This window comes from Bos javanicus, chromosome 19 (assembly GCF_032452875.1).
Source record: "Bos javanicus breed banteng chromosome 19, ARS-OSU_banteng_1.0, whole genome shotgun sequence".
Classification (NCBI taxonomy): Eukaryota; Metazoa; Chordata; class Mammalia; order Artiodactyla; family Bovidae; genus Bos; species Bos javanicus.
This window is the reverse complement of record NC_083886.1, coordinates 32893204-32965292: the sequence shown is the minus strand read 5'-3', so window position 1 is coordinate 32965292 and position 72089 is coordinate 32893204. Positions and strand designations below refer to the sequence as shown.

The 72089-nt window shown below is 41.6% G+C and overlaps 1 long non-coding RNA gene across 2 annotated transcripts; it reads right to left on the bottom strand.

The window, feature by feature from the left end:
* Positions 1–27418: 27418 nt before the first annotated feature.
* On the bottom strand, positions 27419–65393 carry LOC133232119 (uncharacterized). 2 transcript variants are annotated; one of them, XR_009731311.1, is made up of 6 exons: positions 65257–65393; positions 64716–64978; positions 38408–38604; positions 35065–35206; positions 29808–29888; positions 27419–29125 (listed from the first exon to the last, which is right to left on the bottom strand). It is a non-coding gene; the product is annotated as an uncharacterized LOC133232119 (long non-coding RNA). The 2 variants fall into 2 exon arrangements; XR_009731310.1 differs by lacking the exon at positions 35065–35206.
* Between the last annotated feature and the right edge of the window lie 6696 nt (positions 65394–72089).

The following is a 72089-nucleotide window of genomic DNA, read 5'->3' as shown; positions in this document are numbered from 1 at the left end:
CTGCACTGCAGGCAGTTTCTTTACCATCTGAGCCACAGGGAAGCCCTTTTAGATAGCATGGTGGTTAAATAAAAACTCAACATTCCAAAAAGTCAACTTGGTAGAAGTGTGTGAAACGATACAGAAAAAACAGTAAGAGCCCTTGGTGGGGGTGTTTGCACTTTGTCAACAAGACTAAGCTAGAACTCTGTGTCTCAGAATTCTCCTCCCAGAAGATGCCACAAGAGAGTCCTAAGTGAGATCTGATACAGCTTCCACGTATATGACCAGCTGCTTCAGGAGCTTCTGTCAGCTGAATGCACATGGTCACTTCTCCAAGTGCTAGGCAGCTGTGTGCCTAGCTCCAAAGCACAGGGCTCCCACATGTCAGCCACATGGCTGCCTTCTCTTTCTCATACTTCCCATCCATCCTTCCTTCCCAGCTGCTTGCTACTGAGTTCAGGCTCCAACATGAGAGACAGAAGCAACTCTGCAAACTGCTCACCCAGCTTTCACCATGTGTTGAAGTCAAATCCCCGTAATGAACCCCTTCTCCCACCCTAGTGCCTCAGCTTCCCCAATAGAACCTGGGTGAGGTGCTCAGCCAAACCGCTGCTGTGGCAGGTGGTCACCTCTGATCATGGTGCATTGGTTTTAAAATCACAGTGAGAGACTTAGAGAATGAACTTACAGTTGCTGGGGGGAAGGACGGGAGGAAGGGATAGTTAGGGAGATTGGGATGGACATGTGCACACTGCTATGTTTAAACTGGATAACCAACTGCACACAGGGAACATTGCTCAATGTTACGTGGCAGCCTGGATGGGAGGAGAGTTTGGAGGAGAATGGATACATGTATATCCATGGGTGCACCTCTTTGCTGTTCACCTGAACTACCAAAACATTGTTAATTGGCTGTACCCTGATACAAAATTAAGTGTTTTTTGTTGTTGTTGTTGTTATAATTTAAAAAAAGAGAGAGAAAAAATAAAAGTAAAATCACAGTGAATCTTCCAAAAGTGTCCATCTGGACATGGCAGACAGACTCCAGGACAGAAGAGCTGTTGGTACTAGTTTAGGCATCTTAGGCACCAAGATAAAGAATGAGGTGAGGAAAGAGCCATGGGGCTTCTGAGAGAAAAAGCAGAGGCACCACAGAAGGCGGAGGACACAACCGTGGGGACTTTTCAGGGCAAGGAGAGAGAAACCAGCGTGGGGCCTGGGACAAGTCAGAGAAGGGAGTGAGGCTCCTGAAAGCAGCGGCAATGAGATTAAAGAGGGAAGGTTCGAAAGCCTTCCAGCCTCAGAGAAGTCAAGGAGGAGAATCTGCGATACACAGGAGACCAACACTGGGCTTTGCAAGAACGGCCACTGCGTCGGCTGGGATGCTCTGGCACGCAGGAACCCACAGGCGACCTGAATGACCTACACCCACACAAGGCTGGGCTGGGGTCACTCCCACCTGCAATGCCAAAGCAGCTTCTCCCAGGTTGACTGCAGAGACTTGCCTTTGCCATGTTGCCTAGCAGTTCATCAAAACACCTCTCTTTCTTCTCTGAGAACAGAAGAAATGTAAGAAAACTGACCCAAGGAGTTAAGGGAGGAGGCAGGCAAGATGAAAAGGAAAAAAGAATATACTGCCTTCAGAAAACAGTCAACTCCTCCTGCTACTTTTTATATATTATATATGTCATAGGTGATTTCATTTAGTTATTCCATCAACAAATATTTATATCCAAAATGGGCAAAGCCCTTTCCTATTGGCTGTACCATTCTGATCAGAGAAAACTGACCTGATTATCCATTAAACCCTGGGAGAATCTCATCAGTGGTTTTATTTTAGAGCCATGCCCAAGCCCCACAAAAAAGTCAATAAACATCTGAAAGGATGGTGGATAAATGACTATTAAACTGAGAAGACAAAACACACGATTTCCTAGGCACAGAAATTCTAACCCAAGCAAAGGAAACAGCTTGCAGTGGAGAGAAGGTGATCACTCATGTAATTTCCACTGAAGTCTTCTTGAACTTAACTGCCTATTACCCCATTAATTATCCCAACAGCTCCAACCTTCCTCCCCCACACTTGATGGATGTCATGTGTGACCCATTACCATGGGCACACTGCGAGTCGTGCAGGACTCCTGTGTACTCTGTGAGTCCATGCCTTTCTGTCAGGCCCAGGGAAGCATATTGGAATCCAAGTGACAGACAGATTTCTTAATATGGGAAGAACCTCCAATCTGCTCAAATATATTTTTAGAAAGTAAATGATCACACATATTGACATGCAAACATAATTATTAGTGACACATGAAAGGGTTGACGAAGGCAATGCTATTTTGGTCCTTCAGAGCAGAGAATTGGTGGTTTATAAAAAAAGAGACATAGGCATTCCTTCTGAGATTTTAGAGGACCACTTATATTGCCAACGTGGAAGGCACAGGGGATCCCAGTGACTAAGGCTCCTAACCACTTTAGTGATGAGCCTTCCAAAATTACAAATGCGGCCGCTCTCCGGCATCTTTATGAGACCTCCAGAGCACCTGGGTATCAAGGCTAAAGATATTGCTTGTTCTGGAAAGGCCAGATCTTGGGTGATGGGGCAAGCCTGGAGAGATGAGGCTATAAAAAAGCATACTTGCTCACTGGCATCTGTTCTCTTCAGATTCTCAATAAAAGTGTCCATTAAAATGCCAAATAGCACCACTGCAAAGAGAACAGATGTGGGGAGCAGCGGTGAGTCAGGTTCACACCCGTGGGTCACCTTGCACCGGGTTCTCCTCCCACGTGTGAGAAATCAGGCTCTTAGGAGTTAAAGATCAAAAAGACTTAACAGTTCATTGGATCCAGCCCCAGACACCAAGGCAGGCGCGCCTGGGTCTCCCGTTGGAGGGTCTGGTTTTGTGAGTCTGGGGTGAGAGCAGCTTTCTCTGAGAGTACGGCACTTGGGCAGAAGGAAGTTCTAGTCACCAGGGAAGGGGAGTTGGCACCGTAAACGCAGGAGGAGTCTCTAGGTGTGCAAAGTCCTTTGTTTTCTAGGGACTCAGAAAACTGTTTCTATGTACACTGCTAAGGAAAAAAATACCATTTAAACAAAAACCAACTGCATATGGGCCTGCTTTCTCAGCCGGTGACGTAACTTGTCTTTGGGGAAAAGGGCTCTTTCATTTCAACCGCTTGTGGAGATTCCTATGGAGAAAAAAGGACTTGGGCACAGCGTGGATGAGTCAATATACAAGAGTATGGATGTCCATACACATGTACACACACAAACATGCACACATGCATACACACTCACACACATGTACTTACACACACACCTGCACACACGAACACATGCATACATACATACATACATGTGTGGTTATGTGCTTAGACACATACATGCTTACATACACATACATAATACAGACACACATACTTACACACATACACATATTTACATACATACTTACATATACACACTTACACACATATATATATATGCCCATGTACAAGCATACATAGATCTACAGATAAAATACCTGAATTGCTTCTAATGACAGAGAAGGCAATGGCACCCCACTCCTTGCCTAGAAAATCCCATGGACGGAGGAGCCTGGTGGGCTGCAGTCCATGGGGTCACTAGGAGTCAGTCACGACTGAGCGACTTCACTTTCAATTTTCACTTTCACACATTGGAGAAGGAAATAACAACCCACTCCAGTGTTCTTACCTGGAGAATCCCAGGGACGGGGAGCCCGGTGGGCTGCCATCTATGGGGTCGCACAGAGTTGGACACAACTGAAATGACTTAGCAGCAGCTCCTAATGAAATGAGAGACATTTATGGTTTCCTTGGGGAACCCTGAGAGAGAAGACCCCAGGGTCTGAGAACAGGTGAGAGGGAATTATTAATTATGATAATTAATTATAATTTTGACTATCTAGAGCAGTGGTCTTCACACTTTGCTGAGTGCCAGAACCAATTCAGGAGCCTTCAATGCCATCTCATCTCGAGAATCTTATTTCACTTGTTCCGGAGTAAAGCCTGGGCATGGGGACTTAGCAGAGATCTGCAGGTGATTCTAACAGAGTCAAGACTGAGAACCACAGGCATAGAAAGACCACAGCAGAAGGCTCCATAGAGGGAAACAGCCAGTAAGAGTGTCCCTGTTCTTGTAAGTAGTCACTACATTTCAGTTCAGTTCAGTCAATCAGTCATGTCCGACTCTTTGTGACCCCATGGACTGCAGCACGCCAGGCCTCCATGTCCATCACCAACTCCCGGAGCTTACTCAAACTCTTGTCCATTGAGGCCATGATGCCATCCAAACATCTCATCCTCTGTCACCCCCTTCTCCTTCTGCCTTCAATCTTTACCAGCATCGGGGTCTTTTTCAGTGTGTCAGTTCTTTGCATCAGGTGGCCAAAGTATAGGAGCTTCAGCTTCAGCATCAGTCCCTCCAATGAATATTCAGGACTGATTTCCTTTAGGATGGACTGGTTGGATCTCCTTGCAGTCCAAGGGACTCTCAAGAGTCTTCTCCAACATTACAGGTCAAAAGCATCAATTCTTCAGTGCTCAGCTTTCTTTATGGTCCAACTCTCACATTCATATATGACTACTGGAAAAACCATAGCTTTGACTAGACAGACCTTTGTCTGCAAAATAATGTCTCTGCTTTTTAATATGCTGTCTAGGTTGGTCATAGCTTTTCTTCCAAGGAGCAAGTGTCTTTTAATTTCATGGCTGCAGTCACCATATGCAGTGATTTTGGAGCCCAAGAAAATAAAGTCTCACTGTTTCCATTGTTTCCCCATCTATTTGCCATGAAGTGATTGGACTGGATGCCATGATCTTTGTTTTTTGAATGTTGAGTTTTAAGCCAGCTTTTTCATTCTCCTCTTTCATTTTCATCAAGAGGTTCTTTAGTTCTTCTCAATTTCTGCCATAAGAGTGGTGTCATCTGCATATCTGAAGCTATTGATATTTCTCCCGGCAATATTGATTCCAGCTTGTGCTTCATCCAGCTGGTATTTCACACGATGTACTCTGCATGTAAGTTAAATATGTTAAAGCCACTACATTATAAAGCCACTATAAGTTAATTTATATAAAGTCATTACAAGTTAAAGCCACTGCATTTACAGAACTATTGTGTCTGGCATTCAACTGGAAATTGTTTCCTTTTCTGTAACGTAATTGAATTTCACAATGCACCCTCGAAACGTCGTCAAAGCTCTCCCACATTCACTCACACAGTAGCCCCATGAGTGTGGGGCTCTGCAGAATAGTGGGGGTTAGATCTATGCAGACATGGGGCCCAGAGTAGGGGCTGGGATTGAAGAATGGCAACTGGGAATTCAGAGGATCAGGGATTCAGGAAGTGGATATGAAAATATGACAACCTCCACCCCCATCCTAATTCTAGAGATTCTGGGGAAACACTGACATATACCAGGTCATGTGTGCTTGCATGCAAAGTCATTTCAGTCATGCATGACTCTTTGCAGTACTATGGACTGAAGCCTGCCAGGCTCCTCTGTCCATGGGATTCTCCAGGCAAGAATACTGGAGTGGGTTGCCATTTCGTCCTCCAGGGCATCTTTTCAATCCAGGGATGGAACCCACATCTCTTACTTCTTCTGTGTTGGCAAGTGAATTCTTTACCACTAGCACCACTTGGGAAGCCCCCATAGACCAAGAAATAAATATTCAAATGTTTTAGCATTTAAAGCAGGAGTTCCCAATCTCTGGGATCTAATGCCTAATGATCTGAGGTGGAACTGATAATAATAGTAGAAATAAAGTGCACAAGAAATGTAATGTGTCTGAATCATCCAGAAACCTTCCCCGGCCCCATCTGGTCCACGGAAAAACTTTCTTTCAGGAAACTGGTCCCTGGTACCAAAAAGGTTGGGGACGACTGATTTAACTAAAGGGTGACAAGAGAAAGCTGGAGCTTGAAAATATCCAGGTAACACATACTTGGGTTCCCCAAGCCGTTGGGGAAAGGGTAGACCTGATGACCAGGGTAGAGAAAAAGGATTCTCATTGCAGGGAGTCCTTGGCCAAGGTGAGACAAGAGGCAAAGCATTCTCAGCCTCCAGTCTGGTCTGTCTCATCAGATTCGGTAACTCCATGACCTGAGATTATGTTCCATTGTTGCCCAGAATGTTAAAACTGGACCCCTGGATAAACAAAGCCAGTTGGTGATTCAAGCAGACTTGGCCTTATAGAGCCTTGATACTGGGGACAAACAAGAATGTTTATGTCCTAAAATAGAATATTTATTAATGAGCCCATGTCAATTCAACTGTATGATCATGACTGCTTAGTCATTTTTTGCTTGTTATTTTAAGGGAAAGAACCTCACTTTGAGGTGAGCATTCAAGGACAGGAAGAAGAAAAGTTGGAAAAGAATTTGGATAATCTTCAAGTGATATAACTGACTATTGGCAATATGTTGCAAGCAGCCCTGTTCAGAGATTTTATTAAAAATATGTTAATATTTTAAAAATGAGTCTTCAGGCTTTACCAACCTTCATTTCTCAGCTCCCAATTTTCTTTGACTTATTCTTTCTCCTTCCTGTCCATATATATTTTTTTTGAACTCTGTTCTAGAAATTCACAGAAATCAGTTTTAAAATTTCAGGATATCACATGTTCCAAATTCTCTTCTTTGCAATCACTGAAAACTGTCTACAAAGAGCTGTGGAATCAAGTAACGCCACTGATGGCACCAGATGTATTAAATGAGATAAATGTGAAAACGTCTGACGAGTTTGTGGCACATAGCAAATACTCCATAAACATTTACTTAAATCATTTATAAGTAAACACCCCAAACTAACGAAGCAGTATTTTGTGCCTCTTTTCCAGCTCATTCTGATTTTTATATTCATGTTCTCCATATTCCTGATTAATTTTGTGTTTGTCCAAATTTAGTATATCTTTTTTTGCTTAATTTTTAAAAGTTAAAAAAAAAATTACCAATGCCCTGCAGCCATGGAAATGACTAAAATATATAAATAAAAAATATTTTATTCCCCAAAATATGTATGTACATTTCAATATAATAATCATAAATGTGATATATCAATTGTCAAGATATAAACATGAAAGAATTTTATTTTTCCTATAACTGATTCCAACTATGCTCTATCAAATCCCACTTTCCATAAACCCATCAGAATTTGGTAGCTTTTCTTTGATAAAATAGGCTCATTTGCATCCAGAAAATTCAGTCTCATTTAAAACTTGAATTTTACATTTGAGTCAAAGCTCTGCTTCCTCCCCACCACCCAACCCCAGACCCCAATACTGAAAGCACTGATGTCTCTAGGGAAATGCCAACATTAAACTGAGAAAATGGGACTACTTAGTCTTTTTATCTCAACTTAGTTTTAATCTTTGGAAAAAATTACTTGCCCCTCCTCCGTACCACCCTGTTAAATTTTCAGTCCTAAGTCTCTTATTTCTGTAGACTGAATGTGCATAAGTAGAAACCTATGTCAAAGAATGTGTAATTTTTTGTTGATATCACTAGATTAATTTCCTCAAATGCCAAACCCACTCACTGTCCCCAAGACAATGTTTGAGAACACCATGCCCTTGTGTCCTGGCCTTCAGTATATGTTTTTAAGCTTCACTTTTAAATTGGGTATTTTTTAACAGACTATGTTAAAAAATATTCGCATTTTCATCTTTGGACCTTTAGGAGACTGGAAAAAAAATCGAAGACGTTGAATACAGGGACATGAGTCATTGAACAAACATTTAGTGAGATGAACGTGTCTTGATTTATACAGTGAAGAAACGGAACAGCATGACTTTCATTATCAGCCCTTGAGGATCCTGATGTTAATCACAACTCTCCTTGTGTGACTGGGGACCATTTAACCAAGACCCTGCTCCTCCGGGATGAACAAATAAACACATTTATAAGAAACAGATGGTTGTACGAAGGCTTTTCATTGTAACAAATAGCGTGTCAAGATGATGGCTTTCTTCTCAAAGCACCACAAAGAACGGGGCTTCCTTTGGTGTGGACGGTAGATGCTGCGTGCACCAAGCAGACCTCCAACCTGACTGCAGAGGCTGAAGATAAGAATGGGAATTGCCCAAATAGCTCAAATACCAGTGTTAAGACTGTCTTCAGATCTGACTGCCTCTGAAATGAGACGGATCATTTCTCCTTGGTTTCGGTTGAGTCTCCTTTGATAGATGACTGGCTTTCTATTCAGATATTCTTTTGATCGACCTGTCATTTTGGGAAGTTCTGGGTTAGAAAAGAGAAATTAGAGTATTTCTAGGGAGGAATGGCAATAGGCTTACAGTATTGATAGGAGTAAGGGAATTGTTAAGGCTTTTGGTCTAAGGAAAAGTATTTGGTGGAGGTCAGAATTTTTTAAGTCCTTTAGCAGGTGATTAAAATGCTCAGTAACTCACATAACTCAAGGGTTATCTACAACTCTGATGCTAACTCCAGGGAACACAGCCTGACCATTTAATTTTCTTTCCAAATACCGACCCAGATCATAAGAGCAAAACTCTTTTTAGTGACGGTTGGGAGTCAGGGTTTCATCTTCACACCAATTAGAAATTCAGACTTTCATAATTACAGAGTACTACTGAGGGAAGCTTAGCCAGCATACCAAGCTTTCAAATTCTAACTCATTCCATGTACAGACTAAATGGATTACTTTCCCTACTCTAAAGATAAAAAGGTAATTTCCCACTGAGTTCTAAAAGGATTTTAATTCCTGCATTTAGGTCTAGTTGCTGCTTCCATCCTGCCACCTGATATAAATACTCTCATTCTTGAATCCTATAGGCATGCTCTATCCTATTCAAATATATATCTATTTTCTAACAAATCAAGAAAATTTGGAAAGTATCTCTAGGGAAAGCATTTCTAGGGAAGCTTCTACTAAATTTAAGATCAATAGATATTCAGTCACTAAGTTGTGTCCGACTCTTTGTCACCCCATGGACTGCAGCATGTCCCTGACTTTCACTATCTCCCAGAATTTGCTCAAACTCATATCCATTGAGTCAGTGATTCTATACAACCATCTCATCCTCTGCCACCCCTTTCTCTTTTTGCCTTCAATTTCCCCAGAATTAGGGTCTTTTCCAATGAGTTGGCTCTTCGCATCAGGTGGCTAAAGTATTAGAGCTTCAGCTTCAGCATCAGTCCTTCTAATGAATATTCAGGGTTGATTTTTTTTTAGGATTGACTGGTTTCATCTCCTTGCAATTCAAGGGACTCTCTAGAGTCTTCTCCAGCACCACAACTCAAAAGCATCAATTCTTCAGCACTCAGTCTTCTTTATGGTCCAACTCTCACACTGGTGCATGACTACTGGAAAAAACCATAGCTTTAAACTAGATGGACTTTTGTTGGAAAAGTGATATGTTTGCTTTCTAATATGCAATGGAGCATATTTAAGACCGATGAAGCAATGCAAATTAAAACTACAATAAGGTACCATCTCATACCGGTCAGAATGGCCATCATTAGAAAGTCTACAAATAACACATGCTGGAGAGGGTGTGGAAAAACGAGAACCCTCCTACACCGTTGGCGGGGATGTAAGTTGGTGCAGCCACTGTGGAGAACATAGGGAGGTTCCTTAAAAAACTAAAAGTAGAGTTACCATCTGACCCACCAGTGCCACTCCTGGGCATATATCCAGATCAAACTCTTATTCAAAAAGATACATGCACCCCAGTGTTCACAGCAGCAGTATTTACAATAGAAAGACCTGGAAGCAAACTAAACATCCACTGGCAGATGAATGGATAAAGACGTGCTACATATATTGGAATATATGTACAATGGAATATGACTTAGCCATAAGAGAGAATAAAACAACGCCATTTGCAGCAACATGGAGGGACCTGACGATTATCATACAGAGAAAGAGAAATATCGTATGATATCATTTATATTGTTGTTCAGCCACTAAATTATGTCCAACTCTCTGGGGCCTCATGGACTGCAGGACGCATACCACTTGTATGTGGAATCTAGAAAAAAAAAAAGTACAAATGAACATATTTACAAAACAGAAATAAACTCACAGAAAAAAAACTTACGGTTACTAAAGAGGAAAAAGAGTTGGGGGAGGAATTAGGAGCTTGGGACTAACAGATACACACTGAGGTTTGAAGAGGACAACCAAATAAAACCCTACCTTCACAGAGCTTCCAGTGTAGGGAAATGAACATCAAAGGAATTGACAAATCGATATATCATAAGACTTCAGGAAGCGATCCTAAAATTTTCGAGCAGTGCTTGTGTTAGGGATACCAGAATACGGGGAAATTTAGATTCCTGTAGTCTATGTGGCTACAATACTTTCATTGGATAGTAACCATGTACTTTATTTGTACAAGGTAAAAATAGTTGGGATTAGTCAAAAGACCTGTATATGCAGTGTAATTCCATTTTTACAAAAATACTGTAAAGGGATTAAGATCGGTTGCTATTTTTCCTTTATGTTCTTTTCTGACTTAACTTATAAATAAGAGTATAATGTCAACAATCAGAAAAACACTTTGGAGAATGAATTTTTATGTTTAAAATATACAAATATGTGAAGGCAGCAATCCACAGAAATCACTCAGTTTTCAGGTTCTATATTTCAAGTCATTGTATAAAGTCTCCTTTTCTGGGTGTGCTTTTCCCTCTCTTCCTTCCTTTTTTCCTTCTTTCCTTCCTTCCTTGCTTCCTCTCCCTCTTCCTTCCTCCCCTCCTTCCTTTCTTCCCTTCTTCCTTTCTTGCCAATGAGTCTCTTACAAGATTTCCAAAATGAAAAGGCCCAAAAGAGTTCTGATATGCACACACCACAATGAGGACATTCAGTTCAGTTCACTCAGTCGCGTCTGACTCTTTGTGACCCCATGAATCGCAGCACACCAGGCCTCCCTGTCCATCACCAACTCCCGGAGTTCACTCAGACTCACATCCATCGAGTCAGTGATGCCATCCAGCCATCTCATCCTCTGTTGTCCCCTTCTCCTCCTGCCCCCAATCCCTCCCAGCATCAGAGTCTTTTCCAATGAGTCAACTCTTCGCATGAGGTGGCCAAAGTACTGGAGTTTCAGCTTTAGCATCATTCCCTCCAAAGAAATCCCAGGGCTGATCTCCTTCAGAATGGACTGGTTGGATCTCCTTGCAGTCCAAGGGACTCTCAAGAGTCTTCTCCAACACCACAGTTCAAAAGCATCAATTCTTCGGTGCTCAGCCTTCTTCACAGTCCAACTCTCACATCCATACACTACTTCCTAAGATTTATACAACTTTGGTGTCGTTTGCATTGCTAGTAGCCTAAGTCAGTGAGCAGGCAAGCAATTTTTGCTGAGTTACATTACATTATCATACCAAGAGAAGGATCCAAGATATCAACTATCTGGATTTCCATCATGACAAACTGCCTTTTTTCTTGATTAAGTCAAATGAAAGTAATAACACTCAGCCAAAATTAGTCTAGGTAGGGGAAAAGCTCTTTTGTATATCAGCTTCAAGGGAACACGCTGCTGAAATTGAAACGATCTCAGAACCACAGGATCATCTCCTTGTTTCCTTTTGCACCTAGGCAAATTGATATAAATTCTGCCCATGTGCAGAACTGGTCCACTGAGAAACCTTGGGAGAACGAGATTTAGCAACCAGATGGACAAAAGCTCTTTTTGATTCTAAGTGGAGTCAAGCTGATATTCTCCAATGAACCACCCACTTTCAGATTTATGTCTGAGAGCTGTTGATCTTATTAGGCAGATTTATGAGTTACAGTCTCCAACTTTTATATCTCTAGGTGAAGATGGGAGTCCAAGTAAAAACTGGAGGTATGATTCTTCCAAGGCAGTGGGCTTTCAGTGTCTTTCTAGACTTCACAGTTCAGCTTAAAAGGAAAGGAAAAAAGAAAAAAAAAATGCTCTGATGAACTTAACAGAATGCCAAAGTGAGAGAAATGAGGAAAATGAGAAATGGGAGTGTGTGCAGAATGATAAATGGACTCTCCGTCAAATGAAATAGATTCTGAAATAACTGTGAAAAGTATAAAATGTCTGAGCATAAAGAGCCTGCCACTGACAAAAGATGAATAAATGGGGCACTTCAAAGAAGGAATTTCCCAGCTGTGGCTCACAGGAATCTTCGAAAGCTGTTCCATATGACACAGCAGGGAAATATTTTAATAATAAATAGAAACAAATAACGGTGTGTAAGGATGTCAGATATGGGGTTTAGATAAAGCTATTTGCTCCACATCACAAGGACCAAATAGAGGTGATGCTGGTTGCGTTTTAAGACATTTAGGTTTTCAATGATTCTAACTTAAGTTCAGACAACAGAATTTCAAGCGTGATTTTTTCCTCCGTGTTCCCAGGAGACTGAATGTAAAGTAATTCTTCAATAATCACAGGGCAAATACTTGAGAGACCACAGAGATGCTACTGGGAAAGAAAGGGCAGGAGCACAAAAGACTTGACCTGGCCGTAGAGGGAAGTGTTTGGTGTGCTCACGTGCTATGAGGAATGAAGTGGATCTCACAGGTGTGAGCAGATGTCCATGGCACCGAACCTGGAGGTGACACTGAGGTCCAGGGTCGGGTGATGCCACATTGGCTGGTTTGCCAGTTCGCCTCTTCCCAGCCTTGGAAGAGGCTGAGCTGCTCGCATCGTCATATCTCAGGGACCCCATCCCTTTTCCTGGAGCATCTGGTCAACCCTCTGAGAAAGAAATCTTTTCTCTGCTGCAGCTGACATGGTTCTCTCGCTGTCATCTTCATCCCTGTAACCCTGTTCAGTTCCAAGCCAGACTGGCCAATGACCCAAGAAGGAGCCACCTCCTTTGCTCTCCCTGAAAGGACTTCAGGCCAACAGCCACTAGGCAGCCCTAGCCTCTGGTGCTCAGAAGGGCTCGCCTGCTATTTCAAGCTCTCTGGTGGCTGCACTGACATTCTTAGTAAGTCTAATATATTCCTCGATGGCACTAGTGATGAAGAACCTGCCCGCCAATGCGGGAGACTCAAAAGATGCAGGTTAAATCCCTGGGTCAGGAAGGTCCCCTGGAGAAGAGAATGGCAGCCCACTCCAGTATTCTTGCCTGGAAAATCCCATGGACAGAGGAGCCTGGCAGGTTATGGGATCACAAAGAGTTGGACACAACTGAGCACACACAGCAGATTTGACTATTACTTAGACCCAACTTTCTCACCTCCTGAGAATTCCTGTGTATGCTATGTAAGTTCCAACTGCTTCCTGAAGGCTGTACACAGTCTGAGTTTCTGTTCCTTGATTCTTCTGCTGGATCCTCCTCCACCTGGCTTCCAAACTTCCCTATACCCTCAACAGTCTCAAGATATCAGACCCTGTTTAAGGGTCACCTTGAGAATCTCCAGGGTGGAATGAAAATCCTCTCCAGTACAAGTCTTCAGAGCATCTTATTTGCTTCTCTCATGGTTGATATCACCATGTAGCTTGTATTATGTCTCCATACACATCTTTCCCTCCCTAAAGAGCTTCCTGAGGCCAGGATCCACATACAATGTCTCTTGGAAAAAAATCCCAACACACTAGATAGGATTTGATTTTTCCTGCTTGTTTCACTTTTATTTAATAAATCGATGACCTTTTATAAATAAGGTCCCTAAGACACTTTTTCCTCATCTAGAAATGTGCTCAAATTGTGCTCTTCCAAAGCTCAAGTTTTCTGGAAGTGAAAGTTGCTTAGTTGGGTCTGACTCTTTGCGACCCCATGGACTATACAGTCCATGGAATTCTCCAGGCCAGAATACTGGAGTGGGTAGCCTTTCCCTTCTCCAGGGGGTCTTCCCAATCTAGGGACCAGAACTCAGGTCTCCCACATTGCAGGCAGATTCTTTACCAGCTGAGCCACCAGGGAAGCCCAAGAATACTGGAGTGGGTAGCCTATCCCTTCTCCAGCAGACCTTTCCAACCCAGGAATCGAACTGGGGTCTCCTGAACTGCAGGCAGATTCTTTACCAACTGAGCTATGGGTCTTCTGTAATTCCACCTATTTTTTTTTTCTTTTTAAAAAATATGTTTTTCTACTTTGATATCTGCAATATATGAAACATTTTAATAAAATTTGAAAATATTTTCTTTTAAAAATTTTTACTAAACACACTTTCTTCTTGAGAAAAACTTTCTAGATAACTTTGAGGACTTTAAGAAAAACAGTTGAAATAGCTTACAGTTTAAAGTTATTAATAATGTGCTACAAACGAGTTCCACTACAAAGTGTCATCCAGGAGGGCTCACCTGGCAAGACCCCAATCTCCTTAACTTCCAACTCCTATGGTTCATGATAGGTCTCAAAAATGAAACAAAAGGGGCTCTATTTTTTACAGCTAAAATTTTATAAAAATTACAAATGGAATATAACTTTAACAAATTGTGAGTCATTATGTTGTACACGTGAAACTTTTCATATTGTACATCAGTCAGTCAGTTCACTCAGTCATGTCTGTCTCTTTGCAATCCCATGAACTGCAGCATACCAGGCCTCCCTGTCCATCACCAACTCCCGGAGTTCACTCAAACTCATGTCCATCAAGTCGGCGATGCCATCCAGCCATCTCATCCTCTGTTGTCCCCTTCTCCTCCTGCCCCCAATCCCTCCCAGCATCAGTGTCTTTTCCAATGAGTCAACTCTTCACATGAGGTGGCCGAAGTACTGGAGTTTCAGCTTTAGCATCATTCCTTCCAAAGAAATCCCAGGGCTGATCTCCTTTAGAATGGATTGGTTGGATCTCCTTGCAGTCCAAGGGACTCTCAAGAGTCTTCTCCAACACCAGAGTTCAAAAGCATTAATTCTTTGGTGCTCAGCTTTCTTTATAGTCCAACTCTCAGTTGTACATCAACTACACCTCAAATTTAAAAAAGAAAAAATACTGCATCTTTATCACTCTGTGTACACGTGAGGCATGTTCCAAGTGTTGGTTTGGGATTTGTGTACTGATGTTATTCTGTGTGCTCCATATACTCTCCTGTTCAATGTTGCATCAGTTGCTTGACTGATAATGGTGAAAATACTTAAGGAGTTGGCTGGACTCTTCGCCTTCAGTTATTGGTTTTACTCCTTATTTTTTTGGCTAAACCTTGCAACTTTCAGGATGTAAGTTCCCTGACTACTGACTGAACCCAGCCGTTGGCAGTGAAAGCACGGAGTAGGAGAGGCTCTATTAAGAAATGTTTCCAAAACACCAGACTGAAGACTTTCCAGCCTCTTCCTCATTTACCATCAGATGAGGCTAGGCTTCCAAGTGTTGCTGAAGTAGGACTTCCTCTGCCTTCTGGTGCCTTCATGTGGAGAGAGACTCTCTGGGGCCAGAATGTCCTCACGGCCTTATCCTGCATAGCCCCCCACCATTTCTGGTTGTTAAATGTGTTTATTTGCTTGCTTCTTTGTTTTCATGCTGTGTCCTTCTGTGATAAGGGGCGCACACCTTTCCTTCTGGGTGGAGGGAGAGTGACAGAGAAAGAGGTGGGTATTCAGGACCACCAATGTGGCACCGTTTCAAGCCAATATCATTTAATCTTCGTTCAATGTCTGTTTAGAGAAGAGCCTGAGCAGTGTGAGGGGGAAGGACTAGAAGGACCTACCTGCTGAGAAGTGTCTTCTGCTTAGTAGATACAATCTTTCTGCAGGAAGACAAAATTCTGCAGTTCATGGAGCATGCCCTCTTGAAAGGCAGCTTGAACATGCCTTCAGGCATGTCACCCTCACCACTTATCAAGTGTTCCCTCATCCACAGAAAGTAGTCTCTTTAAAGGTCAAGAGAGTAGAGTCTCTCCTCATCTCCTGATAGTTGCAGAGTTTAAGAATTGGCAGGTCTAAACCATGCTGTGCTTGGTGATGCCGGCTGCTTTCAACTTCAGACATAAAGTTGTTGTTCAGTCACTAAGTCACATCCGACTCTTTGCAACCCATGGACTGCAGCACACTGGGCTTCCCTGTCCTTCACTATCTCCTGGAGTTTACTCAAGTCATGTCCATTGAGTCAGTGATGCTATCCAACCATCTCGTCCTCTGTTGTTCCTATCTCCTGCCTTCAATCTTTCCCAGCATCAGGGTCTTTTTCAGTGAGTCAGCTCTTTGTATCAGGTGGCCAAAGTATTGGAGTTTCAGCTTCAGCATCAGCCCTTCCAATGAATATTCACAGTTGATTTCCTTTAGGATTGACTGGTTTGATCTCCTGGCTGTTAAAGGGATTCTCAAGAGTCTGCTCCAATACCACAGTTCAAAAGCATCAGTTCTTCAGCACTCAGACTTCTTTATCATCCAACTCTCACATCCATACATGGTTACTGGATAAACCATAGCTTTGACTATACACACCTTTGTCAGCAAAGTGATGTCTCTGCTTCTTAAAACCTTCTATCAAGGTCTGTCATAGTTTTCCTTCCAAGAAACAAGCAGTTTTTTATTTCATGGCTGCAGTAACCATCCGCAGTAATTTTGGAGCCCAAGAAAATAAAATCTGTCACAGTTTTCACTTTTCCCCATCTGTTAGCCATGCAAATTTGCAAAACTCAGCAGTGGTCACAGGACTGGAAAAGGTCAGTTTTCATTCCAATCCCAGAGAAAGGTAATGCCAAAGAATGTTCAAACTACTGCACAATTGCACTCATCTCACACGCTAGTAAAGTAATGCTCAAAATTCTCCAAGCCAGGCTTCAACAACACATGAACCGTGAACTTCCAGATGTTCAAGTTGGATTTAGAAAAGGCAGAGGAACCAGAGATCAAATTTTGCCAACATCTGCTGGATCATCAAAAAAACAAGAGAGTTCCAGAAAAACATCCATTTCTTTTTTATTGACTATGCCAAACCCTTTGACTGTGTGGATCACAACAAACTGGAAAATTCTTCAAGAGATGGGAGTACCAGACCACCTGACCTGCCTCTTGAGAAATCTGTATGCAGGTCAGGAAGCAACAGTTAGAACTGGACATGGAACAACAGACTGGTTCCAAATAGAAAAAGGAGTATGTCAAGGCTGCATACTGTCACCCTGCTTATTTAACTTATATGCAGAGTATATATATCATGAGAAACACTGGGCTGGAAGAAGCACAAGCTGGAATCAAGATTTCCAGGAGAAATATCAATAATCTCAGATACACAGATGACCATCCTTATGGCAGAAAGTGAAGAAGAACTAAAGAGCCTCTTGATGAAAGTGAAAGAGGAGGGTGAAAAAGTTGGCTTAAAGCTCAACATTCAGAAAACTAAGATCAAGGCATCCAGTCCCATCACTTCATGGGAAGTAGATGGGGAAACAGTGGAAACAGTGGCTGACTTTTTTTTTTTTGAGCTCCAAAATCACTGCAGATGGTGACTGCAGCCATGAAATTAAAAGAAGCTTACTCCTTGGAAGGAAAGTTATGACCAACCTAGACAGCATATTAAAAAGCAGAGACATTATTTTGCCAACAAAAGTCCGTCTAGTCAAGGCTATGGTTTTTCCAGGGGTCATGTATGGATGTGAGAGGTGGATGGTGAAGAAAGCTGAGTGTCGAAGAATTGATGCTTTTGAACTGTGGTGTTGGAGAAGACTCTTGAGAGTCCCTTGGACTGCAAGGAGATCCAACCAGTCCATTCAAAAGCAGATCAGTCCTGGGTGTTCTTTGGAAGTAATGATGTTAAAGCTGAAACTCCAGTACTTTGGCCACCTCATGGGAAGGGTTGAGTCATTGGAAAAGACTCTGATCCTGGGGAAGATTGAAGGCAGGAGGAGAAGGGGATGACAGAGGGTGAGATGGCAGGATGGCATCACCGACTCAATAGACATGAGTTTGGATAAACTCTGGGAGTTGGTGATGGACAGGGAGGCCTGGCGTGCTGCAGTCCATGGGGGTGCAAATAGTCAGACACAGCTGAGCGACTGAACTCAACTGAACTGATTGGCCATGAAGTGATGAGACCAGATGCAATGATCTTCATTTTTTGAAAGTTGAGTTTCAAGCCAGCTTTTTCACACTCTTCTTTCACCCTCATCAAGAGGCTCTTTAGTGCCTCCTGGCTTTCTGCCATTGGGGTGGTATCATCTGCCTATCTAAGGTTGTTGATATTTCTCAGGCAATAAAGTGATTTGTTTTGGTTTAAAGATGACCTGCCTAGCCTCACCCTTCCCCTCTCACAGCCTGTATACACCATGTCTTGTCTGAGGGGTTGCAAGCCTTGGAGATGTGGAAAGATGGTAGGCTGTGGGTAAGAGGCCCTATCCAGGCACTTCTTCTCCCTAAGCTTCCAGCCCACCCTCATCCTTGCCATGATGAGCAATTCTCAAAGGGTTGCATATTCCCCATGAGACGAGGAGACAGACATAAAGTGAAACCAAGTTCCTAGGCTTTTTCCCCTTTGTATTCACCCCAGAGAATTTTGTCACCTGGATTTCTTCCAGAAAGTTCTGACACCTTTAATTATTCCTGCTCGCCCATCAGGAGCAGACCAGGTGCTACTGATGGAAGGTTTAGGGTTTTGTGTTTGCAGCACCCTAACATGAGGCAGCCAACAGATTTCTTTAAGGATGAAGGATTCACTCTCTGTCAACCTGCGTGACCCCTGCCAGCATCTCCTCTCTGGAATGGATGATGAACCGTTTATAGCCGAGATCTCATTTCTTCTCTTCCTTCTTCTTGGATTTCAGTTGGGATTGGCATCTTCCCCTGAGTTTCTAGCAGCTGCAAAATAAAACTCCAAAATGGTGTTTGGCTCATTCTATAGAAGCCAGTTGGCCAAGTCTGGTCATTCCAAGGTGGGGGGCAATTGTGGTGTCAGAGATGCTCATTCTGGGGGTATCACATATCATCAGCAAATCGGGGGCTTCACCCTCTTTCCAGTGGAAGGGTGGAAGAGTCACTGTCTTTGTGTTAAGAACATTTCCAAGTCTTCTCCCCAGGGTCAGTTTATAGAGTGTTTACATTTTAGTATATCGCTCCATTCCCAGTGAAAGTGGCCATCTTTGTTTATTACCAACTTCCACTTTTAGCTGAAATGTGATTCTTCTGAGTTTTATAACCTCATTACATGATATCCTATCATGCAATGCTGTAAAGTGAGATGAGATCATGTAAGTTAAAGGGGTCATTCTAAGGAAAGAAAGTATTTGTATTCATACCAAGTTTATATTGAACTCACTTAAAAAAAAAAATTTCAAAAACACTTAATTTGAACCCTTGGCAAGAATGGATAGTGGAGCACTGTGTTTCTCTTTCTGGATGACAAAATGAAAATGATAGGTAAGATACCGGGACGTTGCTTCTGTGAAGAAAAAGGATCAAATGCTCTAAAATGTTTTTCAGTTTTGTTTTAGTGATACCAAAGTTTTCAGTTAGTGTGTATAATTCAATATATCCTTCTCCTTCTCCTGAGAATTTAAATTTAGGGCTTGGTGTTTTGGGAAGCCATCACCATGTGCTTTACAACTGTAACTTTATCTTCATATCCAGTGGCACCTGTGTGGTCTTCTTTTTTAAATACGATCTAAAAGTTTTGTTTTGAGTGTGTGAGCTCGCGTAGGGCATACAGCTAGAGAACCAAATGGGAAATTTCTGAGGCAAATGGCCCTTTGTTTATAAGAGGAAAGGATCAGACTCAATAAACAGATCTCCAGCTCTTGAATAAATCACGCTAAGGGTTGCTGTTGAACCCAAGGTGGAAGACTGGATTAAACCACATTGATACAGCAGTGATACTGAAATACTCTCTCCCATTCCCCCTTTCTCTTGTGCTATCTCCTTTCATCCGTTCGTTCACTGATTAAACAAATATTTATTAATATTCCAGAGAACCAGGCACCAGCCAGTCAGATGCCAAATACACCAGGTCTAAAAACTATTCATCACCCATAAGGTAATAAATAGGTATGTAATCCTTACCATTTCCCAAGTCTACCACCTAAAAATATGTCCAAAATACCTGGTTTTAGCTTTGAGTAAATTCACTCAGCCCACAATTTTGCAGTCACACTTAAGAGAGACAAACCCAGTAATACTGTCTGGAAAAACAAGTTCCCCTTCTCACCCTTTCTGATCTAAGATTTTATGACCCAGAGCTTAGATAGTAAGGTATAGTCATTTTATCAGATGGGGCTTCCCTGGTGGCTCAGAGGTTAAAGCGTCTGCTCGTGATGTGGGAGACCTGGGTTCAATCCCTGGGTCGGGAAGATCCCCTGGAGAAGGAAATGGCAACCCACTCCAGTATTCTTGCCTGGAGAATCCCATGGACGGAGGAACCTGGTAGGCTACAGTCCACCGGGTCGCAAAGAGTCAGACACAACTGAGCGACCACTTCACTTCACTTCATTTTATCAGACAGAGTACTTACGACAGCAAATAATAGAAAATGCACTTAAATGGCAAAGGGTATATATTTACTCATGGGAATAAAATGCCCAAAGATAGGTTTGGCTTCAGGCATAGATTTTCAACCAGGTCCCTCAGAGACACTGTATGTTTAGAGAAATGTATGAGAATATAATTTCACAACATTTTTGTTATATAACCTACAGTGTCCACGCTTAGCTCTTTCTTGCATTTCAGAACCTAAACAAAAGAAAACCAACAATTAATAATAATTATAAAAGTAAATATAACTCAGAAATTCAATTGGAAAAAGTAGAATCAAGCTAAATCATTAATAAAATATTAAACTGATGGTGTTATTTGTAAAGACTGCGCATGTGTATGTGTTATAATTTCAGGAATAATCCATGTGAACTATACACTCTATGGAAATTATCTATATCACAACTTGCTAGATGGATTAATGGTTTATAAAAAAAATCCGTTAGTTTTACTTCCCAAAGTTCATTTTTCCTTGTGCTGTCATATAATAGTTCATCTTCAATAAGTATCTGTAATGTGGGATAAGAAGCTCTGAGGGCCAGGCACATAATTTATAACCATAATGGAAATGGCATGCTTAGCAGGGATAGTCAGGGGACCCCTGCATGTTTGGAGGAAAGGAGAAGTTATATCACCCATGAAAAGCCTAATGAGATAGGCAGATTTCAGGGGAAAATGATCTTATTGTCCTGGTCTTAGACCTTGTTCTACCAGTGCGACTCGTGTCTGATACATAATGATTCCAGCATGTTCTAAGCATAACGTTATATGGCGTACAGGGCTAGCTATGCAGAAGTCAGAGCCCTGACCAATAAATGCCAGCTTCATTGCTAAGGCATTTCAGTCATGTCCAACTCACAGTGACCCCACAGACTAAGCCCCAGCTTCATTGGGTGCCTTAATTATGTCACCTTCCCTACCAGGACACACCCCCAGGGACAAACCGAGGACTAGTTTTCGGTTTGAAATCTGTCTCTGGTCCCCAACTCTCAGTATAGTCCTTAGCTATTGTCTTCTGCAAGTCAGGAAATGTTTGTATATTTGGCAGTTGGAAATGCAATTCTGAAGCTCAGGAGAGGTTGCAGGGGAAGGAATAGGGATCTGAGAACTGAAACACGTCTAACCCAGCTTGGCCTGTTTTACAAGGCCATCCTGACCCCATTCCTCCTCTTTACTCAGCAGCTGGGAGTCACCCATCTTGAAGCAGGTGGAGCGGAAGGATGCCATTGGCCCTCTTCCAGCCAGCAATGACTCCCCTTTGTATCCAGATGTTGCTGCGGTACAGGACTGTTTCAAAATGACCAGAGAATTTGTTATTGTTTCAAGTTTTTCTGAAACTTTAGGATCTTAAACTGAAAGTCATTCACCAAGCTTACAATGTGTGAGCTGGTGGGACACAGGAACTAATGGGGGTGGGGGTGGGAGGAAGGGGCATTTGGGATACATTAGAAATTCAATATCAGCTTTGTGAAGTTGTTAATAATTAGCCACAGCTTTTGTCTCTACCCCTGCAGCTAGTGACATGAAAGTGCTTAGGTTTCTAAAAAACAGATTAAGCTTACTAAATGTATTAAGTAACAAGGTTTTTAATCAACAGCTTATTGATTCCAGCAGGACAGTTGTGAGAGCAAAGAGCTCTGAATGTTGGTGGAATGAATTTGTAGCCCAGTTCACTGGTACTTAAAAAAATCAAAGTAAGAGATATTTTAGAGGAAATTAATTCTACCCTCCCCCACCCCCATCTTTGGTAATAGCTCCATGACAAGTGGAAAAGTTACCATATTATCCAAAATAATACTCTAATATAAAACTAACTTTGTGCCTCTCTTTCTTCTCCCTCTTTTCTGATTTACATTTTAGATAAAAGAGGTTAATGATGTGTTACTTTTAGAATCAGTTCAATAAGCATTTCTTGAGATTTTCAATTTGAAATAATATTTCAAGAGAACCCACCAAAATAGCTGAAAACTCAGAAATAAAAAAAAATTTGCAATCATACTAAAAATGACAAGAAACAGGATGTCTGAAATCTATAAGCAACACAATGCCTGAAACTTGAAGGATTATTCCTTAACTATGAAGAACTGAATTGAGAAAGACAAGTGCTGGCTTTTCCACATGAAGCACAGTCCTGCAAACAGATTGGAAATTCAGGGCCATACTGATCAGAAGACCAGACGGCCATCCCCTTATGAAGTGGGTTTTACTTTGTGAGACTTTTCCACCATCGGTCGCCATGTTTATCCTGGGCCACTGCCTGCATTCATCCTGCATGGACTCCATGTATTTCTAAACAAGTCATCAGCAGCTTGTGTTTCTGAAATCAAATGACATTTTCACCCACAACTGTGTTTCTACAAAGGCAAAGGGATTTCATTTTAAATGACTCTCTTCTTGCTGAAACTAGAGCATATCAACAGCTGGGAGACTCATGGAGTTCTGCGGTCCATTTGTTTAGGGATGGTAAACATCTGCCTTGCAGCACCAATTTCCAGTTAATATTTGGGCCAGTGCCTAAACACTTCGTTTTCCAAACACATGCCACAAATCATTGTTTAAAGAGCTGCATTTTTACCTTTACCTTGGAGATCAGTCAGTAGTTCCCTATGGCGATCTCCAAGGTGCCATTCACAAATGCACCTTGGTGGAAATGGAAGGCACATCAAGAAGTTCATGCTGTTACTAAACATGAATACCTTTTTAATCCTTTCCTTCTTTCCTTCATGCTTGGTTGTGCTAGGTTTTCGCTGCTGCACACGGGCTTTCTCTAGGTGCAGAGAGTGGGGGCTACTCTCGAATTGTAACGCACAGGCTTCTGTTGTTGCAGAGCACAGGCTCTAGGCACGCCAGCTTCAGCAGTTGTGACATCATTGGGCTTAGTGGCTCCTTGGAATATGTGGAATATTCCAAGACCAGGGACTGAACCCGTGTCCCCTGCATTGGCAGGCAGATTATTATCTATCGCACCACCAGGGAAGCTCCCAAATACTTTAAATTCGGCATTTGGATACTGCTGTCATGAAAAATGGAGTTCATGCAACTACCTACCAGGCCCATGTTGGGGGTTACAGTAGCTGATTCTGACCCAAAGTTGGAGACAGCATTGGAAAAAAAAAAAAAAGAAAGAAAGCTTAGGCAAAGTAGAAAGGGTACTGTGCTATAATGTTACACTAGATTTCTTTTCAGTTTAAAGAAAACCCATGATTGCCTTCAGGAGCCATGAAGACAAAGAGAATAATTTCTGTCATAGAGGAAGAAAGCACACAATTTTATGAGGTCTCTGAAGGGAACGGGGGAATTCTCTTTTGGGTGGGGCTGAGGTAAACATGGGCTTTGCCGGTGGCTCAGTGGTAAAGAACCTGCTTGCCAATCCAGGTGACACAGCAGACACGGGTTCAATCCCTGAGTGAGGAAGAGGGGAAATGGCAACGCACTCCAGTATTCCCGCCTGGAAAATCCCATGGACAGAGCCTGGGGGCTACAATCAACGGGGTTGTAAAGAGTTGGACATGACTGAGTATGCATGCATAGGTACTCTTGATATTTTACAGTTTAATAATTCCCAGTGGAAATCAGTTCTGGACCTCCAGTTCTTTCTTTATTTGACTTCTGAGTTTTGTGTTTCTCGAGAGCTATATCTTTTTCTTAAACACAGGAAAACTTAACATAAGTTCATAGTTGCCAAGTGAACAATTATTTTCTTAAATCGTTATTTGGAAATTTTTATCACGCTCAAGCTAGACGTTCAGGTAGCCCTTGACACTAGTTAGTGACGGCTCTCTGGACGTGTGTGTTGGTTACAAAGAATGTGACAGTTATGCCTGGCTCATTAGGTGGTGATGAAATCCCTCATCTCTTCCCATCCCAACCTCCCCTGCACACAGACAGACACACCACACAATACACTTAAGAATTCTTAAGCAGGAAAACCCAAATATTTTGGGGAGGGAGGGAAGCAGGAAGGAAGGGAAGAAAAGGGAAGAAATGTCCTTAAAGGCAGAAAAAAAATATATATACTTAGCAGACGCAGCATAGAAAACTAAAAATCAAATGAGATTTCAAACACATATATTTGAGTAAAACTCGAAATAAATGACTAGGTAAGAGGATTTAGGTTTCATTTTCAAAACAGTAAAAAATTACATATCACTAAGGTGTACATATTCAGTAAAATGAACCAGACACCTTCAGATAAGTGGTAGTTGTTATGAAGGTAGAAGAGAGGAAAGAGCAATTGATTTCAAAAGGAAGAATCAAGAAATCTTCATGAAATAACTAAGGGATGGAAGAGCCAAAGCAACTAAATTTTACTGAGTATGTGCAAAATTCTACACTAGATATTTTCATAGGGATTAACATTAACACAGTTACTAAAGAGCAATTTTTTTTCCTCTAAGATCTGTCTTACGGATTTAAAGAATTTAGTCAGGAGAAAGAGCTTCACAGGTGGCTTCAGTGGTAAAGAACCCATTTGCCAATGCAGGAGACACAGCAGACGTGGGTTCGATCCCTGGTCCAGGAAGATGCCCTGGAGGAGGAAGTGGCAACCCACTCCAGTATTCTTGCCTGAAGAATCCCATGGACGGAGAAGCCTGACAGGCTACAGTCCATGGGGTTGCAAAGAGTTGGAAAAAACTTAGTGACTAAACAACTACGGAGAAGGCGATGGCACCCCACTCCAGTACTCTTGCCTGGAAAATCCCATGGATGGAGGAGCCTGGTAGGCTGAAGTCCATGGGGTCGCTCAGAGTCGGACACGACTGAGCGACTTCACTTTCAGTTTTCACCTTCATGCATTTGAGAAGGAAATGGCAACCCACTCCAGTGTTCTTGCCTGGAGAATCCCAGGGACAGGGGAGCCTGGTGGGCTGCTGTTTATGGGGTCACACAGAGTCGGACACGACTGAAGTGACTCAGCAGCAGCAGCAAACAACTACAATTAGGACAAAGGGGATAATGGTGGCCTGGGAGGAGGACAGTGCATCAGTGAAAATATTTTAAAATCTACTGTTCAGGAAGGAAAATCGGATTTGTCTGCATTATAGGTCTAGAGAAGCGTTGGTCTTTCTTGGAAATGTAAACCAAAGGGTGGGCATAAGTGTAATTTGTAATTTATGTCCATCTAGCATCTTTGAACATGCATCCTAGTTTTGGCTTAAAAGCAATATGCCTAAGGTAGAATCCAGAATACTTGCATCTTCACCTAAATTTGTAGCAAGGATACAGATGGCAGATGAGGGGGAGGTGTCTAGGTTTTAAGGTGTTCTTAGTGAAATCACTAAGACGACCTCGGAAGCCAGAAGCAATTTCAAGAAAAGTCACAAGTGATGCCCATGCGGTCGCGTCCTAGCAGGCATGATGCAGAATGTCCAGCTCCTCCAGACAGCAGTCCTACGACTCTTGGTATTCAGCCTGGAATTACGCATTTTCATACCTTTCATAAGACGGACTGTGGCTCTCCTGGAGAGTCTCAAAACTACTTAAAATCCTTTAATAAGTGCTTCTGCTTAAAGAAAGCATTGAGGATTATTTCATCTACAAATAAAAGCCTCAAATTGTATATATTATTATTCTTGCATAGCAGAATGTACAATAGTTGCTTAAAAATGTGCTTTTTGATTTTCAAGAAATGTATGTGTAACAAAATACACAAAAAATGGTATTTGCGGGGGGGCGCTTCCCTTGGGTCCAGTGGTTAAGACCCCACAGTCCCAATGCAGGGGGGACTGGCTTCAATCCCTGGTCAGGGAATAGATCCCACAGGCCACACCTAACAGCTCGCATGCCACAGCTACAAATCCAGCATGCCACAGTGACGATCCTGTATGTTGCAAATCAGACTCAGCACAGTGAAATTAAAAAGAATAATAAAATGTTTTAAAAACTTGTAGAATTCTGAGCGGTATGATTTTGTTGTTGTTTTGTTGGTTTTCACTAAATTTTAATTTCATATTATTAAAGATTCACATAAAGCTATAAGAAATAATAAAGAAGGATCTCTTCTACTCTTCACCCAGTTTCCCCTAAAGACAGCGTTTGCAAAACTATGATCAAGTACGACATCATGACCAGGATACTAAAACCACACAGCCAGTAATCTTTTTGGTACTGGCTCTTCTCGCTAAGCATCAAGCCCCAGACACTCATGATTTGCGCGTCACTAGTCTCTCCTTCTTCCTGCCAAGCAGTGTTATATTTCATGGTATGGATGGACCACAATTTAATCATTCACCTGCTGAAGGACATCTGGGTCATTTCCATTTTGGGAATACTACAAATAAAACTGCTACAATCTTTCAATGCACATCATTTTGTACATAAACATCAGTTGTCATTTTTCTGGGATAAATGCTCAAGAGTGTAATCGCTGGGTTGGATGATCATTCTGTTTAGTTTTATAAGAAACAGCTCCACTATTTGCCAGAGTGGCAATACCGTTTTACATTCTCACCCACGATGCATGAGAGAGAGTTCCTCTACACACTAACCAGGCTGCGATGCTGTCAGTGTTCTGTGTTAGCCATTCTGATATGTATGCAGTGGTATCTCATTCTGGCTTTATTGTGCAGAACCTGGGCCCAGTCATCTCTTTATCCCTCTCTGTCTACTTATGCTCCAGCCACTGAACTTTTAACCATTTCTTAATCTACCTTTTCCCTGCTGACTCAGTGGTAAAGAATCTGCCTGCCAATGCAAGAGTGCAGGAGATGTGGGTTTGATACCTGGGTCGGGAAGATCCTTTGGAGGAAGACATGGAAACGCACTCCAGCATTCTTGCCTGGAGAATCCCATGGACAGAGGAGCCTGGTGGGATACAATCCATGAGGCTGCAGAGAGTCGGACATGACTGAGTACACACACACAATGTTTTCTAAAGGAGGAATGGACTTGGAGGGGAGACAGAGAAAGACAAATACGGTGTGATGTCATTTATATGTGGAATCTAAAAAATATAACAGATGAGTGAATATAATGAAAAAGAAGCAGCCTCATAGACATAGACAACAAACCAGTGGTTACCAGTGTGGAGAGTGGGGAGGGAGGGCAGTATAAGGGTCAGGGATTAAGAGGTACAAACTATTAGGTATAAAATAAGCTACAAGGATATACTGGACAACATGGAGAATACACTTAATATTTTATAATAACTGTAAATGGAGTATAACCTTTGAAAAGGATGAATCACTATATTGTACACTTGTCACTTAAATAATATTGTACAGCAACTATACTTCAATTAGAAGTATATACTCCAGGGGATCTTCCCAACCCAGGGATCGAACCCATGTCTCTTATGTCTCCTGTATTGGCAGGCAGATTCTTTACCACTGAGCCACCTGGGAAGGCCTCAAAAAACACCTACTCAGCCTCAGATCTCAGCTCAAGGATCACTCTCGGATGCCTGTCCTCATTCTTCCTTATCCCTGACAGAATTGATGCTAACCGTCTTTGTGAACTCCCTGAAACTCGAGCATCCTTCAGGCCCTGCAGTGGCCCCAGGCTCTCCTGCTGGTCGGAGGAGCAGGGAGCATGTGTTTTATTCTCAGCACCTAAGACAATATCCATACCACTCTATCACAGGTCTTGGTAGTGCTTTCCACAAATACACACAGAGTCCAGGCACAGAATCTGGGCGTCCCCCAACATTAACGCCAGTTACTGTCCCAACATGAAACTCTGTAACTCTGTAACTCTGTAACTACAGGCCGTGCAGAGGACAGCATGGCACACACTCTCGGATAAGGGGATAACACTCTGCAGGATTTTCAAATGACCTTCAAAGTGGGACCAAGTGAGGGACTCCCCTGGTGGTCCAGTGGTTAAGAATCTGCCTTGCAATGCAGGGGATGTGGGTTTGATCTCTGGTCTGGGAATTAAGATCCCACTTGCTGTGGAGAAACTAAGCCTGCAACCTGCCATTACTGAGCCCTCACGTCACCATTAGAGAGTCTGTGCTCTGTAATGAAAGATCCAGTGTGATGGAACAAAGATCGCAAGTGCCGTAACTAAGACTCGACACGGCCAAATAAACAAATATTAAAACACACACACACAAAATATGGCTTACCTGGTGGCTCAGTGTTAAAGAATCCACCTGCCAATGCAGGAAACAGGCTCAATCCTTGGTCCAGAAAGATTTCACAGGCTGTGGAACAACTAAGCCCACAAGCCACAACCACTGGGCCTGTGCTCTAGAGCCCGGGAGTTACAAGGAGGCCACCACAATGAGAAGCCCGCAACTAGAGAGCAGCCCCTGCTCTGCACAATTACAGAAAAGCCCACTCAGCAACGACAACCCAGCACAGCCAAAAACAAATAAATAAATAAACATAAACATTTAAACACACACACACACAAATGAGGCCAAGTGAGATAACACTCCCCCCCCCCACACACAATGACTTGTCCTTGAAATATAGATTCACGTATTTCCTTAATTCTGTCCTGCAAATTTCTACAAGCCGGGTATGGGTTTATCATCATTTTACTAGTTAGGAAACTGAGGCCCCAGCACTGACTAAGATCATTGCTAATAAGAGGCAGAGCTGTGCTTCCCACCCATGTCCACCTGATTCCAAAGCCCATTTGTTTTTTCTTTGCCACACTGTCTTCTGCCCTGGAATTGACTCTCCTTGAAAAGTGAGACGTAGCCCAGGCCACCGAAACTTCTTGAGTATCAGAAGCACATAAAACAATTCTCCATGGCTGCCTGTCTTGAACGGTGATACCATTATCCTCTTACGGATCGATGGGTGTGAAATCGGATCCAGCCTGGGAGCGGGAGAAAGAAAAGAAAGGGACGATCTGGCTCCAAGCTCGGCAAGATACAAAAACTTACTGGGGTTCTGCGGAGGTCTGTTCAAAGTCTGGGTATGTTCTGTCATTTGGCAAGAATTAAATAGAGCCTTGTGTCTTCGAAGATGATTCTGTTACCTTCAGGATTAGGTTACCTGTCATTATATTTAACCTATGGGAAAAAGCAACACAAAGCTGTGCTAAAGATGTAATAGAAAACATATAATGAAGAGCCCTCGTGGCAGAGAGACACACGTTTCCCACAGAGAGCTGGTGCTGAATGAAGACTTTCTGCTTCTGCCTTGCATTCCCTAGGGGAGTGCAGCCTCAGAAGCCCAAAGGGATGCAAATAAAACAGCTCCGGCCCCTCCTGGACAGATACAGGTGCTCTGGTCTTATTCATCCATGAGGTGACTGCACAGAGGGGTGCAGGAAGAAGAGAGGGGAGTTCAGAGTAGACCTTATCTTGCTTAATCTGTTAGAATTCCAGAAGGCCCTGGGGAACCTGAGATTCCTAGACTTTTTCCCTTCTCACGTTTCCTCCTAGAAACCCCTCCAGCTGGTGGGATGCTAAAATAAGGACCATTTAGCTAGCTGGTTAATGAAGTCCATATGCAATTGTTAGAAACATAACTGACACTTCAGACTTTGGACCTACATTTTCCTTTGTGAGGTCTTCTCATGCCCGGTGTGGCTGCCTGCTGCGATCGCTTCTGTTTTCCAAGCTTCTTGGCCCTGGCTGGAATTAAAAGTAGACGCTTGATGTGCTAATGTCGGGTTAGAATAATACCTATCTGTTATGCTGATTAAATAAAATAACATTTGTAAAGCAATGTGCCAGACACAAGGTGGACACTGTCTAAATCAGACCGTATTTACAGCCTGACCCCTACCCAGCTTCTCCGGGCTCCTTTCTCAAGAATTCATCCGGCCCCTAAGGCCCAGCCCAGCACACCTTACTGTCTGTCTGCACTGAGATGGTTGTTGTTCCCAGCCTAACAGCCCGCCACAGAGAATGCTGTGTGGACCCATGATTCACCTCCAGAACAAAAACTCAAGATACATAAGGGTCTGAGAACAGTCTCCACGAACTTGGACCCTCTCTGTGATACATAACCCTTTTGACTTTGGGGGATAGAGCTGGCACTCAATAAGTGGTTGTCAAATGAATGAACACATAAAGGAATCAGACTGCATCTCTCATATATCAGTTTTCAAGTCATTTAAATTATCAAATACAATTTCCCTGAAAAGTACAATTTGGCTTAATGCACAGGGTAGGACATAGATAGCTTGAGCCAGCAGTCTGGCTGTATTCCTTCTGTCTTTCACCTTCCTTGCACCCGGAGGTTGATGTGACCGTCGCCCCTCTAGAATAAAATACTCTTTTACAGAAACTAAATAAAACACATAGAAATAAACTTCAGAAAATGCAATCTCTCAAAGACAAAATGTCGTATGATATTGCTTATATGTAGAATCTAGAAAAATGGTGAACTTATTTACAAAACAGAAATAGTCATAGATATAGAAAACAACATTGTTAATCAACTCTATTCCAATATAAAAAGAGAGAGAGAGAGATTGTGTTATCAATATAAATAGCATATTAGTTGAATTTGGTACAAGATCAGCCAGCTTTGGGGCTTCCCTGGTGGCTCAATGGTAAAGAACCTGCCTGACAATGTAGGAGAAGCATAGGTTAGATCCCTGGGTCAGGAAGATCCCCTGGAGAAGGAAGTAACAACCCACTCCAGTATTCTTGCCAGAGAAATCCCATGGACAGACGAGCCTGATGAGCTACAGTCCATGGGGTCGCCAAGAGTCAGACACGACTTAGCGACTGAACAACAGCAAGTTTTAACGAATTGTTCCTTTGTCACTGCCCAATCCAACTACTTTGAACTTCTTACAAAATAAACACAAAATAAACAAATAACTAAATTAAGTGCATGTTGAATTTAATATTGTTTCAGCCCTAGCACTGACTGGTGTTTTTCACGTCAAAATGTCTTAATTTCCTGCCTTATCTGCATTGCACCTGTGAACCCAGAAGCACATTATCTATCTTAAACACTTAATTCATACAAAATAAATTACGCCTACTTCTTAAGCATAAAAAACCCCAGCACTTCCAGACCTCATTTGTGGACATTATTTAAAGAGAATTCAGAGGTGCCAAAATCCTTCCTCTTATAAACCTTTGAAAATATATTAATAAAATTACACATTAATAACCATTTTTTCCTGAACTCATAAACATTTTAGGAAATACAGATTAGCAAAATAAATAAATCAAAAGTAATCCAAATCCTGCTATGTATTTAATATTATTGTGTATGCATATCTTCCTGGACTTTAGGTACATAAATATTTATCACCAGATTATCTCATACAAATCTACATTCCAAATGTATATAACAATTTTTAGTTTTCTTTTATCATTTCAGAGGATATCAAGTCTTTCCAGGTCATGAAAAGTTTGCAATCTTTTTTTTTTTTTTAGTAAAAGACTCAAAAGGCAAGATTTTTAATTTATTTAAATATATAAGTTTCATAGAATGTTTAATCCAAACTTACAAGTAGGTAAACCTTCTTCCATAATCTTAGAGTTATAATTGTTATTTCTACAATTATAATCATATCCATTACTATTTAACCTTATACACTTGTTGCCAGAACTACTATCTGTAAATGCTCGATGTAATCTCAGTTAAATAGCACAGAACAGAAAAATAATAGATGCAGATATAGGTGCAAAGATCATCATGTATGTGTATATGAAGACATACATGTATAAATATAGGTACAAAATGTATACAAAATATAAATATTATTTAACATATATATATAGAGACAAATCTGTTTACATATACTGTGTAAAGCTAGGCTTTATTTTAAATAATCAAGCCATTAATCTTTTATAATATCTGTTTGTCCTTGTGATTAAAGTTCTATACATATTTTAAAATACAGAAATGACTATAGCTTTTTCAATATATTTTAAATCCATCTAACAACTGCTTCTGGCACCCGCTGGGGAAAAGGCATTTTAGGTGTTACCAAGATGGATCAAAAACAGATGCTGCCAGGGGCTCTCAGTCAACTCTGAGACAGGTGTGGGCACAAAGACTTCTGAGAGATAAAGAGTTTTAATTATTATACCAAATGCTAGAAAAGCAACAAGAAGAAAGCAACCATACCCTCTGGAGGTAGAGAGAAGGATCAAGAAAGTTATCACAGAGGGAATGGCTTTGCACAGATGTTCGATGGGTAGAGAATGAGAGGAGAAATATTTGGGCTAAAGGAAAACATGAGCAAAGACCCAGTTAAGTTGAGTCGCAGGGAATTTATCCCCAGATGAAATCTTTAGTCAATTTAGTTCCAAACACCACAACAAAGCAAAGTGGTTCCTGAACAGTGCTCAGTAAGAGACACCAGGTGGGCAAAAAGTGCAAAAGCCTTTCACGACGCACTTAAGACTGTACGTACTGTGACAAATCCTTCATTGAGGCCAGTTGGCTTCTCTGATAATACATCCTTTCTTCGGAAATATTAAAAGTGTGGAATAGTAACAACCTTTGGTTTATCTTTAGGCAGCCAAGGAGACGGAGTTTGGTATATCTGCACCTACCCCACCCCTGATGCTAATAACTGGACAGAAATGTGCTTGCTGGAATTCTCAAGCCATCCCTGAGTTCGGAGTGTAACTGAATTCCCTATTAAAGAGCCAATTTGCTATGAGGGAAATTAAGTTATTATTGCCTCTTGAATGTCAGCTGGCAGGCTCCATCTCTGGCTAATGCCTGTAATTATACAAGCAGCCTGCTGAGCACACCCCGTATGGCAGCTGCATATGGCATCTGCAGTTGTTATAATAACACAACAGCAAGCCGAGAAGCACAACACAAGCACACCTCTAACCTGCAAGTGACCTGCTAATTAGCAGCCATGTGGGGTTAACAGACAGAGCAGCTCATGCAGGACAGTGTGTGATCAGGGTAAACAGGGACCCTGGTAAATGGGAAAATATATGCCGGGAGGAGTCTCCTTGCTCCCTGACAGTGCTGGTCAAACAAATGAGAAAAGTGCGCACTCAATGGAGAGAGCCTCTAAAATTAATACCGCGCTGAGGAAAGGGAAACTGCTGTCTCTTTCCCACACCACTCCCACTCCCCTGAATCGGAACCATGGAATTAATCTTTGGGTTTGGATACTGGAGTTAAATACAACCTTTCCCAACACCCCATTCTCTACCCCAGCTCTGATGGCTTCATCTCCCATCCCCTTGGATGCTTTCAAAAGCTTCTTTTGTTTCCCACACGGAAGTTGTGTGTGTTTTGTTTTCTGTGCTCAGAAGACTATTTGTATAATCGCGCTATTGTTGAAACCCATAATGAAAAGTAAAATGCCTCCTGATATTTCTCTTCCTCCTATCCAACGACTTCAAAAACCAGTGTATCTGCTTCAGTCTGGTCCCTTCTAGGTCTAATTCCAGATTCTGCTGGAGTCAAACATTTCAATGTTATTCTTTATAACCGTCATTGACAAAAGTCATTTACAAACCAACTTCTGAGGTAAAACATATGTGGATCACAAGTTCTGCTGATGGGCCCTCTACTTCTCATATTTGGGGTTTTATATATATATATATATATTTTTTTTCTCATTGCAGCACTTATTTTCCCTCTTGAGCTTTCTTCCTCACAAAGTTAAACTCCTTTCTCCCTTCCCTTTTACAACTTACATCACTTATCATGTGACAAAGTGAAAGGATATCAAATTAATAGGTATATGTATGGCTGGTTCACTTTGCTGTATAGCAGAAACTAACACAACATTGTAAGGCAACAATAGTCCAATTTAAAAAAAAGATATTGTTAATAAAATAATCAATTTTGGCAAAAAAGAAAGGATGTTAAATTACGCGATCATTATTAACCACAAAAACGAATGTTTACTGGGTATGCAAGTCGAGTCAACCTAGATGATCATCATAATCAATGAAAACAGCAATATTTATTAGGCTAGATCACTTATAGCCCTGTGCTGAGTGCTGTATAATCTGATTCTATCCTCACATCAACTCCACGACGCACGTTCTGTTTTCTCATTTCATAGATGAGAGAACAGGGTCTTAGAGAAATTCAGCACCTGCTCAGAACCTCCCAGCCTGTGAGAATTCCAGAACCCAAACTGGACCCAGCTCATTCCAAAATCCAAAGACCTGAGTCAGTTAAGGGCTCTCCGCTCAGAGCCCTGGTCTTCTTGTGTATTTATAGAGAAGAACAATTACATGAAGTGATTTCTACAATGAGGTGACTAAGAATTACAAATGCAGTCCTCAAATGATTTCCCATCTATTTATGAATCAGATAATGAAGACGACGTAAATTAGCAGATGTACTATCTTGTGATGTGAGCGTTATTTATAAACGTGATGTGATGTTATTTAAAAAGTCTTCCTATTTAAAAAGTGACGTGATGCTTTCATTTCAGAGGAGCAGATCTGTTACATGCCTCTTCTTCCTGTTCTCTCTCAAAGCTCGGGGCAATGTGGGTAGAATCATACTCCAAGAAAATAAATTCTCAACCAGAGAGAGAAGGGAAATGGCAGTTATCAAGGGATGTCCAGGATGGTTTCACATGTCGGAAACAGATGGGACTGTGCTAAGGAGATAGCTTTGAGGTTAGGGAGAGCCCAATCGATAGAGAGATGCATGGCAGGCTCCCAGTGTGGAGGGGGCAGGTACGGATGCTGGAGTGGGACACAAGGAAAGACGGGGATGACCGGGAGGGTTAAGTAGGATTGGCAGTGCCACTTGCTCCACCCTCACCCTGAACCTAAGAAACCTCCTTTCCTTCTGCAGTAAAAAATATACAAGCCTCTCCTGCAAATAAATAAAGCAAATTACCAAGAAAGAGTTTACATTACTGGGTGTTCCTGGTACAGAGTATAACCCTTCTGATGCTGTGTTTGAATGACCTTAATCTCACAGGTAGTCATCTCCCTTCTAAGGCACCTTGAAGGGAAGCCAGCCTGCTTCTTCTCAGAGCCTGCAAAAGTATACAAGAATCTCACATCAACTCTAACAATCATCAACATGTTCTTCATCCTTAAATATAAAGAGACAACCAAGAAGTACAAGAGATATGATTAAAAAAAAAATCAGCAAGAAAAAATAGCAACCGGTGAATCAGATGAGTAAAAAGATAACAAATAAGATAGACATTATTTTAACCTCAAATTTGAGAGGAAAATTATCTATTAGGAAATAGGATGTTGATAAGTAATGAGTTCTTAGAAATTAAGAATAATATTGCCAAAATAAAAAGCGTCAATAGCAGGACTGGAAGATAGAGTAGGATAAAGTCAAACTGAAAGTGAAGTCACTCAGTCGTGTCCGACTCTTTCAGACCCCATGAACTGTAGTCTACCAGGCTCCTCTGTCCACGGGATTTTCCAGCAAGCATACTGGAGTGGGTTGCCATTTCCTTCTCCAGGAGATCCTCCTGACCCAGGGATTGAACCCCGGGCTCCCACATTGTAGGCAGACCCTTTACCATCTAAGCCACCTGATAAAGGTAGACAGAATGAAGAAAACAGTCACAAGTAGGTTCCGTGCGGTCCAGCATCTTACTGATGGAAGTCACTAAAAAAGGAAATCAGAGAATGCAGAGAAAAGTAACAAATACAAAGTGAAAACAACTCAGACACAAAAAAACACAACACTCTTCAGAACAAAAAGGCTATAGTGTGATAATCAAGATAAATGACAGAAGACCACATCTAAAAGATTGTCAGGAAACTTAAGAACAGTCTGGATTTAACAAAATAAATAAAGCCTGAAAGCTTCCAGAGGAGGGGAAAAAAATCTTATCTCCTCAAAGGAGCGACAATCTGATTTTTTCATGAAGATGACTGGTTATAAGAGACTGCATTCCAGCTTCTGGGAGTAATTAAAAAAAAATACACTGTATATTTCAGAGTTCTTGTAGATATACAGAACTGAGAAAATAGTATAGGCAGTTCCCATAAATCATCTTACATCAATATGGTACATTGTTAGAATTAATCAACCAGGCTTGATGCATTCTTATTTAGATTGGCTTAGTCTCTAGCTACGGAGAAGGCAATGGCACCCCACTCCAGTACTCATACCTGGAAAATCCCATGGATGGAGGAGCCTGGTAGGCTGCAGTCCCTGGGGTTGCTAAGAGTCGGACATGACCGAGCAACTTCACTTTCACTTTTCACTTTCATGCACTGGAGAAGGAAATGGCAACCCACTCCAGTGTTCTTGCCTGGAGGATCCCAGGGACAGGGGAGCGTGGTGGGCTGCCATCTATGGGGTCACACAGAGTCGGACACGACTGAAGCAACTAAGGAGCAGCAGCAGTCTCTAGCTAATGTCCTTTTCTGGGATTCTACTCAGGGTATGACATCACCTGTAGCTGTCCTGTCTCTTTAGACAACTTTTTTTTTCTTTTTTATGCAGACCCTTTTTAAAGTCTTTATTGAATTTGTTACAATATTGTCTCTGTTTTATGTTTTTGGCTTTTTGGACGGGAGGCATGTGGTATCTCAGCTGCCCAACCAGGGATCGAACCTGCACCCCTTGCATTGGAAGGCCAAGTCTTAACCACTGGACCACCAGGGAAGTTCCTCTTTAGGTAACTTTTGACTGTGATGGTTTCTCAGGCTTCTCTTGTTTCTGATGATGGGAACAGTTTTGAGGAGCTCTGATTGGTATTTTGTGGAATGTCCCTTTATCAGAGCTGTTACTCTACTAGACTGCAGTTAGGTGTTCCAGGGAGGAAGATCACAGAATGAAGTGCCAGTCTCATCACAGCAAGGGTAAATGCCATCGGCATGACTTATCACCACTGATGCTGGCTTTGATCGTGTGCTGAGGTCATGCTTGCCACACTTTTCTAGCGTAAAGTTGGTCTCCCTGCTTTCCATACTGCCTGTGCACAACCCATATTTCAGGCCTGGGGGCTTATGAAAGCAGAATATCCATACTATTTTTTGGAATATCTCTGCGTTGGCGGTTTGTCTCTTCCTCTCCATCAATCAATCATTTCTTTACGTCACTATGGATTCGTGGCTGCTTTTTTTTAACCTTTTGTTTTATACTGGAATATAGCCAATTAACAACATTGTGATAGTTTCAGGCACACAGCAAAGAGACTGTCATACATACACATGTATCCACTCTACCCCAAACTCCTCTCCCATTCAGGCTGCCACAGGACACTGAGCAGAGTTCCCTGTGCTGTATAGTAGGTCCTGGTTGCTTATCCAGTTTAAATATAACAGTGTGTACCTGTCAAGATGGATACTTGTTTTGTACTTTGGGTTATAATTCACTTTATTTTGTGGCTTGCATTGTTCCAGTTTGGGGCACAGAAGCTCTTTGACTTCACTACTGTGACCTTCAACATAATGTGGATGGGCTGTGGTTTTATTTTTGTATTTCTTGAGTTCTTCCTAACTTTGTGTCACTATAAGATGCTCCAGGCCCATCTTTGTATATCTTCTGCCCAAGCCCTAGAATCCACTATTTCTCCAACATCCCCTTTTTTGGAAATGGTATTAGAAACCAAAATCTGAGTGAGAAGTGTATTCATAGATACTGAGATGTCACTGCTTCTTGGCTCTTTGAGCTGACAAGTCAAGGAAATATGAGTGTGTTTACTAACACATATGTATACACATATTTATAAACAGGGCTTCCCTGATAGCTCAGTTAGTAAAAAAAAAAAAAAAGTGCCTGCAATGCAGGAGACCCCAGTTCAATCCCTGGATTGGGAAGATCCCCTGGAGAAGGGAAAGGCTACCCATGCCAGTATTCTGGCCTAGAGAATTCCATAGACAGTATAGTCCATGAGGTCACAAAGAGTCAGACATGACTGAGCGACTTTCACTCAAGTAAATATGAGTGTCTTTACTAACACATATGTATACATATATTTATAAATATTTCTATATGCAAATATCTGGGTCTAGGTTAGACTAAACATGAGTTCATACCGATGTCTCCAAACATAACCCATTACCATATGGATTATTCTAGCCCCCTTCCCTTGTTTATCTGTAAAATATGACTCTCACAGTAAGAAACTTGACTCCTCCTACCTTCCATTCATCCACTTAATTGTTCAGTTCCAGTATATGCATAAGTATACAGTATCAGGATTGTTCCATCATACCTTCATGGGAAAGAACTTTAACAGTTAGGACATAGTACTTACATGCAGTTCCTTTTGCCTTGATGTTTGCAGACTCCACTCACTTCCAGAGTTACTTAAATCAACACCTTTTCCTCTGGCTGAATTGTTCTTTCGTTTGCATACATGAATATTCATTCTGTACTATAACAGTCTATGGTTTTGACAAATCCATAATGTCTTGTGTTCCCCATTACAGGATCATTCAAAATAGTTCACACCTTAAAAAAAATATTTCTTGTGATTCACCTGTTCAACCTTCCTCACTTCCCCCTAAACATCTGGCAAACACTCTGTAGCTTTTCATTTTCTAGTGTGACATGTAGCTAAAAATCATACAATACATAATCTTTCCAGACTGACTTGTTTCCACACAGCAATGTATCATTAAGATTCCTCAATGTGTTCTTACAGCTAAATAAGGCATTTCTATGTAATGGGAAAAATAGAAAATGATAGATCATTTGTTTAATTATTCAGTAAATACACTAAATAACACTTTGCTGTATGGATGACCCACAGTTTCTTTATCCATACTGAAGGACATCTTAATTGCTTCTAGTTTTTATATATTATTTTAAAAAAACCTACCATAAACATTTTCATGCAATGCTGGATTATATGGTAAAACTGTAACTTTGTAAGAAACTGCCAAACTGTCTTCCAAAGTAGCCTGCATCATTCTACATTTCCAGTTTCTCGGTGTCCTTTCCAGAATTTGGTATTGTCAGTGCCTTGGACTTTAGTCATTCTAATAGATGAATACCCCCCTGTTGTCCTAAGGTTTCCCTAAGCACTCCTCCTTAAATAAAGTTTGTATCTTGCAGCTCTTTCAGTTTTAATACATTGTTATTATACTAGAGCCACTACTGATGTGGTGGTCAGATGTGGGGGAACAAAAGCATTCTTTACTTTTACAATTAAACCTGTCTTTCAGTGGCCTGTCCCTGGGTTGTGACTTTCACAAATGTTTCTTAGTATTCTCCTTTCCCTCTTCAGTGAAACAGAAAGACTAGTGGGGGTCAGTTCAGTTCAGTTCAGTCGCTCAGTAGTGTCCAACTCTTTGCGACCCCATGAATCGCAGCACGCCAGGCCTCCCTGTCCATCACCAACTCCCAGAGTCCACTCAGACTCACGTCCATCGAGTCAGTGATGCCATCCAGCCATCTCATCCTCTGTCATCCCCTTCTCCTCCTGCCCCCAATCCCTCCCAGCATCAGAGTCTTTTCCAATGAGTCAACTCTTCGCATGAGGTGGCCAAAGTACTGGAGTTTCAACTTCAGCATCATTCCTTCCAAAGAAATCCCAGGGCTGATCTCCTTCAGAATGGACTGGTTGGATCTCCTTGCAGTCCAAGGGACTCTCAAGAGTCTTCTCCAACACCACAGTTCAAAAGCATCAAGTCTTCGGTGCTCAGCTTTCTTCACAGTCCAATTCTCACATCCATACATGACCACTGGAAAAACCATAGCCTTGACTAGACAGACCTTTGTTGGCAAAATAATGACTCTGCTTTTTAATATGCTGTCTAGGCTGGTCATAACTTTCCTTCCAAGGAGTAAGCGTCTTTCAATTTCATGGCTGCAGTCACCATCTGCAGTGATTTTGGAGCCCAAAAAAATAGTCTGACACTGTTTCCACTGTTTCCCCATCTATTTCCCATGAAGTGATAGGACCGTTTTCTGAATGTTGAGCTTGAAGCCAACTTTTTCACTCTCCTCTTTCACTTTCATCAAGAGGCTTTTGAGTTCCTCTTCACTTTCTGCCATAAGGGTGATGTCATCTGCATATCTGAGGTTATTGATATTTCTCCCGGCAACCTTGATTCCAGCTTGTGCTTCTTCCAGCCCAGCGTTTCTCATGATGTACTCTGCATATAAGTTAAATAAGCAGGGTGACAATATACAGCCTTGACATACTCCTTTTCCTATTTGGAACCAGTCTGTTGTTCCATGTCCAGTTCTGACTGTTGCTTCCTGACCTGCATACAGGTTTCTCAAGAGGCAGGTCAGGTGGTCTGGTATTCCCATCTCTTTCAGTCCACAGTTTATTGTGATCCACACAGTCAAAGGCTTTGGCATAGTCAATAAAGCAGAAATAGATGTTTTTCTGGAACTCTCTTGCTTTTTCCATGATCCAGTGGATGTTAGCAATTTGATCTCTGGTTCCTCTGCCATTTCTAAAACCAGCTTGAACATCTGGAAGTTCACAGTTCACATATTGCTGAAGCCTGGCTTGGAGAATTTTGAGCATTACTTTACTAGCGTGTGAGATGAGTGCAATTGTGTGGTAGTTTGAGCATTCTTTGGCATTGCCTTTCTTTGGGATTGGAAAACTGACCTTTTCCAGTCCTGTGGCCACTGCTGAGTTTTCCAAATTTGCTGGCATATTGAGTGCAGCATTTTCACAGCATCATCTTTCAGGATTTGAAAGAGCTCAACTGGAATTCCATCACCTCCACTAGCTTTGTTTGTAGTGATGCTTTCTAAGGCCCACTTGACTTCACATTCCAGGATGTCTGGCTCTAGGTCAGTGATCACACCACAGTGATTATCTTGGTCGTGAAGATCTTTTTTGTACAGTTCTTCTGTGTATTCTTGCTACCTCTTCTTAATATCTTCTGCTTCTGTTAGGTCCATACCATTTCTGTCCTTTATCGAGCCCATCTTTGCATGAAATGTTCCCTTGGTATCTCTAACTTTCTTGAAGAGATCTCTAGTCTTTCCCATTCTGTTGTTTTCCTCTATTTCTTTGCATTGATTGCTGAGGAAGGCTTTCTTTTCTCTTCTTGCTATTCTTTGGAACTCTGCATTCAGATGGTTATATTTTTCCTAGTGGGGGTGGCAGTGTGTAAATGCCTTTAACCTAGGTTTTATAAGGTTCTGATGACATCTTTCCCCTTGGATAGTAGGTCTTTGTTATAGAGACAGCTTTGGGCATCTTCCAAAGTTTGCTTTGGGCATCTTCCAATGTTTGCTTTTCCCTTCCTCTTCTCGTCACCAAGGGATCTTTCTTAGCTCTTCATGATGAGCACCTGGTGAGGTCCCTAGAAGTAAAATCCATGATTGTGGAAGAGGACATGCTGGACTGCAGGCTCTAGGAGGTTTCCACTTCATGCTGTTCTGCATTGTCTCCAGCAAATCATCCAAATTACCACGTCATTGTCTCTACCAGTTTAAGGCTCCAGCGACTCCTGCTCTATGGAAACAGGTGTTAGCTCTAGATTCACCATTCCTTCCAGATGCAGGAGTAGCAAGTAGCAATCTGCCCTGAGAGCTCAATTCTCTAATGGGTCTGAGAAAATCATGATTTTCAGTGTTTCAGCTCTTTTCCTGTTATAAGGACAAGAATGATGACCTCCAAGCTCTTTAAATTTTGGAACTGAAACCAGAAGTCTGGATCATTTATTTTGAAACTATATTCAATACCTAAGCAAACCAAATGGTGACTGCAGCCATGAAATTAAAAGACGCTTGCTCCTTGGAAGAAAAGCTATGACAAACCTAGGCAGCATAATAAAAAGCAAAGACATTACTTTGCCAACAAAGGTCCATATAGTCAAAGCTATGGTTTTCCCAGTAGTCACATATGGATGTGAGAGTTGGACCATAAAGAAAGCTGAACACTGAAGAATTAATGCTTTTGAACTGTGGTGTTGGAGAAGACTCTTGAGAGTCCCTTAGACTGCAAGGAGATCAAACCAGTCAATCTTAAAAGAAATCAGTCCTGAATATTTATTGGAAGGTCTTATGCTGAAGCTGAAGCTCCAATTCTTTGGCCACTTGATATGAAGAACTGACTCATTAGAAAAGACATTGGTGCCGGAGAAGGCAGGAGGAAAAGGGGACTACAGAGAATGAGATGGTTGGATGGAATCACCGACTCAGTGGACATGAGTTTGAGCAAGCGCTGGGAGTTGGTGATGGACAGGGAAGCCTGGCGTGCTGTACTCCATGAGATCTCAGGGCCAAACACAACTGAGGAACTGAACTGAAGCAAACAATCAATCAAGTTTGAGAATTAAATAAAGACCTTTTTAGATGTAAATCAACTGAGAAATGTCCAATAACTGAGGAGTTCTTTCATGAGAGGACAAAGTACAGAAATGAAAAATTGGAAGCCATTGGATCTGAGAAGAAGTAGGTTTACTCTAGCAAGCAGAGATGGGTGATCTCAGGACGACAGCTGATGAATCCATGATCTGTAGAGAAGCAGGAGGTTTGGGGAATCTCTAGGGAATTACTATGAAGGAAGTAGGTTCCATATAGATAGGCTGCATAATTTGAGAATATAGTAAGGACACACCATTCTCTTGTCAACAAGAGAAAAGAAAGGCAAATTAGAAACTGTGTTGCAGGGCTGGGAACTGTTTAAGAAAGTCATGGTTGGCTTCCAGTTCCAGCAATAACCTGAACAACCATCTAGCAACAAAATATCAAAAAATGATTATTTAACATGTGTGCCTGAGCTGGCAAGAAAATAAGGAAAATCCTCAGAGGCCAATTACAGAGCAAATGCAAGAAACCGGCAGCCTGAGCTTTGAAGCTGTTGACTACCCAAAGGGCACCCATATTACTTTGTTACCAAAATACTCGCTTTTAACAACTGCCCAGGGAAAGGAGACAGCGTCTAGGAATGTTCCCTCCCAGAAAATGTCCCTTGCCAGACAAAGTAAAGAATTACATACAAAAATTCCTGTGACTAGAGGACACCTTCAGTGAGAGAGAGAACTGGTGTGGGGGGTGAGCAGGAATACTGAAATACACCCGCTAAAGCAGGTACCAAAGAAAATTACCTAGCATGTCTTTATCTATGCTAGGGTGAAATGAAAACAAAAATCTTTCTTCATAATTTGCAACTATGACCTGGCTTTTATATGGATTTGAGGTCCACATTTATGTTGTAGGGTTATTATAAAAACAGGCAAAGTAAATAATAAGCTAAGAAGTTAGTTTAAAATGATTCCACGAATTTATAATGCCTGCGGGCAGGATTAAGCGCAATTTTTTTCAAAGATATTGTCTTTAACTTAGACCTCAAAGAATTCTCACTGTCCTACTGATAAATTTTCTTTTTTTTAAATATAAATTTATTTATTTTAATTGGAGGTTAATTACTTTACAATATTGTCCAGAATAAAAAACAAAATAATATATAATGACAAACCATACAAAGAAAAAGATACCATGAGTGAGAATAAGTCAATATAATAAAGAATAGAATTATATCTGAAAGGACTTCAGATAGGAGAGTTGGATGAAGGCGGCCACAAAGGACAAATTTCCAATTGTAAGATAAATAACTACTGGGGATGTAATCGGAGAAGGCAATGGCACCCCACTCCAGTACTCTTGCCTGGAAAATCCCATGGATGGAGGAGCCTGGTAGGCTATAGTCCATGGGGTCGCTAGGAGTCGGACACAACTGAGCGACTTCACTTTCACTTTTCACTTTCATGCATTGGAGAAGGAAATGGCAACCCACTACAGTGTTATTGCCTTGAGAATCCCAGGGACGGGGGAGCCTGGTGGGCTGCTGTCTATGGGGTCTCACAGAGTCAGACACGATTGAAGCGACTTAGCAGCAGCAGCAGCAGCAGGGGATGTAGTGGACAATATGATGACTATGGCTGACCATGCCACATGGTACATTTGAAAATTGCTAGGAGAGTAAATCCTAAAAGCTTTCATCATAAGAAAAAAAAATGGTAACTATGTGAGATGACAATAGTAGCTAAACCTATTGTGATCACTTTACAAAATGTATGTATGTCAAGTTATTAGGCTGTACACCTTAAACATATACAGCATTATATGTCAAATATACCTCAGTAAAACTGGAAGAAAATAACATAAATAAAAAATTATGATTGCATTATAAAATATTTTCAAATTCAAGATGTGGTTAAAATAAATTCTATTTAATGCAAATTATTTTTAAAAATTATTTCAGAGGTTGTTTTTATTAGATATAAATAAGAATATTTTAAATGATTATAGAAATAAAATTGGAATAAAAAAAAGTATGAGTAAGGAAGAAAAGGTTAACAAAAATGACCAGAAGAAAGATAATGAAAAGAAACAGCTAGGACTTATATACGGACTTCCCTGGTGGCTCAGCAGTAAAGAATCTGCCTTCCAGTGCAGAAGATGCAGGTTCAATCCCTGGATCAAGACCATCCCCTGGAGAAGGAAATGGCAACCCACTACATTTCTTGTCCAGGAAATCCCATGGACAGAGGAGTCTGGTAGGCTACAGTCTATGGAGTCCTACAAGTGTTGGACACAACTCAGCGACTAAAACAACAACTTATGTAAGTGTGTTGGGGTCAGGGGAGAAGTCCTGATTTGTTACTTGGTTGTGAACTGAGAGAGCTATTCTACTAAAGACCTATAAAGTTTGGCCCAGGAACTTTTACCACAAAACATGCCAAATTAAGCTGAATGGAAGGCTTGGTGAAAACTGTGAGTGAAGCACCTAAGCCGGTACACATGGAAGAGAAGGGTTTGGTTCAAGCCAAGCTTGCAGTGACCTGCCAAGGTCGTTAACCTGGTTTTTGACCCTACTCGAGGGCTGTTCTGGCTGCAGCAGTGGCCACTGCCTGGCTCCAGCTCCAACATTCCACTGATGGTCAGCACCACCAACCTCCCAATCCCATCACTACCCCACCATCTCCCAGGTTTCTCTTCCAACCACTGTTGCCAACTCAGTTATCACTGGGCCCTTCTCAACTCAATCACATTCACAAGTCTATCTCCTAATCAAGAGATAGATTTCCGTCTCAATGACAATCTCCTCCAGTTACTCAAGTCAGAAAGTTGAATGATCCATCTTTCCTACTTTCCCCCCTCCCCTAAATGGAAATCACCAAAACCTATCAATTATGTTCCCCCTTAAAGGAGAGCTATAAAGTACTGTATATATGTTAATTCCAAACTCCTTAGTACAATACAAAAAATAGATAACCAACAAGGACCTACTATAAATAGCACAGAGAACTATACTCAACATCTTGTAATAACCTATAAGGGAAAAGAATCTGAAAAAGAATTATATATATGTGTCTAATATAATAATTGATATATTAATTAATAATTAATATACTAATTAACAATTATTGGGCTTCCCTGGTAGCTCAGTAGTAAAGAACCCACCTGTCAATGCAAGCGATTTGCATTTGATCACTGGGTCAGGAAGATTCCCTGGAGAAGGAAATGGCCATCCTCTCCAGTATTCCTCCCTTGAGAATTCCATGGACAGAGGAGCCTGGAGGGCTACAGTCCATGGGGTCGCAAAGAAGGTGACAGGACTTAGTGACTAAACAGCAACAATTAATAATTATCAATTAACATACTGTATTAATAATTAATTATATTATCAACAAATATATTAATGATTAACTATATATTATTAATATATATCTGAATTGCTATGCTATACACCTGAAACAGAACATTGTATATCTACTATACTTCAATAAAAATATTTTAATTAAAAAAGAGATATAAAAATCAGATATGCCTTGGTTTTCATTCTCAGGGACCCATCTTAGGTCAGAGCCCCACTGAGGTGTCTGTGTCTCCAGGCAGGATCCCTTCAGCCCATCTTCACCTTGACCATCTTGCAGCAGATGTCCTCTGAGGCTGATAAGATGTGTTTTGTGGTCCCTCATTTGCACCAGCCTCTGCCAAGACTTGCAAAGAGCCCTGGTAGCATGCCCATTGGCCATGTGCTTTGTAAAATTTTGCAAAAGTAAGGTGCTGTAACCACAGTTGGTTAAGACTGTTGACACTCTGCCCCGCTTCTCCTCCATCACACTTTCTTTTGTTTCAGGTGGATCTGGGCATTGAGCCAAGGAGAAGTTAAGCTGGGATTACACTTGCAGTTTAGTTAGATACATGTACATGGTTTGTAGTCACTTCCACATAGAGGTAAGTTGTTATTTATGGCTCCCAAATAAGAATGACTTCCAGAAATATCAATACTACTACCATCTCTGTGCCCACTGTTCTAGCATCATGACATAAAGCCATCAAAGAAATGCTGAGTAATTAGTCATCCATTCAAAGAGTATTTATATTAGTAACCACACAAGAAAATCTGATATGCCATGTCAAAATCATATGGCTCATAATACATGACATAACCTTGAAAGGTCTTCTTAGATTTGATAAACAAACCTAGAAACCTATATAAGACCACCAGTAAATTGTAAAGATGAAAGAAACTTTTAAACTCTTAATAATAAATAAAGTTTCCATTAACCACGCTGGAGGATAAACTAAATTATCTTTCTATTCTGTCAATAGGAAGTGATATAACAAAATTACTGTCATGTGAAGAGGTGAACCAAAGGTTGAATTCTGCTAACATCAGGGGAAATCTTTTATAGAAGTATGTTGGCAGTAAATTAATAAAATATGTTATCTTCCCAGTTTTCATTATTTTTCTCAGCATTTAAAAATGTATAATTTGTTGTGCTTTCTCTCATTCTAAACACATATTCACTTTTATATCTAATTTTGTATTTTTTAATTCTTTTTTTTTTCTTAAAAAGAGAACCTCCCCCATTATAGAACAAACTTTTGATTATCAGGGATAGGGGAAAGACTGGGGGTGGAAAGTTGAGAGTTTGCGACTGACATGTACACGCTGCTATATTTAAAATAGATAACTGACAACGACCTATTGTATAGCACAGGGAGTGAAGTGAAAGTTGCTCAGTTGTGTCTGACTCTTTGCGACCCCATGGACTATACAGTCCATGGAATTCTCTAGACCAGAATACTGGAGTGGGTAACCTTTCCCTTCTCCAGGGGAGCTTCCCAACCCAGGGACTGAACCCAGGTCTCCCTCATTGCAGGCGGATTCTTTACCAGCTGAGCCACCAGGGAAGTATAGTGCAGGAAACTGCTCAGTATTATGTAATAACAACCAAAATGGGAAGATAATTTGTAAAAGAATGGACAGACGTATAACTGAATCAGTTTCTGTACAACTGAAACTATCACAGCATTGTAAGTCAACTCTACTCCAATATAAAATTAAGAAGTTTTTAAAAAAGGTTATCTGTTCAGTATTTTTGTTTTTATTAAGTGAAATGTCTTCATCTTAAATAGACTCTATATAACGAGCTACGATTTTTCTAGTAATCATGTACAGATGTGAGAGTTGGTTCATAAAGAAGGCTGAGCACCAAAGAATTGATGCTTTTGAACTGTGATGCTGAAGAAAACTCTAAAGAGTCCCTTGGACTGCAAGAAGATCCAACCAGTCCATCCTAAAGGAAATCAGTCCTGAATATTCAATAGAAGGACTGTTGCTGAAGCTGAAGCTCCAATACTTTGGCCACTGATGCTAAGAGCCCACTCACTGGAAAAGACTCTGATACTGCGAAAGATTGAGGGCAGAAGGAGAAGGGAGCAACAGAGGATGAGATGGTTGAATGGCATCATCAACTCATTGGACATGAATTTGAGCAAACTTCAGGAGATAGTGAAGGATAGGGGAGGCTGGCATATTGCAATCCATTGGATCTCAAAGAGGGAGGAGGGTTCAGGATGGGGAACACAGGTATACCTGTGGTGGATTCATTTTGATATATGGTTAAACCAATACAATATTGTAAAGTTAAAAAATAAAATAAAAAGATTTGGACACTACTTAGCATCTGAACATCATCATCAAAGCACATCTTTGGAGCCTGGCACCTGGTTGTGAATGCAACCTGCTCAGCTTGGCTTTCCCTCCCTCATCCTTGTGTCTTCATGGAAGTGCAGTGAAGTGAAGTGAAAGTTGCTCAATTGTGTCCAACTCTTTGTGACCCCATGGACTTAGTCCATGGAATTCTCCAGGCCAGAATACTGGAGTGGGTAGCCTTTCCCTTCTCCAGGGAATCTTCCCAACCCAGGGATCAAACCCAGGACTCCCACATTGTAGGCAGATTCTTTACCAGCTGAGCCACAAGGGAAGCTCAAGAATTCTAGAGTGGGTAGCTTATTTCTTCTCCAGAGGGTCTTTCCGACCCAGGAATCAAACTGGGGTCTCCTGCATTGCAGGTAGATTCTTTACCAACTGAGCTATGAGGACCTTCCCCAATTAACCTGTCTATATGCAGTACCTTCCTCTGGGTTCTTCCCCATAACACATTTCTCTCAGGTGTCAATCATTTATCACATTCATCAACATTATATTTGTTTTCACTTTGATTTTCATGTTTTCCTCAGTAGATTCCAAACTCCCTAGGAGCAGAGCTCAGAACTATCTCAGTGTTGGTATCTAGCATACAGTAGGTGCTCCGTAAATACTTATGGGATGAATGAAGTACAGGACTGTGGGTGTGAAAAGATAGTGTAAGATGAAGTAGAACTAAACAAGGTTCATTTCAGGAGGAGTTTCTGAACAGGACTTGAAGATAAATAGCCTGAATAACTAGTGAGCCAAGTAGTTGTGATTTTACTATACTCTCTACCACCACCTCGCCCCTCCCCGCCCCCTACCAATGTTCTATTCTTAAAGAAAAAGTGAAGTCACTCAGTCATGTCCAACTCTTTGCGACCCCATGGACTGTAGCCCACCAGGCTCTTCTGTCCATGGGATTCTCCAGGCAAGAATACTGGAGTGGGTTGCCGTTTCCTTCTCCAGGGGATATTCCCGACCCAGGGATCAAACCCAGGTCTCCCACATTGTAAAGAAATTCTTAAAGAAATGCCTGGGTAAATAACACACTAATGAATAGAAATGCCAAATACCACTGATGAACATAGAGGCAAAAATTCTCAACAAAATTCTAGCAAACAGAATCCAACAGCATATTAAAAAGATCATACATCATGACCAAGTGGGCTTTACCTCAGGGATGCAAGGATTCTTCAATATTCACAAACCAATTAATGTGATACACCACATTAACGAACTGAAAGATAAAAGCCATATGATTATCTTAATCGATGCAGAGAAGGCTTTGGACAAAATGCAACACCCATTTATGGTTAAAAAAACTCTCCAGAAAGCAGGCATAGAAGGAACATACCTCAACATAATAAAAGCCATATGTGATAAACTCATAGCAAACATTATCCTCAATGGTGAAAAATTGAAAGCATTTCCCCTAAAGTCAGGAACAAGACAAGGGTGCCCACTCTCACCCTCACCATTCAACATAGTTTTGGAAGTTTTAGCCACAGCAATAAGAAAAGAAAAAGAAATAAAAGGAATCCAGATTCAAAAAGAAGAAGTAAAACTCTCACTGTTTGCAGATGACATGATCCTCTACATAGAAAACCCTAAAGACACCACCAGAACACTACTAGAAGCTAGTCAATGAATATAGCAAAGTTTCAGGATATAAAATTAATACACATTAATTAATACACAAGGGATATCCCTTGCATGCCTATACACTAACTGAGAAAACAGAACGAGAAATTAAGGGAATGATCCCATTCACCATTGTGATGAAAAGAATAAAATACTTAGGAATAAATCTACCTAAAGAAACAGAAGACCTATATATAGAAAACAATAAACATTGATGAAAGAAATCAAAGATGACACAAATAGATGGAAAAATATACCACATTCATGAATCAGAGGAATCAATATATTGAAAATGAGTATACCACCCAAAGCAATCTATAGATTCAATGCAATCCCTATCAAGCCACCAACGGTATTTTTCACAGAACTAGTAACAGATAATTTCGTCATTTGTATGGAAATACAAAAAACCTTGAATACCCACAGCAACCTTGAGAAAGAAGAATGGAACTTGAGGAATCAATCTGCCTGACTTCAGACTATACTACAAAGCTACAGTCACCAAGATAGTATGGTACGGGCACAAAGACAGAAATATAGATCAATGGAACAAAATAGAAAGCCCAGAGATAAATCCACACACCTATGGACACCTTATCTTTGACAAAGGAGGCAAAAATATATAATGGGGAAAAGACAATCTTTTTAACAAGTGGTGCTGGGAAAACTGGTCACTCACCTGTAAAAGAATGAAATTAGAACACTTTCTAACACCATACACAAAAATAAACTCAAAATGGATTAAAGATCTAAATGTAACACCAGAAACTATAAAACTGCTAGAGGAAAACATAGGCAAAACAGGAGGATGGAAGGAATTAAACATCATTATAAAAAATAAGAAAACTTGGGTAGCATCTCAAGAAAATTACTTATTTCTTAACTAAAAGTGGGTGTGGTTAATATAAAACCTCAAAGAGAAGAAAATATGGGACAAATGGACCCACATAAGTAGCAATGCATGTCTGCATGCTCAGTCACTTCAGTCATGTCCAACTCTTTTGTGACCCCATAGACTGTAGCCCACCAGACTTCTCTGTCAATGGGATTCTCCAGGCAAGAATACTGTAGTGGGTCACCATCCCCTCCTCCAGGGGATCTTCCTGACCCAGGGATCGAACCCCCATGTCTTACATCAGCAAGAGGGTTCTTTACCACCAGAACCACTGGGAAGCCCGTAAGAAGCACACTCTCATCTATTGAATACATTGAAGTTTCCTGTTTGATTCTATCATTCACTCTGGAGCCTTTAGGAAAATCCATTGGCCTTGCCTGTCCATTTATCTATAGGGCATGCAGATCAGTTGGAGAACACGGCTGAGTGTATGAGTGTGGGCAGTGGACAATGGGTCAAGGGACATCTTTCTGAAGGAGCTTTGTCTCCTGTTTGTCCTGCCACAGGATAAGGGAGGGAGAACAAAAGGGGAGGAGAGAAGGAAGAAAGAAAACCATACCCTGTTTGATAATGAAGATCACAGCACTCAAGATCTGAGCTAAAATGCATAGATGAAAGTTTAAGACATATTTTCTGAAATATTCTATACATCACATGCACTGAATTGGTACCGCAATCTCCTAGGTACTGTCAGCTAAAAGGTGGAAAGGGAAGCATTGAAATGAGACTACATATTTTGCTCCTTGAGGCCTATTTCTGCACTGAGAATGTCCTTAGATAAAGCTGCCTTTTGGAGACAGCAAAATCAAACAACTGGGAAGCCCCTCAGGGGAGCATTTGGTCCTGTTCATTGGATGAGCAAAGATTCAGAGAGGTGAAATGATATAGCCAAGTTCTCAGAGCTAGCAAGTGTTAGTCGCTGACTCTGTGACCCCAGGGACTGTAGCTCACCTGGCTCCCCCGTCTAGAAAATTCTCCAGGCAAGAATACTGGAGTGGGTTGCTCTCCCCTTCTCCAAAAGATCTTCCCAACCCAAGGATCAAACCCAAGTCTCCTGTACTGCAGGCAGATTTTTTACTGTCTGAACCACCAGGGAGGCCCAGGGGTAAGAGCTAAATAGAGGCTGCCCAGCTCCCAGGCTGACTTACTTTGCACAGAATCTCTAGATCAGGATCACTGATTTGTAAAAAAAAAAAAAAAAAGAAAGAAAGAAAGAAAGAAAGAAAGAAATCTTGAGCAGCAAAAGGAACATCAGGAGACCACTTGCTAAAAATGGGCAAGCAGAGTGACTGCCTAGACTAGGAAAAGAAACATAGTTGCCAAAATCACCAGATGGAAAGGGAAGTTATTAAAACTCAATTTTACTATTGTATTGATTTAAGCAAGAATATAGCAGCAGGATAGGTTTGCCCAGAGATGCTAGAATTACTACGCTAGAACTACTGTCTACATAATTCAGGCTACGGAATTACTAGTAGAAAGTAGCCCATAACATAAATGCTCATTTTGCACAAGTTCAAAGAGAACTGATTTTCACTGCAATCTGTTAAGGAAAAAAGAGATAACATTTTAGCACTAGCTGCCATCAGCTACAAGTACTGATATTCTGGAAACAATGCAAATGATTGACACGGCAAAGCCCAAGATTGGAATGGGTCCTGGGTGCTTAATGCATTTTGTAACTTGGTTATGACTTCAAGGAAGTTGTCAGCATGTTCTAAGCAAATGGCTCACAGGGCAGCACATTCAGGATTTATCAGGGTTAGGTTGCTAGGTGTAAATTGTGTCAAGTCAGTCAATTCAGCCGCTCAGTCACGTCCGACTCCTTGCAACCCCATGGACTGCAGCACACCAGGTCTCCCTGTCCATCACCAACTCCCAGAGTTTACTTAAACTCATGTCCATTGAGTTGATGATGCCATGCAACCATGTCATCCTCTGTCATCCCCTTCTCTCACCTTCAATCTTTCCCAGCATCAGGGGCTTTTCAAATGAGTCAGTTCTTCACAGTTCGTAGATTGTGTAGATGTTTGCAAATGCTGATATGTGTATGAGTTCCTCAAGGACAAGATGGAAATTAAAAAGAATGGGGAAACTTACCAATGGATGCAGGCAGACCTAGAATTTGAGATTATTACAATAGCCCTCGATGTTGCAGTCCCAAACAATGAGATTTGGTTGAAGTTTACCAACAGCATTGCTAAGTTGCCAGATTTCTAAGCCATGGATCAAAATCTATACTTTTTTTGTTTGCTTATGTTCATTTTTGAGTCAAGAAATAGGTCTTTTTATGAAACTGTGAAATGGAATAACTCCTGCCATATCGATAAACAAGGATGTCACAGCTATCTGAGATTCTGGCCCTCCACGTGTAAGCCGGTGAGTCCTAAGGGAATTCAAGAAGAACCTGCTGGCAAGCTACAGTGCCTACAGACACTCTTTACAGACAGGTGGGGGTGGGGAGGGGGTATAAAAACACAGGATGCTGGCCCCAAATAGCTGAGATGCATATGAAAGAAGTGATTTCAATAAACCCAGAGGCCTGCATTTTCCCATATACAGAAGAGGACTAAATGCTTTTATATATCTGGTTTTCCTTAATTAACGGTAATCTTTTGATATTCAGACTACCTGCCCCTTGCAGCAAACTTCTATATAACCTGACCTCTTCCCCCACCTCCTCAGAGCAATTTCTCAGGGCTACCTGAGTTGCTGCCTCCTGGGCTTAAAGTTCTAAGAACTCCTGCTGAATAAAACAAAACTCTTAACTTTCTTCTTGGGCCTCCCTGGGGGCTCAGTGGTAAAGAATCCTCCTGCCAACAGAGGAGACACAGGTTCAATCCCTGGTCCGGGAAGATCCCATATGATGCGGAGCAGCTAAGCCCATGTGCCGCCAACTATGGCAACTGTGCCCTAGAGCCAGGGACCCACAACCACTGAGCCCACATGCGTAACTACTGAAGCCTGCACTCCACAACAAGAAAAGACTGCAATGAGCAGGCTGCACAGCGCAACTGGAGAGCAGTCCCTGCTCAGCGCAACGAGAGGAAATCCCACGGACACCAACGAAGACCCTGCACAACTAACAACAAGTAAAATTAAATAAAAAGAGCCTGTGGTTAAAAAAAGAAGAAATAGGTCTTCTTGACATGGTTACAAAATTTTAAAAAAAAGCCGGGGGGGGGGGTGCAATTCAGAAAAATCCCCTGAAGAGCATCTTCCTATCCACAGCCTGCCGGTTACTTTAATAAGTGAATAGGTTTCAGGTGGTCCTGGTATTGCTGTTATTGGAGTCACACCATCAAGCAAGACCCTGGAGACCCTCCACACCCTTGGCAGAAGTCCATTCACAGTGACTGCTGACAGTGTGTATCTGTGAAGACGGAGCAAGGGACCAAAGACAGCCAGCTGGAATATTCTGAAAGCAAACGCTTTCTTCAAAAGACATCAAATACTAGCAAAATATATCAACCCGGCTACCACTGTGAGCCCCCAAATATTCGTTCACTTTTTGGTGTCCCATTTTCATAATCAAAGCCTTAACACCATGTTGAAAAGAGAATTTGCTGGATAGGATTATAACAATAAGGAAAATTTTAACAGGAACATAAAACCTTAAAACTCCTATAAATCTGCTGGATACTGAGGTCAGGACAAAAGAGAGAAAGGAATGAGGAGAATTTGCCAGGTACTCGATGCAGAGACGAAACACATCCAGGAAAAGTCTACGGCATATTTCATTCTCTTGTGAAAAATACCCAATAGAGGGCTTGCTCAGAGAAGATTCTAAACAGAACTCATTTAACAATTTTTGCAGTAGGCAAAATACCTTCAATTAATTAGAAAGGCAAAACCATGTGTGCACATATACAAACTGCAGATGTGCAGAAATAAATACCATCTTGGGCTGGCCCAGATCCAGGTAAACATGGGCCCTGAAGACCTCCCTAATTTCAGTGGACTGAAGTCTGGAAAAGTGATTAACTATCTAAATGCAAGTGTAACTGCTCCATGCCCCCAGAGAATGCGGGGAGAGAAAAGAAGGCTCTTACATCCTAATTAAAAGTCCGAGCTTTTGCCCCATGGAATGCAAGACCGCTTTGGACACAGGAAACTGTTCTTTATCCAGCTACACTCATAAAGCTGTCAATAAGTTGAGAAAGTGGCCTTGATGGTGTGAAAAAAAAAAAAGAAAAAAAAAAACCTCTCTTAGAGCACTGGCTGCTAATAAAATTCTTTTCTGTTCAATGAAGTCCAGCAAATCATCTAGGATCATATAAATAGCAAATTTAACAGCAAATTAGCAAGGCTTATAAAATATATGACCACTTAGGCAGCAAGGAAAGCCAAAAATCAAGGTTGGAGAATTGCTAAATTATGGTTAAAAGATATCTTTCTTTCGATGCCTTTCATTGAAAGTCTTTAAAAATCTATTTTGAGAGAACTAAACTGCTTTTCAAAGGGGACATTATTAAACTAGCTGTGTTTGATAGGGTCAGGACCTCTCACCCTTGATAACCACCCAAAAATAAGTAATGACCTGCACAGCATGAGAGATCTGTGCAGAGCATCCAGGCCTCCCGGGTCCAGTGTACCATCTTCTGGTTTCTGGTAAGGATTTTAGACTTTGGCACAAAGTCATCGTGGTTACGAAGAAAATGTGGCCCTGTCTCTACACTTTCTAATACCTTCAGAAAAATAAAATAGCTACTTCCCTTTATGAAACTGGCAACCATTTAAAGAGTTTCTGACAAAACGAGGAGCCAGACTCTAAAGAAGTCATTAAAACAATTCATACATTAATACCTGGAGATCTAGCTTAAATTCTCGATTTTCATCCCTCCGCCCCCCCTCCCCCCGCTCCCCGTTAAAGAGATTCTCATTAGTTGTGCCCTAGAACACAGGTAGCGTCATTATTAAACTGGCCCCTTCCTGATGTTTCATGGAAGGTTATAGAGACTCTTTATGAGGACCAAATTCTCAAAGCTGGTAACTTTGCAATAAAGTTCTTTTCACCAAATCTTGGCACACACAATCTATGCTTGGCTCTGAAACATTTTTAGAAAAATTTACACAGGAAAAAATTCAACACTTTTGAAGTTTCCATCTTTATTAAGTATTGGAATAGTTGATGTGTTAAAGGCAAGTTCTCAGCTGGTTATTCTAAGGTATTGCTGTAATTCCCAAACTTTTAGTGACTTGACATAATGATAAAATTGAACACATATATTGAGAACTTGTTGTCATTGTTTAATCACTAAGTTGTGTATGACCCTTTGTGACCCTGTGGACTGTGTCCCGCCAGGCTCCTCTGTCCGTGGGATTCTCCAGGCAAGAATACTGGAGTGAGTTGCCATTCCCATCTCCAGGGAATCGTCCTGATTCAGGGATCAAACTCATGTCTCCAGCATTAACAGGTAGATTCTTTATTGCTGAGCCACCAGGGAAGCCCTGAGAACTTCTTAAGAGCCCCCAAATTATGCTAAGTGTTAAGGATACAAAAGCTCTCTAGGAGATCCACTCTTGGTTGAGGGGGACACAGAAACAGAAAAAAGTTGAATAACAAGGAAATAAGCATGTGATTAGCCACCAAAATGAAGATGGGAAGAGTAGAACCAATGACCAACTTAGAAGAAACAGACCAAACAGACCATGCAGTTGGACACAAACTTCAAATTCAGAGCATATCATAGGTCAGGCTGCTATAATAAAAATGCCACAGACTGGGTAAATTTAAACCACAAACATTTATTTCTCAGTTCTGGAGGCTGAAAGGTCAAGGCACCAGCAGATTGAGTGTTTAGTGAGAACCCACTTCCTGGTTCATTGACAGCTGTCTTCTCACTGTGTCCTCATATGGCAGAAGAGGTGGTCCCTGGGGTCCCTTTTCTAAGGGCACTCATCCCATTCATGAGGACTCCACCCTTATGACTTCATCTCCAAATGCCCAACCTCCAAATGCCATCACTTTGGGGATTAGGATCTCAACTTATGGATTGGGAAGGGATAAAAACATTCAGTCTATAAAAGGGGGGGTTCCAAAATCATGCTTTGTTGTTGTTCAGTCACTAAGTTGTGTCTGAGTCTTTGCAACCCCATGGACTGCATCATGCCAGGCTCCTCTGCCATTCACCATCTCCCAGAGTTTACTCAGATTCATGTCCATTGAGTCGATGACACTATCTAACCATCTCAACTTCTGCCACCCACTTCTCCTCCTGCCCTCAATCTTTCTCAACAAGTCAGCTCTTTGCATCGGGTGGCCAAAGTATTGGAGCTTCAGCATCAGTCCTTCCAGTGAGTATTCAAGGTTGATTTCCTTTAGGATTGACTGGGTTGATCTCCTCACGGTCCAAGGGACTCTCAAAAGTCTTATTGAGCACCACAATTTGAAAGCATCAGTTCTTCATCAGTTCTTCAAAATCATGCTTAGGTCTGATAACTCACAGAAAGCTGTCATACTCACAGTTATGGTTAATTATAGGGAAAGAACACAGATTAAAATCAGCCAAGGGAAGGGACACCAAGGGTAGAGTCCAGGAAATTTCCAAATGCAAAGCTTCTGGTTATCCTGTCCCTGTGCACTTGTGGATGGAGTCAAATCCTCCCAGTTGCTGTGTGTGATAATATGCCAGGTGTACAACCAACCTAGCATGCTCACCTCAGCCTTTGGTGTCCAGAGTTTCTACTGTGACTCAATCTCAAGCCACCTACATGACTGACCTTTACTACCCAGCTTCTCCCTGAGGTGGGGTCACTCCCTTTGGTCTCCAGCCCCTCCAGGGGCCAGAACTGATGCCACAGAAGGCCTCAACATGAATCACATTATTAAGACTGTCCAGTGGCCAGAGCCCCCAGGCAAACAAAGATACTTCCCTGAGGCAGGATATTAATCACTTTCCAATAGTTGAGGACAAAGGCCAGACACCCCTTTGGATAAGGTTAATTCTTCCTTAATCAGAAAGGTACAGAAACTCGACTATGGAAAGATCAGGGTAGACTGGAGTAATTAGAAAGGATATAGAAATTTCGTTCAGTACTTTAAACATTAAAGTGAATTACATGCTAATAATTTAGCATGGAAAAAATGGGAAAAAATTAGAATCATTGAGCAAGAAAGCAGGAAAACAGTCAGTAAAAGAGTATTTTTAGAAGATTAAAGTGATTATGAGCTCCACTTTTCCATCTCTCTCTTTCCACTCTCTTCCCAGGAAATCAGGTGTAGTCTCTCAGTCTCTTGTTGTTAAATAAGTTGGCAGGGCTCTAACTGACATGTCTAGACTTGAACTCCACCTAGAGCTGATCTAAAACTTCCACTGGGATGTCAAATGGACATCTCAAGAGAACTTGTCCTAGGCATCTCTCATCTCCATATGGTGCCATGAGTGATCCAGCTGCTCAAGCAAAGATACCAAGCCATCCTCTCAACCAACATCCATCTAATCCAGAAGCAGTGACACCCCTAATTCAAATTTTTTCCTAAATTCAACCATAATAAGCCAATCCTACTGCCACAATCCAAGCCAAGTCATCATCATCTCTCATTTAGAGAGATGCTCGGGAGGTGCCTTCTTTCCCTTCACAACCCATTTATCCTCTGCACAGCAGCCTGAGTGATCTCTATAGAGTATAAATCATACCATGTTATACCTGTGCTTAAAGCCCTTCAGTGGAAGCTCCCAACTCCTTTAAAATAATATACAAACTGCCACTATCACCCCCAAAACTTCGAAAAGCTTGACCACCTTAGATTTCATCTTGCATCGTTCTTTGCTGTCTTCCGGTCACACTGGCCATTCCTTGAACACAATGAGCTTCTTATAGCTGGGTCTCTACAGGCTATCTTCTCTCTCTTTGGAACACTTTTCTCTCGAATCTTCTGTTGGCTGGTATCTTCTTATCATCTGGGTCTTAGGTCAATGATAAACTCCACCAAGAGGTCTTCCCTGGCCATCCAATCTGAGTGGCAGCCACTTTCAATCACTATCAGAGCACCCTGTTTTAATTCCATCATAGCAAGCATCACTTTATTGACTCGTTCGTGAATTTTCTTTGTTTACATGTCTATTGCTTTTCTCTCTTACTAGGATATAGGCAAGTAAAAAGTTGTCCTTTTTGCTTACTTCTCTGTGTCCAGTTTCTACTACAGAGATGGACACATAGTATCTGTGTTCTCATCAGATCCTTATTGAATGAACAGGATACGGTATTTTAAATTTATCACAGGCATTCAAAATAGTTAAGAAGGAAAAGCCTGTTTTTTTACACTCCTTCCTTCTTTGAATTCTTTTTTTGGTGTATGATCCTCCTCTCCAATAGTAATTTTTAATTACTTTTATCCTCCACCTTATTATGACTGGCTTCTTCAAAGAAGCTAAGGCATCCATTTACTCTAAAATGTAAGTGACTGATAAATGTGTTAAGGCCTTTGAAGTTGGAACAAAGTATGAAATCAGTGATTTTCAGACCATGACATTCCCAGACCATGTAAGGTGAAGTTCTCAGTCCCTCAATTCATCCAGTTTTTTTGTATTTGAGTACTTTTTCATGCTGAGCTTGCCAGAATACCTAGTTGCCTCATATCTTTTTAAGTTAATGGTGATTACAGAAATGATTTTACAGACAAGTATCAATGGAATAGACCCTCGATGATAACCTTTGTAGCCAACTGAGCTGGGGAGTCTGGGATCTTCCTCTGTAACCTTAAAAATGTGTCTACCTGAGTACACAGCCCTAGTTAGGGGAATAGGAAAAACAGAGGCACAAAGTATGTTAATGTTACTTTTGGAGGCCTTATGAGATTCTAGACTAAACTTTAGGAAATAGTGGGAGTCAAAGGAAGGAGATATTTTAAACAAACAACTGCAAAGGGCAACTGCTTGGAAACAAAGGACAACAAATAAAATAATCAGATGTGAGGCCAAGATATTGAGCCTTGTTGCAAAATGAACAGTAGAAAGTTTTGATGAATGTAGAAACATTGAGATGCATAGATAATCTTGTTAGGGAAAAATGTATCAAGATTGAAGTCATGGCAGAACCATCAGCCATAAATATCAAACAAGCAGTCGGGAAATATGAGAGTGGAGTTAGATGCAGCTTGAGGCTAGAGATCAGATACTGGTAAACCCCTGGCCACATCTGCACGTGGAAAGCCCCCAATCGATATACTTGAGAAATTCCTAGTCCTGAAACAGGCACAAAGAGAAACATCATAACTTGTGGTACAGACACAGAAAACTGTAGTCCCATAAATATGAATCACCAAGTATTTAATGACTTGAGACCCAGACATGAGGCTTGGGTGACATCGTGTTCTGAGCGGCAAAATCACCATGGTAACAAGCTATTTCTAGGTCCTGGTGTGGCTATTCCAACAGGGTAGATAATAAAAATCTGGGAGTCCCTTTGTTCAACTCTCTGCAGATCCACTAGCTTCAAATGGGCAGTCAACTGTCACAACTACCCTGGGTGCACACATGCCCATGAAGCACAGAAGGAAGAAACTGAAGATTCCTGCTCACTAAGACACAGTCTTTCTCTAGGCTGGTTTCCTATCATTTTTGATTCTTAATAAAGCTGATGTGTAGACATAGAAAGTGTTTCAGTCTCTCATTTCTAAAATACTTAAAATCCAGTGTTTGTGTTCCAGGATTCAAGCCTAAGACACTAAAATTTTATATTAAAAGTAATAAAACACTTTTATATGAAAAGTAAAAAAAAAACATAAAGTCATCAGAAAAGAGAGATAAACAATAAATCTATACCCTCAACTTTCTCAAATGGGATTATATTAGAAGGCATGGGCTCCTGCCAGCCAATGAGGTAAAACTGACCTCATTCAAATGGAACCCTAGCTATTTCTGATCTTTTGCTGTCAGGGATTTTAAAACACTGCATTTAGGTTTCTTCACTTTGGCTTTCTTCTAACTTCACTGCTTATTCTAGGCTGATGACTACCCCAGGAGAATGACCCTCTGATGAGCCAATGACCTTCTGTCCGAGACCATGGAGGAGGCCCCACTGTCTCCTTGAGTCCAACTTGAGTTTCAGTTGCCTAGACCACCCACCAGTGGAGCTGGAAGTTAGAGTTCATGGTCCTGGAGAAAGCTGCCCAGAAACTGCTTCCTGGGAGTTGTTGACTGTTACACCCCTCCCTCGGCTTCTAGCAGTGAAAGATGGGGGTCTCACTCAGTTACCATCCTTGTGCCTAGAGTAGGAAGCTACCCCTGGTCCCAGACTGAAGGTCTTGCCCTAGAACTGAGTACATCTCTGAGTGACTGTGGGTTGATGAACACTACCCTCTATCCTAAAAGAGAACCCCACCCTAATCCCTGGAACCTGGGAAAGTCACCTCATATGGCAAAAAAGACTCTTGAGAGTCCCTTGGACAGCAAGGAGATCAAACCAGTCAATCCTAAAAGAAATTGACCCTGAATATTCATTGGAAGGACTGAAGCTGAAGCTGAAGTTCCAGTACTTTGGCCACCTGATGTGAAGAGCTGACTCCCTGAAAGAGACCCTGATGCAGGAAATGACTGAAGGCAAAAGGAGGAGGAGGGCAACCGAGGATGAGATGGTTAGATAGCATCACCAACTCAATGGACATTAATTTGAGCAAACTCTGGGAGATTGTGGAGGACAGTGGAGCCTGGCACGCCACCGTCCATGGGGTTGCAGAGAGTCAGACATGACTTAGCCACTGAACAACAACAACATGGAAGAAAACAGATTTTGCAGATGCTATTAAATATCTTGATATGACCAGATTATCCTGGATTAAGAGGATTTAGGGGTGGGCCCTAAATGCACTATAAAAGTGGAGCAGAAAGAGATTACAGCACAGAAGAAGGGAACGCATGTGATGACACAAGCAGAGATGGGAGAGATGTTTCCACAAACCAAGGAACAACCACCACCAACCACCAGCAGCCGGAAGAGATTATAAACAGATTGTTCTTTAAAGTCCCTGAGGGAGGGTGGCCCTTCTGACACCTTGATTTCAGCCCAGAGATATTGATTTCAGACTTCCAGCTTCCAAATCAGTGAGAATAGAAATGTCTGTTGTTTTAAGATACTACGTTTATGGTAATATGTTACTGCAGGCAGTGTATTGAATATAGTGAATACAGGTAAAACAGTGATTGAAACAGAAACAAGATGTACCACTTCAAGAAAAATGCCTTCCCTACCCAAGCACCCAGCAGAACAGACACAACATTATCCAATACCTGGAAAGTTATGACCAACCTAGACAGCATATTAAAAAGCAGAGACATTACTTTGCCAACAAAGTCCGTCTAGTCAAGGCTATGGTTTTTCCAGTGGTCATGTATGGATGTGAGAGTTGGACTATAAAGAAAACTGAGCACCAAAGAATTGATGCTTTTGAACTGTGGTTTGGAGAAGACTCTTGAGAGTCCCTTGGACTGCAAGGAAATCCAACCAGTTTATCCTAAAGGAGATCAGTCCTGGGTGTTCATTGGAAGGACTGATGATGAGGCTGAAACTCCAATACTTTGGCCACCTGATGTGAAGAGCTGACTCATTGGAAAAGACCCTGATGCTGGGAAAGACTGAGGGCAGGAGGAGAAGGGGACAACAGAGGATGAGATGGTTGGATGGCATCATTGACTTGATGGACATGGGTTTGGGTGGACTCCGGGAGTTGGTAATGGGCAGGGAGGCCTGGCGTGCTGCGGTTCATGGAGTCACAAAGAGTTGGACATGACTGAGCAACTGAACTGAATTGTATTTTGTTCAAGGGCAAGGCTATTCAATTCCAGCTATGAAAAGAAATCTATGTACAAGTACCCAATGCTTGATGTACATTATAAGGATTTTTTCCCATTTTTTTTTTTGCAAGTAGAATGTAAGTATAATCTTAAAAAGCTATTTGATATTTAAGATTTTGATTTAATATAGACTACCTAAAACAGCCAGTAGTGGCTCAAACTTGAAAAAAGTACTACTATTTTCCCCCTATTTTTATGACATGTGTATTGAGAACTACAGAAAAGCTCTAAAAAAATAAAAACTGACACTATAGGTGATTTCTTTGCCTTGAAATACACAGTTAATTAATTTTTCCTCCACTCTTTGCATGTATAAATATTTTTATTGCAAAGTAAGGACTGTAAGATCTTCTACAATCTTTTAGTTTACGGCTCAATAATGTGACATTTTGTGATTATTTTCCTTTCTCATTAAATTCTCATCCAAAGCATGTTTTCATAACCACATAGAGTTTTTCATCTTTGGATCTTACCATGAGGATTTTAATTTTTACATAATCCCTCCATCGGTCTAATTACATATCTATTTACCTTTGAAAATATGCTTAGAAGCTCATTATGCTTTCTTTTAGTATTTTATGGTGTCTGGTCTGTTAAGAGTGTTAATGCACCCGGAATTTATTTTAATATATGATTTGGCAGCATGATCTAATCTTCCCTCCCCCAAATGGCTCAGCAGTTATGAGTCAACAAGTTGTGAGATGACTTTTTAATGAAGGATGCTTTCTCCACTAGTTTGACACATACTAACTTCTGATTTATGTTTCTAGGCTTACTCCTGAAAGTGAGTTAGTCACTCAGTCATGTCCAACTCTTTGTGGCCCTATGGACTATAGCCCACCAGGCTCCTCTACAGGTGGAATTCTCCAGGCAAGAATACTGGAGTGGGTCGTGATTCCCTTCTCCAGGGGATCTACCCACCCCAGAGATTGAACCCAGGTCTCCCGCATACTAAGCAGATTCTTTACTGCCTGAGCCACCAGGGAGGCTTACTCCTGATATTGTATTCTGCTCCACTGGCCACTTTGTGTATTCCTCATCATAAAAAATTACAGAAACTTTATATGATTGAACAACTCCCTCCTCATAACTGTTATTTTTCAAAACCATCTCAGTTCTTCTGAGGCATTCAATTTGGTCAAATTCAACATTTTAAATGATAACATTTTAATGAAAAACTACTTTTTAATTGCAGGGGTTCACTCGGAGATGACAAAGTATATTTACAAATCCTGTTATCTAAGAATAAGTTTTCTAACGATTTATGAAGGTTTTCTCTTCTTCATCCTCAAATGTTTTCCCCCAGCAATAAGCTCCCTCTCCAGCATAAATAATTGACCCTTTCCTGGATTATTTTAATCAGCAAATAAACACAATTTACTTTCTATCTTCACTGGGGGGGGGGGGATTATCCCAAACTCCACACTCTCATATCTCTCTTTCCTTTCACGTTAAAGCCTTTGGGGGTAGAGTCTCAGATGTAGAAAACAAACTTTGGTTACCTGGGATGGACAGAGGGATAAATTGGGAGATTGGGACTGACATACACACTACTATATATAAAATAGATAGGTAACAAGGACCTACTATATAGCCCAGAGAACTCTGCTCAGTACTCTGTAATGGCCTATATGGGAAAAGACTGAAAAAAGAGTAGATACATGTATACACATAACTGCTTCACTTTGCTGTACACCTGAAACTAACTCAACATTGTAAATCAACTATACTCCAATAATGGAGAAGGAAACAGCAACCCACTCCAGTATTCTTGCCTGGGAAATTCCATGGACAGAGGAGCCTGGCGGGCTACAGTCCCTGGGGTGGTGAAGGGTCGGACATGACTTAGCGACTAAACAACAAATACTCCAATAAAAACTGGAAAAACAAAAAACAAAAAAACCTTTGGTGAGAGCTGTCTGCAGTCTGCAGTGGCTACCACTTATTCACATCTCGTTTACTGTTTAACATACTTAAAAGGAGATTTTTCTCCACGAAATCACTTTGTTAACACCAGAAATTAACACAACGTTGTAAATCGATTATACTTCAATTTAAAAAGGAAAAAAAAAAGTTTTAAAAAAGGTAACAAAAAAACCCCGAGATTCTTCTCACAATGGTCATCCACCATGATTTCTGAAAGGACATCAAAAACCTCATTTCTGACCTCCCAGCAGTAGGCCCCTGGCTGCTAGGAAACGCTCAGCTCCTAGCTCCTGGAGTTCCACCAGCAATGCTCCTCCTCCGACCTCATCACAGGCCAAGCCCATGAACAATTCACAGGAAATAAACATAGAATCTGGGTAATAAAATAAAGTCTTACCTTTCTTTTCCTCTGTGCGGAGTCTAGTCTCTCTGGTTCACAGCGGGCAGCGGGCAGCAGAGGCCTTGTATCCGGATCTTCAGTCCAGAGTTCCTGATGCAAAACAGGCTACACCTGCACCTTAGCTACAGGGGTGGGGCGTGTGCAGAAGCTCCGCCCACAAGGCTCCATCCAAGATGGCGGCCACGGGCCGTGTGCAGAGACGCTCTGCCTGTCCCTGAGATCTCGCCCCACCTCGCGAGAACCCAGTCGACTCTCCCAGCCTAAAAGCAGAAAGACCCTTGTGGAGTACCGACTCAGGAAGGTCAGTAACAAATGGGGAGGGAGGAGGGAGGAGGGAGGAGGGAGGAGGGAGGAGGGTTCAGGATGGGGAACACATGTATACCTGTGGCGGATTCATTTTGATATTTGGCAAAACTAATACAATTATGTAAAGTTTAAAAATAAAATAAAATTTTAAAAAATTAAAAAAAAATAAAAACAAACAAACAAAAAAAACAAAATGCTGACACCCTAGGTGGGACAGGCTGGCCTTATTCACCTGCACTCCTCCCTAGGTTCCAGGCCCACCCTGACTCCAGCCGGGAACATAGCGGAAGCTTTGGGAGCTTCCTCTGATCCCAGAGGACACTGTGACTGAGTGGAATGCGACTGCCTGGGGCCAAATCCAGAGCAGCTCTGCCCAGGAACCTGGTGCTAGGGTGTGGCGCAAGCAGGCCTTAGACCCTAGTAGTCCCCCTTGAGGGGACCACATTGTGACATATTTGGGGTTGGAGACTGAAATGACATGACTGCATTTGGCTGCCTCTGGCTGGCTTTCCCATGGTGTCAACCCCAGGGACGGAGGGAACCAAGGGCAAGAGGGAGACAGGGCAGCCTTGCCTGCAGTATCGCTGGGAGTGTGGTCGTCTCTACCTCTCTATGCTACACCAGTGCGATGTGTCCTCTTTGCTCACCTCCAGGGGTCAATGGTAGCATCCTCCATGGTCACTTCTGGTTTGGTGAAGGATGGGATAGCCCGAGACCTGAGAGGCAAAACTGGGAAAAGGCCCAGGTAATGGGGACACCGGACAAAACGGAATAAGGACTCACGATCTGAGTTCAGGAAAAGACATGGGGATGCCCAGGGCAAAGGCTCCCAAGGTGGGTACAGATCCATGAGGTAGCCCCACCCAGGCAGTGCTGCTTTCTCAGAAGTGACCTGGGGGCCCTGGTGCTGGTACTGGTGCTGGTAAGTCACTTCAGTCATGTCCGATTCTGTGCGACCCCATAGACGGCAGCCCACCAGGCTCCCCCGTCCCTGGGATTCTCCAGGCAAGAACACTGGAGTGGGTTGCCATTTCCTTCTCCAATGCATGAAAGTGAAAAGTGAAAGTGAAGTCGCTCAGTCGTGTCCAACTCTTAGCGACCCCATGGACTGCAGCCCACCAGGCTCCTCTGTCCATGGGATTTTCCTGGGAACCCCTCAAAAGGCCAGGAACCCCATGCTCAGGAGGGAAGCCCAGAGAGCTTCTGGCAAGAACAGGAAACACTCATCGGCCAAGGTTCCTGGGCTCTCCTCCCAGGATCAGAACAGGAGGATTGCAGCTGCCCCAGAGATCAGGTGAGTACCATGGGGAACCCCCCACCCCACCCCATACCTTTAGCTCTCACCTGGTAAGGGGTCTGAAAACTTCTCCTTTTCAACCTAAGGGAGGAAAGAGAAGAACTACCCCCCTCACCCCCATCTGAGAGCAGTGCCACCCACTAAGGGACCAAGCTGGTCAGGAACTATAGAGGCCAACCGTCTCTGGCCAGGATGTTCTGATTGAGGAAGGACTAACTAGTTTAAGCTCCAACCATTACAAATAGGGGGACCCCAGTTACATCAGAGTTCACACCATTTGGATACCTCCTATTTGGGTCTTTTGAGGAATCCATTAACTGTTTGCTGCTGGGTCCAAATTTCCCAAGCAAATCTTCTTTGGGTTGAATCTTATGGCATTTGTGTGACAACAGGTCACTCCAACTGGCCCCCTTGGCCTTTGGAAACAAATCTAACATAGAGAATCTAAGGGATGGGGAACCAAGAGTCCACTGAGCTGAAGGGTCACCCATTAGGGTCCATCAGGAAGAAACATCTTACCATTCTGTGTGGTATAGCCTGGGCCCCAGACAGGCTGGGAGATGGGAAGGTAGACCTGGCAGTGGGTAGCAAACTTGGGTGACCCACCTCAGCTTCATCCTCACGGAAAGTTGGAGAAGCCACTTCAGAATGGAACCAATCCATTTGCAGCTTCACTCCTCCTAAAAATGGAAGACAGCCTAGGGGTATCCTGGGAGTGTCCAGGTCCTGAGCATCTAGGTCTGTAATTATGGCCTAACAGCTAGGCCTCTAGGTGGCAAGTTGAAAGGAAAGGATAATGATTTTTTTGAATAGAATTCAGAATGCAAAGGGGCCTTTGGAGAATTGAAAAAGCCATTAAATCAGGCCTCCTGCTGGCCCTCCCAGATGGAGCTAAACCCTTTGACCTTTACATTCAAGAGAGAATGGAATTATCATTACTGTCTTCATATGTGTTAATATATGATCTTTGTCTTTTTCCAACTGACTTCACTCTGTATGATAGGTTCCAGGTTCATCCACCTCACTAGAACTGACTCAAATGCATTCCTTCTTATGGCTGAGTAATATTCCATGCCACAGGCCTGGAAAAGATCAGTTTTAATTCCAATCCCAAAGAAAGGTAATGTCAAAGAATGCTCAAACTACCACACAATTGCACTCATCTCACACGCTAGCAAAGTAATGCTCAAAATTCTCCAAGCCAGGCTTCAATAGTACATGAACCATGAACTTCCAGATGTTCAAGCTGGATTTAGAAAAGGCAGAGAAACCAGAGATCAAATTGCCAACATCCGTTAGATCATAGAAAAAGCAAGAGAATTCCAGAAAAACATCTACCTCTGCTTTATTGACTATGCCAAAGCCTTTGACTGTGTGGATCACAACAAACTGTGGAAAATTCTGAAAGAGATGGGAATACCAGACCACCTGACCTGCCTCCTGAGAAATTTGTATGCAGGTCAAGAACCAACAGTTAGAACTGGATATGGAACAACAGACTGGTTCCAAATAGGAAAAGGAGTACGTCAAGGCTGTATTGTCACCCTGCTTATCTAACTTATATGCAGAGTACATAATGAGAAATGCTGGACTGGATGAAGTACGAGCTGCAATCAAGATTGCCAGGAGAAATATCAATAACCTCAGATATGCAGATGACACCACACTTATGGCAGAAAGCGAAGAAGAACTAAAGAGCCTCTTGATGAAAGTGAAAGAGGAGAGTGAAAAAGTTGGCTTAAAGCTCAACATTCAAAAAACTAAGATCATGGCATCTGGTCCCATCACTTCATGGCAAATAGATGGAGAAACAATGGAAACAGTGGCAAACTTTAGTTTTTTGGACTCCAAAATCACTGCAATGGTGACTGCAGCCATGAAATTAAAAGATGCTTGCTTCTTGGAAGAAAAGCTATGACCAACCTAGACAGAATATTAAAAAGCAGAGACATTACTTTGTCAACAAAGATCCATCTAGTCAAAGCTATGGTTTTTCCAGTGGTCGTGTATGGATGTGAGAGTTGGACTGTATAGAAAGCTGAGTCCTGAAGGATTGATGCTTTTGAACTGTGGTGTTGGAGAAGACTCTTGAGAGTCCCTTGGACTGCAAGGAGATCCAACCAGTCCATCCTAAAGGAAATCAGTCCTGAATATTCATTGGAAGGACAGATGCTGAAGCTGAAACTCTAGTACTTTGGCCACCTGATGAGAAGAACTGACGCATTAGAAAAGACCCTGATGCTGGGAAACATTGAAAAGCAGGAGGAGAAGAGGATGACAGAGGGTTAGATGGTTGGGTAGCATCACTGACTCAATGGACATGAATTTGAGTAAACTCTGGGAGTTGGTGATGGACAGGGAGGGAGGCCTGGTGTGCTGCAGTCCATGAGGTTGCGAAGAGTTGTACACGACTGAGTGACTAAACTGATATGTATCACAACTTCCTTATCTATTTATCTGCTGATGGACATCTAGGTTGCCTCCATGACCCAGCTATTAGAAATAATGCTGCATTGAACATTGTGGTACATGTGTCTTTTTCAATTATGGTTTCCTTGGGGTGTACCCTGTAGTGAGATTGCTGGGTCATATGATAGTTTTATTCCAGAGTTGTTGTTTTTTTTTTTTAATAAATCTCCATATTGTTCTCCATAGTGACTGTCTCAATTTGCATTCCCAACAGTGCAAGATGGTTTCCTTTTTTCTACATCCTCTCCAGCCTTAATTATTTGTAGATTTCTTTGATGATGACCATTCTGACTGGTGTGAGATGATACCTCATTGTAGTTTTGATTTGCATTTCTCTAATAATGAGCGATGTTGAGCATCTTTTCACATATTCGGATTAAGTGGGGGAAGAAAAGAGTGGGATGAATTGAGAGAATAGCATTGAAACATGCACATTATCATATGTAAAATAGATAGCCCCTGGGAATTTGCTGTATGATGCAGGGAACCCAAAGCTGGTGCTCTGTGACAACCTAGACGGGTGGGATGGGGAAGGAGGTGGGAGGAGGGTTCAAGGAGCCGGACACATATGTATACCTTTGGCTGATTCATGTTGATGTGTGGCAGAAGCCATCATGATATTGTAAAGTAATTATCATCTACTTAAAACACACACACATACACAGAAAAAAAAAAAGAGAGAGAGAAGAGGAATCGCCCTTAGGTGTTAGCTCAAATACTGAGCCCCCTTACTCAGGTGGTTGCTTATTTCTCTAAACAATCACATCGATTGATAAGGAATGGTGTCTGCCTACGGGCAGTAGCAGCTACTACAACCCCACTAAGGAGGCTGAAAAGTGACTAGTTTGCTCAGCTGATTACTATATGGACTCCACTCTGGGTCCAGGCTTTGGTAAGTTCTAAGGGAACAGGATGACTATCCCCAGAAAGTCAGTTCAAGTTCAGACTTGAACCCAGTGGCTACCATAAAAACGTGTGTGTGTGTGTTAGTCATTCAGTTGTTTCCAAATCTTTGCAACCCCATGGACCATAGCCTATCAGCATCTCTGTCCATGGGATTCTCCAGGCAAAAATACTGGAGTGGATAGCCATTCCATTCTCCAGGGGATCTTCCCAACCCAGGGATCAAACCTGGGTCTCCTGCACTGCAGGCAGATTGTTTATCATCTGGAGCCACAGACTTGTCACATGCTAAATCCTGCTATCCACAGAAATGGGTATATATACTAGAATATATATGTCAATGAAAAATTAATTAGTCGATCCAAGAAAGAAATGAAAGATTTTATTCGAGTCACGTTCGAGGATTATAACCTGGGGAAAGCATCTCAGAATGCTGAAGAACTGTTCTGCCCATTAGAAATCCAGGCAGTTATAGAAGTTTTTTTGAGATGGAAGGTTGAGCATTAACTGATGTATTATTGACAGTTTACATGATTCAGATCTGCAAGTACAAAGTGGTTGGTCATTGAGATCCCTTGTAAGAACAGAAGGAGTGTTATTTTTTAAGTTGTGTTGTTGATGTGATGAGAATGTTGCTCTTTATGGTTGAGCAGAGATGTTTCTGCCAATGAGGGGGGTTTGGTCAATACCTAATGCAGACACAGTGCACAGTGGGGAGAGGAGAGGCCAAAGGGCAAAGAAAATTTCTTATATTTAAATTATCTCTGTCTTGCCATAAAATAGGAATTTTATTCCTCATATGTATGCCAAGTCACTTCAGTTGTGTCTGACTATTTGCGACCCTATGGACTGAAGCCTACTAGGCTCCTCTGTCCATGGGATTCTCCAGGCAAAGGTACTGGAGTGGATACATTCCCTTCTCCAGAGGATCTTCCCAACTCAGGGATCAAACCTGTGTTTCTTGCATTGGCAGACAGATTCTTAACCACTTTGTGTGCGTGCATGCATGTGTGTGTGTGTGTGTGTGTGTGTGTGTGTGTGTATACAAGTATATATACTGGTATATTTGATTTGTTGACATTTTATTTAGAATACTTGATTTTTCATATGAATCAGTCTCTCTATTCCATGTTTTATCCTATATATGTTAGGCTCTATGATCAGAGATATGAATTTTTTTCATTTCTTTCTAAAGACTTGGCTTGCTTTGTAACATAAATAACTGTTTCACAGAAATGAAGAACTGACCCCATAGACTATCTGTAGTTATCCCTTTTTTAAAGAGGGTAGAGGTTTGGGGTTTTGCCATAAATATTTTTTCTCTACTGCATTTCTAAATTCAGCAATCCTGTTTTTTACTAGAAAAATTTCTGATCTCATGTCAGCTTTCATTCCCTAGTTTTTGTTCTGTTTCCATTTTTATAAGGTTATTAAAATCACAAAGATTAACTTTTTTGTTTTCCTTTTCCAACAAAAGTCTAAGACTCTGATTATTCTTTGAAATGTATTTAAGATGAAAAATATTTTCATATGCTTTTATCAAGAGTACTTCATTTGCTCCTTATCATAAGGCAAATAGGGGAATTTATATAAGATAAAACTTAGAAATGCATGAAATATCATAGTTTTGACACAAATTAGCTTGATAAGAATTTAGGAAAAGAAAAGAGGAAGTGAATTTATAGACATGTAAAAATGGAAAGTTTAAAAAAGTAAATGAATAAGTCCAACATCTGGAATACTGTGCAGTTCAATAAATGTTATTCAATGAATGGACAAAATTCCCTTAGCTGTTAAGTCAGTTGGATTTAGCAGTGGAAGATAATTAAGCCTCAGTCTGACCTCTTATTTGGGATTAGAATTCACATCATGAGCCTCTTGTGAAAAGCAGAAATTTGAAAACCCAGATAAATACACCCAGTAGAAAAAGAAATATTTCTTTAAGTCTTTTACAATTTTCTTTCCATTATTGGTCTTACTGTATATTTAGCTTTTCCATTTGTCTTCTGTTTTATTTCTGTGACAAATCAGCCTTCATTTCTGGACAAATGGGACTTCACTGTTATCAATATTGTTTTTCCATCTTTTCATTAACAAGCTTAGAGCAGCGATGAGATGCAAAGTAACCTTCACCTTTGGACTGAAAAAATCGGGTTTGCAATAACCGCTCGATTTCAGGTTCATCCTCTCCTGCAGTCAACCTGGAGAGGTGATCACAGGTCTGCACTGGGGGCAGCCTGGAGGGTGGTCTGCGAGAGTGAGGTTGGGGTCATTGCAGGGGCAGGGTGATGGGTCAGGCTTTCCCTGCTGCACCTGGAGGATTTATAAATGGGGATATTTTAGTCTCGGCACAGGCCACTCCTTAGCCTGAGAGAGCACAAATATTTACAGAAGGA